We start from the raw sequence: 72,089 nt of genomic DNA on the forward strand, positions 1-72,089 counted from the left end.
CAAGGGCACAATTTAATTTGTTAATTGAAATTCACACTAAGAAGCCTTTCACTTTTTTTCAGCAAGGATTGCATTGCAATCCGAATTTAAATTGATATTGACCGTAGCAATATTAATTTAATTTTCAGGTGTCCTTAATAAAAAAAAAACCATGACATTTGTACGGGTCTAAGCAGACCCTGTCCTATCTTTGCCCCTTTCAGTAAAAGGGGACCTAGATATATTGGGTTTTTGGGGTCCAGTTATAATAAATCATCTTCTAGTTTAATATCTTGTCATCCAAAAGATCTGAACGTGATATGGTGTCATTAACTTCTTCCTCATTCCTTCAGGAAGTGTGTGCAACGTGCAAGCAAAATTTGAGACAAGTTTGAAGGGACTTCTCTCACCTTAGAATTCAAGAGGCGACGACAGTTTGAATTACCGAATCTGTACACAAGTCTCGCCTTGGAATGCAAGGGATGACTACAGTTTGAATGCCCTAATTTGTACAAGAGCCTCACCTTGGAATTCAAGAGGCGAGTACAGTTTGAATGACCGAATCTGTACACGACTCTCGCCTTGGAATTCAAGAGATGACTACAGTTTGAATGCCCGAATTTGTAAAAGACTCTCGCCTTGGAATTCAAGAGATGACTACACTTTGAATGCCCGAATTTGTAAAAGACTCTCGCCTTGGAATTCAAGAGGCAACTAGCAAATTTGAATAACCAGATTTCTACACGAGTCCCGCCTTGGAATTCAAGAGGCGACTAACGAATTTGCTCAGTGAGCCAAATTGTGGGAATTATGACTTTATTAGCGTAGATGTTGGAAACTCCTATGACCATTAAAAGCTGGATAGGGTTAAATTCGTAAAATTGTGCACATGTTTTATCAGGGTGGTAATAGTGCCTGTAGGCCCAAGACTGAGGCAAGTCCAGCTTTGCTTCATGTAATTTCTAAATAGGAACTGCAGGAGTCTTTGTTACATAAGGTAGTCCACTGTAATTCAGGATATGTCATTTATTTTCCACTTGAATTTCTCTGACAGCTATGTAGTAGCTCAGTATCTTGGGATATTTAGCTTTAACTTAATTTTCTTATGAGTTTAACAATAGTTATGTGGTACCTTGATATACTTCAGAATACATAGATATTTCTACTTAAGTTTCATAAAATTAATGTCAAGTACTTAAGTACATTTTAGGATGGTTTTATTTGAATTTCTGACAAATTTTTTAGGATGCATAGATTTTTAATGTGAATTTCTCATCAGTTTATTATAGATTATCGAGTAGTTCTATATATTTCAGGATACGGTGTTTTGACATGAATCTAGTATCGGTTTCGTATCAGTTGCAAGTAGCTCTGTGTATCCGGATACATAGGTAATTCAATTTTTTGTTCAATACCTGCATCAAGATACATACGGTACTTTTTTTTTACGTTAGATTCATAATTTAAAGACTGGCTTTCAAAAAGCTCAGGTTGTTTCAGGATACATAACTCTCTCTCTCTCTCTCTCTCTCTCTCTCTCTCTCTCTCTCTCTCTCTCTCTCTCTCTCTCTCTCTCCCCCTTTTTTCACTTAACTATCTTATGAGTTCAATACACCTAAGTTTTACGATACATACTGTAGCTTTTATTTGAATTTCTAAGCACTGCTAATATCAGCTATCAAGCAACTTAGTACATTCCAGGATACATAATTTTTGTGCCTTTAATCGTCTTCATTGTCCAGTGTACTGCACTGGTACAAAAGTCACATCGTAAGATTTATATTTGGTTATTTTTTTTATTATTTTCAGTCATTTTCCTGAAGTTCGAAAGCTGTCAGTAGCAAAAAGTTTATTAGTTAAAAAGAGTAGGTTTTATTGATCTCGTGGAATATCTTCGTAGTGGTCAGTCAGGTTAGGAATAGATGTGTGAAGTCAAACCCGTGAGGTTTTAACCTATATTGAATAGGTAATACTTTCGGCAAAAGTACAAAATATTCCTGATATTTTTCCTCAATACATCTTAGATATTGTTAAGCTAACTTCCATTGCAGTAAGGACTTAGCGTTAAGCTTCTCGTCTACATTTTGAAGGTTTTGTTCATATTTTGTTTCTTTATAGATTTATATCAGATTTCCGAAGTATTGCGTTATTGTAATGTTATGTAAGCGTTGGTACTTCGACTTTGAAACTTAGGTTACTGAAGGTTTTTGTTTAATACAGAGGAGATAACATAGCCTGAATCATGTACACATTTGCATTGTTAAGACACGAGATATTTCAGAGTGCAGTTTCTTAGTTTTATCTCAAAATTGATGACATAATAAGGAACTTGGCATTGTTTTCAAGCTATTAAACAGTACTCTCTGAATTTTGTACAAAGCTTGCCGTGAGAATAATGCTTCTTGCTTAACAGTAAACATAAACCATTTAAAGTTAATGCTGTAAATATTGGAGAGCGCTTTATCAAGGGCATTATTATCATGGCATATCTGCTTATTTCAAGACACTGCTGGCTTACGAAGGTTACAAATTGAGGTGTTCCTTTGAGGACAGTTTGGTACTCTTGTCAAGTGTGTTGTAGGCTGGTAAATAATTTAATAAATAAACTCAAATTCCAGGCATTACTTTCCAGGGCGTTTGGCACTATTAAAAATGGTATTTTAGAGCAGTGATTCAGTCATATTGAATGCATTACTCGAGGGTAATTTTTTCCCTGAAAATTATGTTGTAGGTAAATGAATCAGCAAGTTACTCAAGTTACGAATTAATAAACACACAATTATGAGAAACAGTTTATTAGTCTTCATTGTAGGTATACCTACTGGAAAGATTAAAACCATCTTAAGAACTGATCGTTAAAATTTCACTAGAGCATCACATATACTCTAGACTTCGTTACTAAAGGGAAATTCATTTTTTAGTGGACATCTTAGGTACTGGGAGAACTGCTATTTAATAAAATGTTTTGGGAGACAAGCAAGTCACTCGTATCTCTTTCCCTGTAAGATTCTCACGGAGGGATTGAAAGGTATAGAGTAGAGTTAGGTTAGGCTGAAGAAGTTGAACAGCAAAGGGGAAGATGTTGAAGGGATGGAAAGTAAAGGTAAGATATTTGATAGAGAGGGATTTCTGTTAAATTTATTCTTAACCCAAAAATAGTTATAAGAAATGAAATCCTAGCAGAAGAGTTCTGTCTCAGTTTTGGAACTAAATAATTTCGGACAATGTCTGTAGTTACATTTTAACAACAGATCTTAGATGTCTGTGGCTTTGTTAACGTAAATTGCTGGAGAAATTCATTTTTGTTATTTCTGACTTTTAGATTTTGTGAATTTTAGAATTCCAAAGGCAACAGTGTCTTGAAATGTGGAGATTTTTTAGGTTAAGGTATCATTCTTTAATTTTGCTAACGTGTTTCATACAATTCCTATTGAATTTAAGTTATTTGATCAGTTAATTGTTGTTAAAAGTTTCACTGTGAATTTGAATAATGGGAAAATTATTGTAATAACAAATTGTATTGATTTAATTGTACAAGGACTTCTGTATTTCAGCTTCTTACTCAGTTCTCATAAGTCTAAACCTTAATTTAGCCAGAAAAGGTAATTACTTCCTTTCTGATTTCTTGGCACAAGAAAAAAAGGGGCGAATTGTATCAGTATCTATTGTCTCCTCGTTTGTGGTACACCCTGTGGACATTACAATCTAGGTCTGATGGACTTTGAATCCGGGGACTCACAGCTATACAGATTTTCCCCAGCGCCAACGTTTGCAGAATTCTGAAGTTCCAGTATTTATTACAATGGCTATGGAACATATAATAACTAAGACATTGATCTTGCTGCTTCCTCTCAACCTTCCAGTCTGACTAGTCATCCGTTTCTGCCAACTTGAAATCTCACACTACGCCTTCAGAAGCATCTGTTCAGTCCCTATTAAAGCTGTTACACAGAAACACTTTGCAGATTCACAGGACAACTTGTAGGCTCCAGAATTGTATTCTTTCTGCACTGTAGAAGCAGCTCTGATCACTTGAACACTTGGGAGCAAAAATCCTGCATGTTTCATGTTATAATTAAGCCCACATGCGTTTGCTTTAAAAAGATTCTCTCTCTCTCTCTCTCTCTCTCTCTCTCTCTCTCTCTCTCTCTCTCTCTCTCTCTCTCTCTCTCTCTCTCTCTCTCTCTCTGCGTGTGTGTGTTTTACACAAGTACCTCTACGTATTTTGAGCCTTACCAAAGTCTTTACTTGGTTTTCAAAAGGATCATTACACAGTTTTCCTAAGCTGCCGTGTACTATCAAATTTGAAAGCATCATTCTCTGCTGGAGGACTCTTTGGACACTTGACTTGCTTTGCTGGAACCAACCACACACACACACACACACACACACACACACACACACACACACACACACACACACACACACACACACACACCAAGGTGTTTTTGCTCTTACTCCCAGACACAGGGATTAAGTACCTCACTCATGCCATTTTCACACATATTCTTACTCTAAACACGTACTGAAACTACACACCAAGGCATTCTTACTCTAAACACACACTTAAACTACACACTTTAAAGGAGTTTTTTTCCATTGCTCCCAGACGCAGGGATTAAGCACCTCATTCCATTTTCACACTTTAAACCCTACTCAAGACACACACTTAAATTACAGACTTAAACTACACACCTAGGAGATTTTGCCAGTTCTTCCAGACCCAGGGACTAAGTCCCTCACTATCACCATTCTCACACATAAATTCCTACTCTAAAATCACTCTTAAAACAATTATAGGTGTTCATTTGTTCCATGATCATAGATACGTATTTGGATCTTATATTGGTGAGGTATGGAATTTAAGTAAATCTTTGGATGTAGATATAGCCTGCTTGCTTTTGTCATAATATTCTTGAATGGATTCTGCAATTTTGTCTCAAATTTTGAGTAGTTATGTTTTGTAATGTTACTATTTGAGAAGGGAAGGGGTTTTTGTAGTACGTTGTACAAAGTGAGGACTAGAGCAGTGTCCTTAAGAAATAAACATTAGTCTGTAAACTTGAGCAGTTTAAAGAAATTGAAGAATTGTTGCTTATTAAAGGACGTAAGTTGAAGTACAGAAGTCCTCATATATATATAAACAGTAACTATGAGAAATGGAAAGAAAATAAAGGACTCCTTGGGGTCAGCATTGCAGTGTCCCGAAGGAGGGAATGCCCTCAGCAGGAGGTATACAGTCAGTCGGTTGCCAACTTTGAAGCTGACCCAAGAGCTGTTGTTTTCTAAGCTGATTGCTGAGGTGGGGAAAACCTTGTATATACGTCCCTTGTATTTTCCCAGATGTCTTCCAACTTTTCTATGCCACAAATGAGAATGTTAAACCATTTTAATTGTCAAAAGGGAAATTTTATGTACAGGAAGTCCAAGAGATCTGTGGTAATGTTACTACCAAGCCAAGCCTTGACCTATTCATTCATATTGCTGTATTTGTACTTAAACAAATTCTTGCTTTGTATGTGTCTTTTGATCTGGTGTAGTAAGCCTATAGAGTTTTATCTCCAAAATTTTGTATCAAACGATGTGTAATGGCAAAAAAAACTTCCTAGTTCATTTTTCTATGAATAATTAGTAAGAAAATATGTGATTTTTGTACATTTTGACATTCTGTTTTCTGTTTTCTCTATTTCATGCTGGATATTCTCCAAAGTCTTGTTACAGAATTTGAGTCTTGTACCTATACAATCTTGTAGAAAACGAGAGACATTAAGCAAAAGACAAACGATTATAATATATACTTTCGAATGTATTTTGGAGAAGGTTATAAGATCTGTCTTCAGATATATTTATACATAAGAACGACTTGTTTTGATCAGTGATAAATGACTAAAATTGCTTGGTATATATGATGCAAAAATGCTCTATATGTATGACTTGAAATGCTTCGATTATTTTCCAAATAATCCTCATTTCTGGGAAATTTTTATTCTGAATCGTAACATTTTGCTCTGAAGTTATTAGAGTCGGTTGTTTAAAATTCTCTCTCCTGGCCAAACTCATGTATAGTGTGTGATGTAATGGAGTTGTTCTAACTTGTAGAGTACCACTTACCAAGATCAGAGAACTAATTCTCTTGGGCAGAATTTGTCCTTTTTGCTGATGTTGGATTTGATCGGCTGTATCTATCACATGCTGGTTTTTTAAAGTGATTTAGTTGATAATGTTTTACAAGTTTATTTTAAAGTATTCAATATCATTTATATCTTCAGGTGTCTTTAAACGTATAAAGTTTCATGATATTTACAAAAGTCAAAAGTTGTCTTAAAGGATGTAGTCTATCAGATCATTTGCAAAGTTCAAAGTTATCCTTTTGGTCGATATATGACAAAACTTTTAGTTATATGTCAGACATACAGTCTTTTCAAAAGGGGGTACCAGCTGGGGGCTTAAACACCTTCACGTCTTAGGCTAAACATTACATTCGTGTAATTGAAATAAAGAAGGGATAAATACCACAGCGGCCATTGTTAGTAGTATGTGTGAGAAAACCTTACAAGTTCATAGCATCGTCGGTTAATCAGGCAAAACCAGGTGTGCGTGGGTGGGGGTTAATTTAGAGGAATTTTGATGGAAATCTTTGGCCTAACACTGAAAGGAACTAAGTTATTTGACAAGTGTAGTATATAATAAATTGGCCTTTCATATCCAGGAAAGGTTATTATACTATCACCAATTGCCTTGCCAAAAGGCATGCTGGGATTTTGAGGTTTTGTGAGGTAATAACTGGACTTCACTGAATTCAAGAGATTCATTTTTGTACAGTGGCTTTCCCCCGTCATGTCATGGGATGAGGGAGTTGTCCTCATTATTAGGTTACCTTTCTGATGTAAAGCTTAATTTGTATGAAAGTATACAAGTGCAAAGGTTGGTAAGATTTAAATAAATCAGAAGCTCTTTGCCATTTCTTACAGAAATTACAGGAACCTGTAATGTCAATTTTTGTAATGTTTGCGTAATTTTATGATGGTAACTTTACTTCAGGTGTTCACAGGTTTCCACGGAAGGTTTGTAGACAACGAAGATGTACTATTTGAGTGAGCTTTGTGTTGGCTCTGAGAATTGGAGATGCTCGTTCCTGATGTGAGATGGTTATGTAATGGTGGTTGTGGTTGGGGCATTTATTGCTGGGAGAATATGTAACTTGATTTTATTGATTTGCAGATATTTAGATGTATAACTGGTATAGCTTCTTCACCTATCCGAAACTCTTTGAAGTTGAATCTCGACTGATTTTATAGTTAACTTTTACTGATCTTTTGTGACTTTTTAAGACACTGATCTTGATGTAAGTTTGAAATTATCCCGAGTTTTACCTTGATGTGCAATTAAACTTTGAAGATGTCAGTCGATTTGTGTAGAGGTTTTCTGAGTTTTGATCTTCTTGAATTTTATTATAAAGGTCGAATCAGACAATATTGATATTAGTAATGTCTTTCAAGAAGCCTAACGATATACTGTTAAGGATTAAGTACGCGTCTTTTTATCATTGTGGATTGTGTCTTAATCATGTCCTTGTTCGTGGTGCCTTGGAGTTCCAAATATTAGTCGACGATAGTAAAGTTCTGGAATATGATGAATTTAAAGACTGAAGTTTGGTGTTTAGAGAGTGTTGTTAAGAAACAAGTTGGTAAATTAAGAGTTGTGCGTTGATTAATGTTTTCTTATTCGTGATGACAAACTTTGGTCCACAGCAAAGCTTGATAATGTCCACCTTGTGATGTTCAAGGTACATAATGACTGGATTGTTTTTTCGGTCTGTATATGGGATTCACATCAGTTTGTACTTTTTGGGTTTTTGGACTTAGGAAGAGTTTGGTTTGACAGTGCAATATGGAACACTGACGGAATTCGTTCGTGATAGTGGTGTTGATTATTTAGTGCTTTTGATAGTCTGGTCTGCAGAATGTTACTTGGTGAAAACTGAGTTGATATGCGAATGTTAGGTGGTGACAGTGAATTTGGTAGCCAACAATTTGTTGGTGACAGCGGAATCTGGTATTGAGAAATCGCTTGGTGGAGTTTAGGCTTCAGGCCTTTCTCGTGATAACTTGGGCTGCCTGTTCATTGCACGATGGTAGAATCAGGAGTCATCATCATTAGTTACTGTCAGAGTATATGATACAAAGTTTAAATCAACGTATGTGCTTGCTGATGTTTGAAACAAGTCCAGGATTCAGAAAAAACTGGTTAAGATCAATAATTAGGAATCAGAAACTCTTTGTTTTTGCTAGATTTTTGTTTAGAAAGTCTGTTGGGTTTTAGAAAGTTTGTTAGTCTATGATGTTTTCTCAATTCAGGACGTGTTGTTATTTTGGTGCCCTATGAGGTTCAGGAAGTTTCTTTTGGTATTTGATGCTCAGAAAGTTTGTTGGGACACTTTTGCGTTTAGGAAGTTTGTTCTTGTGTGTTACTTTCACTTTTAAAAGTCTGTTCATCTGTGAAGCTTGGTCTGAGAAAGTCTGGTTCTTCATGATGCTTTACTTTCAGAAAACCTGCTTTCTAGATTCTTGTATTCAGATGCGTTGATTTGTAGTAGTTTTGCCTTTAGAAAGTTAACTGTTTTGTGTAATTCTCCCTAAAGTCATTCTGATAGTATGGGACATATTTTCTTTCTCAATGTTTATGTGATGCCTCATACCTTTGTGTAATCTGTTAGTTTGCGCCTCTTTGCCTTCAGGAAGACTGTTAGCTTTAGCTCTTTGTTTTTTGGGGCTCTCAAGATTTTGTGAGCGTTTGCATAAAAATTGTTAGCGTGTTATTTATTTTTGTAGAAAGTCTGTCAGTTTGTGATGTTTCCTGGAAGACCATTAGTTGTTTTTCTTGCAAGGAATTGTTTATCTGTTTGTTGTTGCTTGAGAAATCTTGTTAAGTTTGTATTTTTTGAAGCAGGAAATCTACTGCTTCGGAAATTTTGGCAAGAAAGTCTTGTGGCTCATTCGTTTTGCTTACAAAGTTAACTATGTGGTTAATGACTGTGAAGACTTATTTTATGTGTGATTTGCCAAGAAAAATTGTTAGTTCGTGATGTTTTTCTGCTAGGAAGTCTTCTGGTTTGGGAGATTTTTGCCTAGAATGTTTACTTGTCTGGGATTTATCCTCAAGATTCATGCATTACTGGATCAGAATCTCTGTGTCTCGTGAGTTGAAGCTTACGAAGTCTGTAGTTCATGAATTTTTCGGCTTGAAAGTGTTTCGCCTAAAAAGCGTGCCTAGAAAGGTCTTTTAAGGGGTGAGAGGATTTGCCTGAAAAATGTGTATCTTTAGAAAAAATTTTTCCCATAAAGTGTCTCCTATTTTGGAAAGCTTTTAACTGAAATTGTTTGTTTTGGGGAGAGGATTTTGCCTAGAAAGAGTTAGTTGGAAGTGTTTTTCTTTTCTTTTTTGACCATTGTGTTATTTACTTCCGAGAGGCATTTGCTTAGAAACTGAGTAACTTTGGAATTTTTTTTGACTCGAAAGTCTGTTGGTTTGGGTGAGGTTTTTATAAAGAAAGTCCGTTAGTTTGGATGAGGTTTTATGAAGAAAGTCTGTTAGTTTGGGTAAAGTTTTTTATAAAGTCTGTTAGTTTGGGTAAGGTTTTATGAAAAAAGTCTGTTAGTTTGGGTGAGGTTTTTATGAAGAAAGTCTAGTTAGTTTGGGTGAGGTTTTAATGAAGAAAGTCTGTTAGTTTTGGTAAGCTTTTTATGTTGAAAGTCTGTTAGTTTGGGTGAGGATTTTATGGAGAAAGTCTATAAGTTTTGGTGAGGTTTTTATGAAGAAAGTCTGTTAGTTTGAGTAAGGTTTTTATGAAGAAAGTCTGTTAGTTTGGGTGAGGTTTTATGACGAAAGTTTCTTAGTTCGGGTGAAGTTTTTGTGAAGAAAGTCTGTTAGTTTGGGTGAGATTTTTATGAAGAAAGTCTGTTATTTTGGGTGAGGGTTTTATGAAGAAAGTTTATAAGTTTTGGTGAGGTCTTTATGAAGAAAGTCTGTTAGTTTGAGTGAGGTTTTTATGAAGAATGTCTGTTAGCTTGGGTAAGGTTTTTATGAAGAAAGTCTGTTAGTTTAAGGGTGGTTTCATGAAAAAGTCTGGTAGTTTGAGTGGTGAGGTTTTTATGAAGAAAGTCTGTTAGTTTTGGGCAAGATTTTTATGGAGAAAGTTTGTTAGTTTGGGTGAGGGTTTTTACAAAGAAGTCTTAGTTTGGGTGAGAATTTTATGAAGAAAGTCTGGTAGTTTGGGTGAGGTTTTTGTGAAGAAAGTCGTTAGTTTGTGTGAGGTTTTTATGAAGAAAGTCTGTTAGCTTGGGTGAGGTTTATATGGAGAAAGTCTGCTGATTCAGGGTAAATTTTGGCTTTGCCTGGAAATCATTAGTTTGTGATTCTTTGGCTAGAAAATCTTTCGGTTTGTAAGTTTTCAACACAGAGACTCGGTTTTCTTTCTCGGGATAGTGAATTTTTTTTAAGGAAAGTTTTCGTTTGTTCTACAAATTTTGTTAGTTTGTGAGAAATTATGTTTGTACAGAAGGTGTACATTTGCCTACAGAGTGGGTCAGTTTGGGAGAGTTGGTTTCTGCTCAGAAAGTGCAGGCTTTCTGACTTAAAAAGTGTCGTTTTGTGACATTTTACTTGACAGTGCTTATTCGTCAGTTCTGGATGTTATTTACCCAGTGTGTGTTTTTTATTCTATTTAAATCACTGCCTACATAGTTTGTCAGCTAGGAAAAGTTAGTTCTTAGACCAGGAAATAATTATAGAGAGATTTTTTTTCCACAGAATTTGAGTCTCTTAATTTATTTTACCCAGAAATTCTGACAGTTCCGGAGTGATTTTTGCCTAATAGTAATCGCAAGAACTGAAGTTTAGTATTCTCTTTGTGATTTTGAATATAAGGGTGACCACGTTGTTAAGAATTAGGAGTCCAATAGCATGGGAAATTATAATTAGTGACTGGAACAGGAAAATCTGCAAAATTTATTTGACACTTTTGATGATAGCTGTTTCAGTACTATATGTAACAAATGTAAGAATCACGCAGAATTACATTATTGTTATAAAGGTCTTTAAGGAGTGTGCAAATGTCATCGAACAGATAATATAAAAGGCCAAGAAGATTTACAGTATCAAACAGCTATTGAAACTTGGTTTGTCAGTGGTTTAGTATTAGCATTTAAAGGCAAGTCTTGAGGTGTGGTATCTAAATTAAAATCAGTAATCTTTCCGTGAAGTTTTTCCTAACCAGTACTCGTTTGAAAAGGGAATGTACCTTAGTCTATGGCCCTGCACTGGTGGATCAACACATAGTTGCGTTTTTTGGTGTCCTGTATCCATACCTTAGTGAGTATTTGAGGCAGTAATCTTAATGTATTAGCCTGTCCTACTGAGCAACATGAAAACGTGGTTTTCTTGTTCAATATTGAACAGAATTTTAATTTTTGGGGCAATTTTTAGTCACGTGGCCCTCTTCTGATGACAGGAATTTTTATAGTCTTGTTTTTGGTGAGCAACGTGAAACTATTGTGCGTCTTGCAGTTCTGTTCTGGAGATCAGTACAGAACTGCCTTTCAAAGACTTTTAAAAACTGAAAGCGGAAAGATTTGAGGAGACATTCAAACTTCAAAACACCTGAAGGAATGTCCTAGCCAGGTGGTGGACATTCCTCCCTAATTACCCGGCTATGGGATGGATTTTTGTAAGGTATATCACACACAACCTAAAGTGGCCCGGTGGTCCACGTGTACGGTGAAGGTTGACGTTAGTCCGACCTGCTGTCCTGCTGGGGGAGGAAGAACGGGGCAGGAGGATATTAGCTTTGCACGTCTCTGACCATTTACCCGACTCAATCACTTACATTGAATGGTGTCATTAGGCCTATAAGACGAAGTGGTGGTTTGTTTTGGGAGGGGGGTGCCTCAAGGCGCACTTGTTCCACCTGAAGGGGTTTGGGTCACTTGTCTGCTTTTGGAGGGACTGTATTATGTGTCTTGGTGTAATTGATTGCTTTTGTTGTAACAAAAGCCTCGAGGATGACTTGTAATTTGAAGTAAAATAAAATTAATTAGCTTATGTTTGGTTTACTTGTGAAATTCCTGTGATTCTGTTGTTCAGAAAGACATCTGAGGGTATAAATGAATATTCTAGACTTTGCAAATAAATCTTGTAGACAAAAATATCACGTATTTTGAAAATAGCACCATATTAAGCGTATGACAGAGTTTTGAATGAATGGGTTAAATTAAAAGTTAACAAGTGTAGGTCTATTTTACTCAATATTTTGGTGCGGATAATGTTAATAAGCTAATCAGAATCTCTTAATTTGAAGTTCAATTTTTAGTTGAAAATATAAATTAAGCAAATATATAGCATAAAATATGAGAATGCTGCAAAAATGTGATTAAGAAAAAACAAACTAGGCAAAACATGCTTGGAAAAAAACAGTAAATTATCAACCAATTGCTGTGTGTATAATTCTGCAGCACTGCCCACTTGACGAGATCTGTCAAGCCGAAATCTTTCAGTGATTTCTCTGGTTAAAAATGACCCGTTAATCGTGGAACTTGGTGTTTTACAAGTTCGAATTAAAAGCATTGCATCATCGAATTTACATGAGTAGAATGTCAGTTTTCCACAAATATATATATATATATATATATATATATATATATATATATATATATATATATATATATATATATATATATATATATATATATATATAGATACCCGTATCAAATGATATTTACAAGTAAATGACTGTCCGTTGATCCAAGTCAAGAATTGTGTCAGGCTCTTACGTTCGAGACATATTCATCTTCAGTGTCTTTTGCTTATTGTTCATGCTCCGTTTTCTATGAAGGATGAATGAAAGAAAACTCATTTTCTGGCTAAGAAGACGTGAGAGAAACTTTGTTTCGAAATCTCAATGAAAACGGGAAGCGGAATGTCAGAATGTATGTTTACAACCCACAGATTTCTTACTCAATTATCCACAAAGGAACTGGACTTCTTAACACTTTTTTGGCCATTATGCTTAGAGACGAAATTCTGGTGCTACAATTCTACGGGGTTTCAAGCCATGTTTCAATAAACATGACACTCCAAGCCAGTATTTGCCCAAGTACGAAAACAGTCTTTGGAGCGAACGTCAGCTAAAGCTCTTGGTAACGTGACCACACCCATATTGGACTTGGTGTACTTGAAAGTTTTCTTTGACATTTGAAAGGGACTATAGAGCTTCCTCATTAGCGCCATAGAAAACCACAGCTGGGAAAGAAGCCCAAGGGAAGTATATTCACGAGGCTTTTTCCCTATCTCTCAGCAATCAGCTCAGAAAACAACTGTCTTTTGGGTCGACTTCAAAACTTGGTAACCGACTGGCTGTATACCTCTTTGTGAGGGCATTCTCCCCTTTGGAACATTGCAATGCTGGCTGCAAGGATAAAAAAAAAATTCACGAGTAACCTTTTCAATAGGAATTTTTTTTTCTTTTGGATTAAATAAAACCTGTGGGGTTCATTTGTAATTTTTATTTCCTCTATATATATATATATATACATTAGTTCTTTTACAAGATTACACACACCATCTATGATGCCAACGGTTCTTGCAAAGTGTCACAGACTATGACTACAGCACATCCACGACCTATGAGAGCAGGAAATCAACGACTTCATTGTTTTAAGCTTGCCTTTTTCAACCTATGACGTAACCAAATTCGTCTACATCCTAACTTACGACGAGGGGTCATCGGTTACGTCATTAGTATACTGCCGCTTGCCTTTTTCAAATGGATAATTTCCAATCTTTACTTATGGTGTCACGACTGACCGGTTTAGTGAATGATAAAACTGTCACCCTATGACGTAATCAATCATGCCCTACAAGGAACGTTATTTAATGTTCAAAAGAGGTGAATATAGAATTTTGGCCAAAAGCCTACGAGGTCATTCAGCGCTAAAACGGAAATTGACAGTTAAAGGTTTGAAAGGTGTAACAGGATGAAAACTTTATAGGTGCACCGTGCCTCAGTTAACCGAGGGTGGAAAATAAGATGGAAGAGAACGAATATGAAGGGACGTACAATACAAGGAACGAAAAGGGTTGCAGATAGTGGCCAAAGCCACATGAAAGGAGGTACAATACAAGGAACGAAATGGGTTGCAGATAGGGGCCAAAGCCACGCTTTAAAGAACCTTGAGCAATGCCTACAGTGCAATGCATGAGGTGCGCTAACCCCCTACGGGGTATTCAATGTTAAAGTTTTTTTTTTCCTGAAAGACCATTTCCTATCCTTTCCTACGTCGTCACAACCTGACTCAAACACGTCCTACAAAGGAGTTGCCAACGACATCATTTAGTTTACGCTAGCCTTTCATTCTAATGGACCATATCCTATCCTCTTTGACGTCACAACTTATGACGTAATCGTTCGTCCTACGAAGCGTTCATCGACGTGATTTCGCCTATCCTTACCTATGACGTCACAAGTCTTTTTGTAAATGGTACAATAATCAAACTGGGTCATCACATTCATCTCCTACGAGGGCACTTCATTGATAACGGGGGCCTTTCTTAACACTAGTCCTACTGAAACATTCCCTATACATATACCCAGAGTTTTCTGTAGCATTTCAAAGGTTTTTTAATATTTCTAAAATAAAAAGTTTATACTCTTATGTCTCACGTCAATTATATGACTATTTACCTTTATTCCTAACTAGGAAAAACTTTACTTAAGCCTAGCAATATCAATCGTTTATACTCTTTCGTTTAAGCCTTAATAATAATTTACATGACTTTCTACTCTCTCTCATTAGGTCTCAGCACTTTACTCCTGCCATACTTCGTGTATTGCTCACATTGAATTTCATCAATCCTTCTTTGGGAGAGTATTTGATTGTAAAAACTTTTACGTAGCATTTCTAGAAGCCATCTGTGACTTAGTTAGGCTTATCTGAAGTCTTCGAACCTGGTATTATTTATATTTACTCTTACCAATTTTAGAGAGAGAGAGAGAGAGAGAGAGAGAGAGAGAGAGAGAGAGAGAGAGAGAGAGAGAGAGAGAGAGAGCGCGAGCGCGCTAAGCATGTTTCAAAATTGTATGAACCTTTCAGCTTTACAATTTTGTCAGCCTTAACAGTGAACCAAATCAACTCATGATTTCCAAATAACCTCAAGTTTACCAGATTTGATCCTACAGTACATCCAAGAGGCCAGCTTCCCTGTCACAAGACTGACACGCTAGAGCCACTCAGCAGCAAGGATGAAGGTGTGTTTCTCAAACTGTTACCGTAAAAGATAGGCAGGGGATACTTTGGTTGGGAACGAAACTGTTATCAGCAAATGGAATAACTGAAGGAAGCCAAAAGCTGTATCCAGCTATTCGAGTATTTCTCTTCGGAGGTACTCAATCAAGAAAACAGTGTCCTTACACCAAACAAATTTTGATAAGTTTCATTCTAATAAAGTTAGCAGGATCATGGAGAGCATTATGTCACTCTATAATGCCGTAACTCCACTGATGTTAAGACTGCCAAGGCAAAACCCAAAGGAACAAACTATACTACAAGGTGTGGTACGTGCCTGACCAAATCCACCAAGACTGGGACATGTAAATCAAGGTTCGAGTGGGTGATGTAAATAGACCTATGAAAAACGACTAAGAGTTACACACAGCGGTCACCTTCATTACATAAAAAGATGAAAGCACAGCTTTTTGTCTTAATAGTGATCTGCGAGGATGTGAGGTTTGCTCTGGAACACTACTTTGCTATACAGTAGATTTTCAAAAGAAGCTGGTACTGATGATCATACAAAACAATATAATGAAAATATATAAGAGAATGGCTTCACTGATCTACACAAGGTTAAGTTAAAGCTGGCTATTTTGAGCCTGAGCAGCTGTGTCAACAAGAAGTGTAACAAGACAAAGCTCAAAATAAAAAATGCATATAAGATGAGAAAACAAAAAACATGTAGGCCAATGAAGTTCCATAAACAATTTGCTACTTGAACAGTTAAGTCATCCAAGATGTTAAGGTCTAAGACGAAGATTACCACAAATTGCAATACACAACAGACTTAAGAAAATATGAAAAGGAAACCTTACAGGAAAAACGGTTTTTTAGAGAAAACAGGAGCCATATTGGATATAAGTCCACCCTTGTGATCACAAAAGGATATACGGGACAACATTAATCACAAATACCAGGGAATGCATACCATCTAATGTCTACAGGACACGAGAGAGAACTGCAAGCAGCCTATCTGACCACATACTGTAACCACGTAACAGTATTTAACACTTATCCCAATTGTGAAGATTACAGAAGGCAGAACGTCAAAATAAAGTTAACATAATAAAAATGACTAGACAGCACTTGTCAACACATTTCAAATAATAATGTGAGCCGTGAGGTTCCCTTATTAACTACTATAGAAGTTACTTTGGAAATTTGGAATTGTTAACTGACATGACGGGCAAAAATGGCACTTGTGCATCAATGGTTTCTCTTTTTTCTTTTCATAACCAGGCAAAAAGTGAAAGAGAAATATGCAGACTAGGGCAGAAATTGTGAAAAAAATTTAAAAATTTTCCTGTTTCACGGATAAATTCCATCCCCTTTATGCTGGTGTGTATAACGAACGAAAAATAAAACTTAGGTCTCAAGCAAGTGCTGGGACCCGTGAGCTCATTCAGTGTTGAAGGAAAATTGAGAGTAAAAAGGTTTGAAAGGTGTAACAGGATGAAAACCCCTTAGCTGCACTATGAAACAGTTATTAGAAATGTAAGATGGAAGAAATATGAACGAAGATAAAGAGGAATGAATGAGGTTGCAGCTAGGGGACAAAGGCATGCTGCAAAGAACATAAGCAATGCCTATAGTGCACTGCTTGAGATGCACTGATAACGATAACACTCTACATGGTTGCTGGTCTATGTAAAAGAAAGTGTGAAATTACTAGTCTAAAGCCACAAATGTTTCTAGCAGTCATGCACAGAATGGGTCACCTTGCGTACAGGCCATTGTGGCAATGCTAAAATAAACGAAAAGCTGCAAGTAAGGGACCGGTCACTGATGAGAATGAAAGAAGCCTATTATTCAACACAACCGGGAAGAACAGCTTCCATCCCGATATATATACCACTACTCCACATACATCCGTGGATTTCTAGAAGCAGACTTAACCAAGCGTATGATATGGTTTTGTTGGAGACATTTGACTACTGCATCTACTTCTAGTATTACCAAAACTGACACATGGAAGAGTTTAAACTTCCAAGCTGATTCAAAACAATCAAACACACACATCTAAATCTTGTTAGGCACTTGGCTTCCAAAGCAAATTTTCACAAGCAAATAAAAGCAAATATAAGTAGCAGTAACTTAACATGTCATTAAGAATAAAAGACAACTACTAAAGCAACGGTCTCTTGAACTTATGAGAATCAGCATCAATATTAGTGTCGTGATGCCCATTCAACATTCTTACAGTTAAAGGAAAGAAAGCCTTACAGTACAGCTTAGTGTGACAACACTGCATGTAAACAGATGATGCATGCTGATGCTCTTCGATAGGAATAGCACGTTTAGCATTGCGAAACCAAGCAAGATGGAAACAGATCCCTGCAGGAGACCAGCAGGAATTGGAAAACTCGAGGCAAAAACCTTCTGGTCACATGAGAGAGGGATGCAGGCTCCAAAGCGAGCTATTTATATTGGTGATCTACACAGTGTAATGAAATTTACCGCGTATGCCTCATGCAAAGATGAGATTCCCACTGTGGGGAGGAATGCAAAAGAAAACTGTTCTATTCACTAAACAACTTCAACCAAAAGGCATGGGGATGCCAAGATACATAGGGTACACATATCGATTTGTTACCCCAAAAACGCTTGCTATTGCAAACTCCTCAGAAAAAGCCAAGGAGTTTCATATACGAAAATATTTACTAAGCACACAAAAGAAATTCTATCCTGGATCTCAAGGTTATGAAAAAATTAATGATGTACCCTTCAAAACGACACGGAGGAAAGCTTTTTAAAATCAATAATTAGAAAACACATTTGAAACAGTTCCTGTATAATAGAGTTCAACAAACATCCATTATAATTACTTGCAGTTCAATCATATTCACAAGGCTAATTTGTACTTGCAGAGAACCAAGAAATGCAACGACGACGGCAACATAAAGTACATCAAATGTAATAAATTTCAAAAGGGAATATCTTGGAGTAAAAATCGGAGCAAAAATATTTGAGAAACTTTAGACTAGTAATTGCACGACTGGCCTCCCTGCTCTGACCAGCAAAAAGGAATATGAAATTAAGGCCAAAGGCCAAGAGCTGGTGGGACCTGTGAAGTAATTCATAGCTGAAAGGGAAACAAAAAAGGTCTTAATAGTGGAACAGGAGGAAAACCTTGCAGTTGCACTATGAACCATTGGTTCAGAGAGTGAGGAAAGTAAGATGGGATAACGAGAATAACGGAACTACAATAAAAGGAATGACGGGTTGCAGCTAGGGGCCGAAGGGACGCTGCAAAGAACCTTAAGTAATGCCTACAATGCACCATGTGAAGCACACTGACAGAACTACCCCAGGCCAACAAAAAAGGGCATTAGTAAAGTAGTAAAGCAGGAAGGCTGTAATATATGTGAAAATAAACAAATATGAAAATTTATTTCTGAATGTACTTCCTGAGAGAGAGAGAGAGAGAGAGAGAGAGAGAGAGAGAGAGAGAGAGAGAGAGAGAGAGAGAGAGAGAGAGAGAGAGAGAGAGAGAGAGAGAGAGAATGGATACAGGTTAACAAAACTCTCAAAAAATTTATTAGAAAGAAAACTAAAATACCTTACAACAAACAGCAAAAAATTCCACACACACTTGAACACATAAGAAACCTTTTACAATAAGTTATAATAAAATACATTATTCTGTGACCATGAGGAATGGAAAAAACACGAGGCTGCAAAGAAAGCCCTGAATATTCATTCTACCTTTTCAAAACATACCTGGGGATAGATAAACATGTAAAACCTTTACAACTTTTGTGTTTCCTTTCTCAAAAATAGTGGTGACATAGCAGTCACACTAGATAGATATATTAATGACTACATAACACAATACAGCAGATCTCTTACAAATGTATGATGTAATTTGGTAATTAATACCCTTTACCCAGTGACTACTACAAAATCCCCAAAAGCTTTTGTTAGATTACAAAAAAAATGCATAAAGCAGTGTTAGGCACACAAAAAATCCATAAGGCAGTGTTAGACATTATTATTATTATTGTTATTATTATTATTATTATTATTATTTAGAACAAGCTCACAGGGGCCACTGACTTGAGAAAGAAACTTCCAAAGAATATGGTGTCCATTGGAAAGAAGAAACAGAAGGTAATATGAAAATCAGAAAGAAGAGATTAGCTATTAGAAAAAATAAATGAACAAATTAATAATTAGATAAAAATCTAAGTCACTTATAGAATACAGGGACATTTGTTATAGGGTAGTCAAGCACTGCATCTTCGCCTGAACTTTTGAGGTTCCATTGCACAACATCCTCAGGGAGACTGTTCCACAGTCCAACAGTGCAAGGAATAACCTCTGAAACTGAGAAGTTAAACAACTAGGCACAAATGCCTGGGACTCCAAAGGTTCAAAATCAACAACTGATGTGTGATGCGAAGGGAGCAGAGCATTTAGTGAAAATTCGTTGGAATGGAAATAAGGAGAGGGAGGTCACTGACAATGAAGGCCTGGATCAAACAGGAAGTTGGACAGACAGAACAAGTGGCAGATGAGCATGGAATGAACTCAATGTAGAAACAAATCCACAGTTATTTACGATTAAAAATATATTAAAAAATAAATCTGTACAGAGAACTTTTGGTTATCTGTAGATTAATTTTTGAATATATTTATACCCATAAATAACTGTGGATTTGTTTCTCCATTCCAAGATTCATACTGCTAAGAGTATTTTTAATGAACTCATTACATATCAATCCATAAACTTTGGTGTTAAAACATCACTAGCTGTTGGCATGAACTCTCTGCACAAAATTCGGCATGAACTCTCTGCACAAAATTCAAACCAACACCGACATGAAAGTTCAGCGGAAGTCCCCACCAAAACAGAGTACATGGTAGAGGTGAGGGTCTAATTGCATAAAAAAAATCAACACCTTTTCTCAAATCAACATCGAGGCCAAAGTTATTGAATATTGAAAAACAACAGCACACAACCTGTAGCACCTCGCACAAAATGTAAGTTCTCCTGAATGTGGGAACAACTGCATTGCAAGCATGAACAGTTTAGATTAATGGTTTTTGCACTTGGCTAAAACAATGACAAAAATGCTAATAAAAAATCAAGAAATGTTTAATAAAGGAATGTTGCCACAATTAATGTCATTGCCCCTCAAAGAAAATAACTTTGAAAGTCTCAGACTAAACCAGTAGCAAGATTAGGTAAATACACCCTTGAAGAAATTTGTGCATTTATTGAGAAATGATACAATATATACAATTTACGGCGAAGGCCAAGCACTGGGCCCTACAAGGTCATTCAGCGCTGACAAGAAAACTGCAAGTAAAAGGTTACAAAGGTATAACAGGAGGAAAACCTCGCCGTTGCGCTACAAAACAATTGCTAGGAGAGGGTTGAGGAAAGTGAGATGGAAGGAAAAGGATTAAATAAAGGTACAGTAAAAGGAATGAAAACTGTAACAAGAGGGAAACCTCGAAGTTTCGAAGTTGCACTATGATACAACTGTTAGGAGAGGGTGGAAAGTAAGATGGTGGAAAGAGAATATGAGGTGACATACAGTCAAAGGAATGAAAGGGGTTGTAGCTGGCGGCCGAAGGGACGCTACAAAGAACCTGAGTAAGGAGTATAGGGCACCTCATGTCAGGGAAGGAGGGTGGTGCCCAGAAGACAAAGATGATTATGATGATGATGATGATGAGGCGAGAATGAAAAAAAATATATATGCTTGAACAGAAACCTGGATGAGCAAAGACAAATGAAATGCAAAATGAAAGAAAGCAGAATGAAAGGATATATGAAAAAATAAAAGAATGGCAGCAGCACAATAAGATTTTTTGAATGAAGAGAATGAACATTAACTGAAGGATATTGACAAGATAAAAGAGCTAACAGAGAATGTGATATCTGAAGATATAAGGCAACACCATACGACACAGCTTGTTCAAACCAGCTGGAGAACTATGTACTGTAGTTATTTAATAATTGAGCAGAATACATGGAATTTTCATGTTATCATCTTCTATAACTTCTTTTAAACGATTACCATATTCTTTGGAAGCTTGAATTTCAAGTCAATGGCCCCTGTGGGATTGTTCCATACGAATAGGGGTTTATCTTCAGTATAATAATAATAATAATAATAATAATAATAATAATAATAATAATAATAATAATAATAATAATAATAATAATAATAATAATAATAATAATAATACAGAGGTAACTGCATGAGCTTAAACCCTGCTAAAGTACATTAGTCCTCAGAGAGACTGTTGCACTGTACAATGGTGTGAGGAGTGAAGTACCTCAACATGGAGCATAATGCAAAGCAGAGAGGAAGTTAAGTTAGCTTTGAGACTGATTATGCTGTGAGGTTGGAACTGAGAAAGTAATCATGACAGAAAATACAAATTTTCTTAATAAAATCTATTAATTGGATACTTACCTACTGTTAAAGATAGCTTATGCCTCCTCGCCTATCAGAGAGGAGATATAAGCTATCTTTAACAGTAGCTAAGATTCATCCCGAATAATATGAGCCATAATCTGGCTCAAATGTCAAGAGATTAAAGGAATACTGGAAAGAAGAGTATGAATTTACAATGCCTATCCAAGACCTTCACTACTGTAAACAGCAAAAGGGGACACAACGAAAGGAAATGGCGGAGAAATTTATAAGACATGATGAAAAATTGAGCTTTGGGGCTAGTCTGGGTTCAGACTATCTTTCCCGAACTGAGAACATAGAAGAAATGTGGACAGGCTGGAAAAGAGGTGATAAAATCATCAAGATGAAAAGGAGAGAGAAGTAAAAATGCTAAATGTGAGAGCAGTGAAGCTGAAGATATTTGAGGACCTGGATCATACAGTAATTCAGGCTATTTAGGCCAAATGCCAAGCGCTGGGCCCTATATGAGGTCATTCAGCAATGAAAGAGAAATTGTGAGTAAAAAAGTTTTAAAGTTGTAACAAGAGGAAAACCTTGCAGTTGCACTTTAGAAAAAATTAGGAGAGGGTGGAAAGTAAGATAGAAGAAACATATGAACTGAGATACAGTAGAAGGAATTAAACGGATTCCAGCTAGGGGTTGATGGGACACTACAAAGAACCTTAAGTAATGCCTACAAGGCACTATGTGGGGTGCACTGATGGCTCTACAGCGTAGAAGTACAAACAGGAAGAGAAAATGGGGAAAACTCTACTGAAACCTGACAAAAGCAATTGGTTGTCTTTTGTCTTAATCTGGTTTTATGACAACAGTATTTAGCATTCAAAAGTTTAAAAGAAATAATATCTTAAAAAGTCCTCAATTCTTTATTCTAAGAGGTTTTCCCAAAATGTTTTCTTACTATGGGCAAAATATATCATTCAACAAGTATAAATGAATTTTTAAAAAATCAAACCTACTGTATGGCATAATAAGTTGTTGCACATCTAGAATAATGATGGCACAGCATTTGTATGTTTTCCCTCTCATGGACACATCTAACACTTCCTTCAAATCTAATCATGGCAAAACACACCAAACTCTTTCTTTTGCAAATAAGCACCAGAAATAGAGTTTTACATTTGCTACAGAGCCAAGAGCCTTCTTTACCAATCAAATTTCCTCTAAACCATTTCTAACTCGTTAAAATTTCGAGACTGAAGCACTAACTTTCTATGATTTACTGCACTTAATATTTGCACTGAGTTACTGTAATCTAAATTACTCATATATAACTGAAATTCTCTCTCTTAACTTTTACTTCTTACAGAACATACCTGGAGTAATGAGACAAGGCTGAAATTAAACAATTACTGCACGTAAACTGTTAGCTACATATACATTATTGCCAATTTGCTTAGCTTTTTTTTTTAATGTGCATCCACGACCGTGAGGTACATTTAGTTATTTAGTAAACTGCCTGACAACTATATGCCTACTTGTGGGCTAAGAGTTGCAACAAACACATTCTTACTCCATTAATCCTATAAAGAAGAGCAATCACAATTATGCTCAGACAGCCAAAGTAATTACTTATCCTTTTTGCCATGACAATGCAAAACACATGAATGGATTTTAAAAATATAGCAGCTGCACAAAAGTATTTAAAAACACCAATTTAATCTGAAAATCGTACTTGTCACAGTTTCATGAAAACAAACATTATTTTCGCTTGTGCCTAAGCAATCAGGAAAGTTAATACTATACAGATCAATCTGATGGTTATACTAATTGGTGTGGCCTCCACAGGGTAGGGAAGTTCCACACTGTCTTCCCATTTTGTCTATCAATGGTCTCCTTCCTCGAATCTGCAGACACAAGATATACACCAGTCGGAGAACTGAGATGAAGGCACTCCCAGCGATACAAATATAAATTTATGAAACATGGAAGAAAACAGGACATATATAAGGGAGAGAATTATCTAAAGGAAAGAAAGCAAGGAGAAAGAACAGGGACAAAGACAAAGAGCTTTGTACCAGTGAAACATAAAATTCTTTTCATATTCAGCAAGAATACAGCAATATAAACCATTTCTTTCTAATTATTGTAGTACAATGATTAGAAAATAAGACAACTTAACATTACTGAAGGTGAGCGAACATTTTCATTAAGTCTTACAGATTATTTATCTGCGAAGTAAACTTCCAGAGAGCCGAAAGTATTTATTTGAAATAAGAGATTGGAGATATGGAAATATAAAAGTAAACAAGAGTAAGAAATAAATGAAACATCCATTGACAACCAAAGTCAGAACTAATACAGCAATGTGCATGGCATTTTATGGGAGCATTATATCCCCTGTTATTGCAATTTCCAAACTGACAATGGCAGGAAGACCATTCCATACTTCAACAGGGGTTCAGGTAGATCACCAGATTCCATTCTCCCCAGTGGTTAAGACAGTAAAGCATCCAAAATGATGCAAACAGGATAATGCTTCAAATGGAACCAGGGATCCATTTCATTTGAAGAATGACCAACAAGTCCACTTCTAAGACTTCTCTCAGACTACTGAACCTTCGCAATCATCCTGTCACTGGGACCAACCATGCATCTGTAAACAGCAGCTATGAAGGGAAAAAAGTCCTGCCATCCCTTCCTCTTTCAATTTTTGCGGGGAGCCTTCTTCCTATCTGGAAGCTGACCTAGTGGGCACTACAAAAACATTTCTTTTACCAGGCAACGTACGACGATGAAAGAAATAATATGCAATTGGCTGATACTTTGATTTTACTCACATACAGTTATACTAAGCAACTTCCACTGCCAACCCAAATCATTCATACAATACTAGGCTGAACCCACTCCAGTGTCTGCTTTTTAACAGTCAATATCCACCATCTGGAGAAATCAAGGACAACAGTCATAAACATGCTTTGCGCAGACAGGCAGTGAACAATTACATCATATTCCTTCAAAGAAAAAACAGGGAAAAAACAAATAAACAACTAAGTGGCTGTAGTACATAAGAACAATGTCAGTATGTTAGAGATATCAGCAAGGTTTCCAGAACTCTTCTGTCGCAAATAAAGCCTATTTTCCCTATGTATAACGGATTTACAATAAAAACCTTTTTTAAAAACAAGATACTACCTGATGGCCTTTGCACTGCCTACTGTTTACCTGTTGCACTGCTCTTGCTGTCACCAAGACCATAGTTGTTCTACTTTTACCAATCTTTGTTCATGAATGTACCATCATAAAGCAGTCATTGGCAGAACCATGTGTATTTACTTTGCAGTTCCAGCATGTATCAAAGATGAGTCCCAAGACACTTGAGGAGTCAGAAAGACAACAGATAGATATCCTTCATTTTATATACCTGAATACTTAACAGGTCAGAAACACCTACCAGCTGTGCCAACATGAACACACTGCAAACACAAATAGCTCATCAAAATTTAATCAACACAGGTTTTAATGGCAATGAACAAATCATCACAATAACGAGTGAAGTGAGTGAAGTGATGAAGAACACACTCCAATCAGCACTCTATAAAAGTCACGTGCAAATGGGACCGAGGAGGTCAGAGCAAGCATCTAATAAGGGGGGGGGGTCTTTCTTGAGAGAAGGCCACACAAACAAACACACTTTTAACATCACTTGGCTAGTCATCTCAATTACCCCATTTGTAGGCCAACATTGATGCTAAGGCACAAGTAAAAATAAAGGATTTACAATTCATATGAATATACAGTATACTCCAACACATTGCTAAGCAGAGAAAATTGCTATAAAACAAACGAAAAATCAAGCAGTGGAAAAACTTTGATGAATGCGTAGCAGATGGCAGATGTACTTGCTTGTAGAATTTTGTTGCACTGAAAACTCGGCACCTGGAATGTAGTCCTCATGTAGTATCAGATATAAGACAGTCATTTTTACACCACACTGCAAATCATTTTCTACAAACCTCCAATAAACAGTTGACATAAATGGCAACTGATATCACTCCTTCACTGCTTTACCAGACCATTTAGTTCTCTTTATAACTACCCATGTCACATTTGCCAACTCAACCTCTTCTACTGTCCCTTACTGCAACTGACACTTTCATCATACACTTCTATGACTTAACATTATGCCCTCTAGATAATACAGTAACTGTTTATAAGAAAAAAATATTTTGCTATTCATTCACAATGACTTCTGCTCTCTGAAACTAAGGCATAAAGTCCTCACCATCCTTGACTCATATTATTATTACCATTAGAATAAACTGACAACACCAAAGAGTTCACTTAACAGTCTCACAGTGCTCTGAAAGACACTTTGTTATTAAAATTTTGTTGAAAATTCAACAGAAAAACCATGTAGTAGTAGTTGGTATTGTGTTACTTGGGGAGAGAGAGAGAGAGAGAGAGAGAGAGAGAGAGAGAGAGAGAGAGAGAGAGAGAAATGCCTATGGTGGAATAAGGACTATGCAGTCAGATACAAGTTAAAATGAATCTCAGTGATTATATCATGTTAATGCCTTTGGCAGTTACTGTGCCTCCCATATTGCCAACCCTCAGAGTTCTTGATTCAGCATCTGCTCTGGACCCCTTAGTTGGAGCAAACCAATTCCCTTTTTGCCTCAAGTTCCTATACTGTATAGTCCCTGCATTACTATTCAACTGACTCTCTCTCTTACCAACACAATTTCATCTTATTGATCCAACTTTTCCATCTTCATTTCTCGAAGATCTCTTACATGACAGCATTTTGTATACATCCAATTATATTGTACTTTTGCTTCATCTCAAACATGTCAGCAATTGTTGTTTATATCTTGTCTCTCCCACAGGGACCTGTTACAAAAGAAATGAATGATTATTCAATATCTGAATTGTAATCTGCAACACTTCTCTTAAATCATTAATGATAAAACTGCTGAACCTTTCAAAACTACTTTTGTTTTGTAAAACCTCTTCTAACAAAGTAAAATTTGTGTTCTGTTGATAACTATCCAAACAATGATGATTATAATAAACAAACTACTTGCTATACTTCTGCCTATTCCCCAAAAGGAGCATTTACAGGCATGTTTGAATGGAAGAAAGACCTGAGGGCAACTGTTCTATCAACTGAGTGTTTCCCACTATGTGGGGAGCCTCAGTACCTGAACAACTTGACTTTCCCTCTCAGTGCAGTTTAAACTGTTTTGCTGACATCTTGTTCAACAATATTGTTTAATTTTCTTCCTCAAACAGAACAGCCATGAATACCATCTCTTTTGCAGTAGCTACATGAAACTATACTGTACAAATTTTAAACAAAATTTCTTCACCTCTAATTTTATAGGCGATTCTTGTACTTTTCCATCACAGATATATTGTCAAGTTTAGGCAGGACGTATGAGCACTCTCATAAAGAAGCATTTCTTGCCAAATAGCAATGATGGAGAAACTAACAGAATCCATGAAATGGGTGAAATTATTCAAAGTTAACCAAGTTCTTGATAAAGTCAAAGAGAAAGGATTAGACTTATTTTACGTGGCTAAGAACCAGTTGGTTACCTAGCAACGGGACCTACAGTTTATTGTGGAATCCGAACCACATTATACCGAGAAATAAATTTCTATCACCAGAAATAAATTCCGCTAATTCTTCATTGGCCGGCCGGAGAATCGAACGCGGGCCCAGCACAGTGCTAGCCGAGAATGATATTGACTGGGCCATTTTTCAAAGTACAGTATCTGAAAAGTTATATGGGGTAATTCTCAGTTTTTTCATCACACCCTGGTCTTCAGCAACTGTGACACTCATTTGGTATTACATACCAAATGAGTGTTATCCTCTATCATGTGATGGTCTTTTATACACCTTTTAGTTACCCAAGTTCCAAACAGATTCAATCATTTGAGGTACAGTGTACTGTTATATGTGACTTCTACTCAACATTGAGAACTAATGGTTTAGGGTTTAGTCATAACTAGTAACTGTTTGACATATAGATTTCAACTAGCACCATTCTGAATCTTAAAGCTATTATGGTACAATTAGTTTCCACCCCTATTTTCATTTTTAACTCACGATTTTTTGTCAAATCGATGTGTGATAACTTGATGTACCTTCATAAACAATCTGCATTTATCATTTGCAAAGAATGAAAATATTGCATACAAATTTCATGAAAGAAATGTTCCTTATGGAATAACTTCACTATCACATAGAAGACAGTTCATACACTGCTCATATGTACAGTACATAATACTGTTATGTACTTAGTTTCTGTACTGTACTGTAGCCATACTTTCTTCCTTTATTAGTTCTTTGATATCCTTTAAGCCTTCTTTCTAGGTAATGTATACAAAACACATCCATGTACTTAGCATATTATACAATGTTTTGCAACACAAAACCCACTCAACATCACATGTGTCATTTCCATGTAAGAAATCCCAGCCACACTAACCTGATGAATCAGGACTGAAATACCCCATGACCCTTCGTCTACAGTGCAGCTCTGTACCAGGCCAAGGTCAACATGAAGATGTGCCTTCAATCTACCATCATCATCTTCATACCCATTGCCATCCTTAAGTTCAGGGGTCTGTTGCCTTGATGCATCTTCTCAAACTATTTCACTCGAAAGCATTGTATCACATCCGCTCCGTAAGTGTCCTGGAAAAAGTGCGTCTTGGTCAGTACAATGCAATACACATATCAACAAAAAACAATATAAACATACTTATTTGTTCACGCTAGACTTTGGCAAATCAACATACATAAACCATGAAAAGTACACAGTAGGTCTTCAAAGCACTTGAAAGTTAAGCACATCCATTTTATGAAAGTATCAACTAAAACACATATGTGCAAGTATACTGGAGACTAGAATCTTGTGAAATAAACATGACTCGAACAGATCCTATCATTATTATTATTATTATTTTTATTTATTTTTATTTTTTGTCTATCACAGTCAACCTATTCCACTGGGTGGTTTTTACAGCGTGGGATTCTGGGTTGCATCCTGCCTCCTTAGGAGTCCATCACTTTTCTCACTATGTGCGCTGTTTCTCATAGCACACACTTCTGAATGAGTCCAGGAACTACTTCAGCATCTAATTTTTCCAGATTCCTTTTCAGGGAACTTGGGATCGTGCCTAGTGTTCCTATGATTATGGGTACAATTTCCACTGACTTATCCCATATCCTTCTTATTTCTATTTTTAGGTCTTGATACTTATCAATTTTTTCTCTTTCTCATCTACTCTGTGTCCCATCATTTCTGCGACATCAATGAGTGATAATTCTTGATTTTGTCAATCAATGTCATGTCTCGTCTATTGGCACATACCACCCTCTGTTCTGATACCAGAGTCCCAGGGGATCTCTGCCTGATCATTTTCTATCACTCCCTCAGGTTGGTGTTTGTACCGCCAATTACCGCAGGCTAGCTGGTGTTTCTTGCACAGGCTCTAATGGAGGGCTTTTGCTACTGAACCATGCCCTTTTTTTTTTGTTTGGTTCTGTGCAAGCACTGGACATTCGCTTGCTATGTGGTTTATTATTATTATTATTATTATTATTATTATTATTATTATTATTATTATTATTATCCAGAAGATAAACACCTATTTATATAGAACAAGCCCATGGGGGCCACTGACTTCAAACTCAAGCCTCCAAAGAATATGGTGTTCATTTAATATAGGTATGAAAAGGTACTAGGGAATACAGAAAGAAGAGATCAGTTATTAAAAGAAAAAAATTAAATTAGTAAATCAATAAGTAAATGCAGTAGCTAAAAATTTAATTCATAAAATACAAGGAGACTGTTAACCATGAATATAACAGGCCTAGGAGTGCTGTATGCTATAATTAAAGATCAGGGACAGAGTCATACATGTCAACAGTACAGCATTCTTGGTAAATGTGCTACATTGTAACAAAGTTACTCTTCACAAGGTGTGAGAACTTTGTATACCTCAACCTCTTCCTTACAAACATCTCCTGTAGGGGGATAGTGCCGTCAGTGTACCTCATGCAGTGCACTGTAGGCATTACTTAAGGTTCTTTGCAGTGTCCCATTGGCCCCTAGCTTTGACCCCTTCCATTCCTTTTACTGTACCTCTGTTTATTTTCTCTTTCTTCCAGTTTACTTTCCACCCTCTCAACTCTCGTTTCACAGTGCAACTGCAAGGTTTTCTTGTTGCACCTTTCAGACCTTTTTACTCTCAATTTTCCTTTCAGCGCTGAGTAACCTCATCAGAGGTCCCAGCGATTGGCCTCTGGCCGAAATTTTACATTCCACTCCATTCCTGACCAACATCCATACACATTCCCATCAAAGAATACCAGTATTCAATACAGCAACACCTAAATCATTAGCACTTCCCCCTCTGCCACAGGTCTTGATTGCAACTTTCTCTATACAACACTCCCTACGTACTAAACCACACTACTGGCAAGGGTGCATAATGAAGTTGCACTTGCCAATGGAAACACAGAGCTAAGATCATACTGTGTCCACTTAGCATATGGGAAACATGCCTTCAAGTAAGCTGGCCTAAACACAGGTATCTATAAGCTGTTAAATCTATTTTCCCAGGTAATATGCTCAATGACATAAAAGTGACAGATGGACATTGCGCAGTATAATTGGTGAAGTATAACTGTACATACCATTGCATTACTGTTTACTGTGTATTTTTCAATCAGTATTCCAAGTGAGATTTTACACTAGTTACAGTACAGTACAGTCCATACGATTGGGTAATGATATATACACCTGTACTGCATATATGGTAATGCGGTACACGAAGAGATTTGCCTTTAGTGGTAGCAAAGGATTTAAGGAGTTCTGCAATATCCTTTGTCCGAGGAAAGGTCTATACCTCTATTCCTGAAAACTGCCGCCAGCATACTCCTATACCCCCTTAATCGTGCTGAGCCAATTTCTTCTCCTTGTGCAGAAACAAAAGAAAATCCGCCACCTGGCTTAGAGTCGTAGAAGTGGAAGACACTCCAGACTCAGAGCACCACTCCCTGAAGCGCTTCCACTTCGCTTGATAGACCTTTGTAGACGAGGGCCTGGTTGATCTAGCCATTGCCTGCGCCACTCTTCTAGAGAAGCCTCCTCCTGTAGAGTCGCTCGAGAGTCTGAACCCTGTCAGATTTAGATCTGACGGGTTCCTGTGGAACTTTCTGCTGTGCAACTGGCACAGAAGGTCTGGTCTGAATGGCAACCTCCTTGGCCAATCCACTACTTTCTCCAGTAGCTCTGGAAACCATGATCTTCCTGGCCACCATGGAGCTATTAGGATCATTGACACATCTTTGTGTGCTCGAAACTTTTTCAAGACTTCTCCCAGCATCCTGAAGGGAGGGAATGCATAAAGGAAGAGACCCGACCAGTCCAGGAGCATGGCATCCACCGCTAATGCTTCTGGGTCTGGAACAGGAGAGCAAAAGAGAGGTAGTCTGCGGTTTTCCCTCGTTGCAAACAGGTCTAGCATGGGAGTTCCCCAAACCTTCCACAGGCCTTGGCAAACTTTCTGGTGGAGGGTCCATTCCGTCGGAATGACCTGGAGTGACCTGCTGAAGCGTCGGAGAACAACATCAGGTCTGGGTTCCTCTGTCTCAACGACAAACCTCGTTCTAGTTTGCTCCTGTCGTTCCACCACGACAGGCCTTGCTTTACTCAGTGGATAGAGGAAAAACAAACGAATCACGTCTTTCTTCCTGTTCCAGGTCTGCTGTAGGAAGAACTGAAGAGGTCTCATGTGTAGCCTCCCAGACTGATGAACATCTCTAGCGATGAGAGGGTGCCTAAAAGGCTCATCCATTCCTTGGCAGAACAAGTCTTGGCTGCCATCAGGTATCTCACTTTCAGCAGGCATTTCTCGATCCTTTGTGAAGTCGGAAAAACCTGAAAAAGAACTGAGTTCATCCGAACTCCCAAATAAGTCAAGTCTTGAGATGGAGAGAGTTGCGACTTTGGAAGATTTACTATGAGTCCCAATTCGTCGGTAAGAGAAAGGGTCCTTTGTAGGTCCTTCATGCATTGGCCTTTTGACGGAGACCGGATCAGCCAGTCGTCGAGGTAAAGGGATATGTGAATTCCCTCTAAGTGAAGCCATTTCGCAATTGGAGCCATCGTCCTTGTGAAAACTTGTGGGGCTGTTGATAGGCCGAAGCAAAGAGCCCTGAATTGAAAAGTCCTGCCTCTCAACACAAACCGTAGGAATTTCCTTGATCTCGGATGGATAGGGACATGAAAGTATGCGTCCTGGAGATCGAGGGACACCATCTAGTCTCCTTCCTGCAGGGAATTGATGACCGACTGCGTGGTTTCCATCTTGAATGGTGTTTGAAGCACAAATTTGTTCAGGCGCTTACGTCGAGGACTGGTCTTCATCCTCCTGACGATTTTGGAACCAGAAACAGACGGTTGTAGTACCCCGGAGATGAAGGTTCGAGGACTGCTTCTATGGCTCCTTCTGAAGGAGGAAGTAACTTCCTCCTCCAACACCATAAGTTTCTCTGAGTCCCTGGATGATACGTTGAAGTCTACTGGCGAAGACTTTAAAGGAGGACTTTCTGAGAAGGGAATGGTGTAGCCTTCTCTCAGAACGTTGATCACCCAGGGTTCTGCTCCCTTGGCCTCCCAAACTTGCCAGAACGTCTTTAGTCTGGCTCCGACCGTCGCATGAAGGACCTTGAACTCATCGGTTGGTACCCTAGATTTCTGGGGATGAGAAGAAATTTTCCTCTTCCTCTAGCACGGGAAAAGGGCCGAGAAGGAGTACCCGAGAAGGCCTAGAGGATACAGGGAAAGAAGGCTTGGGTACTACTGGAGAAGTCGAAAACCTGGGTCTTTTCGAAGAGTGAGCCAGTAGGTCTTGAGTAGACTTCCCTTGAGAGCCTCCGAAATTTCCCTAACTAACGTGGTGGGAAAAAGGGATTCCTTAAACAAAGGAGCAAAAAGTAGAGCAGATTTCTGGTTCCTGGAGACTCCTCTCGCGACAAACGAAATCCAATGTGCTCTCTTCTTCAAAATGCCTGTAGCAGTCACAAAGGCAATTTCTGACGTTCCGTCCGTGATGGCCTTGTCCAGGCAGGCCAAAATAGCATCAAGATCCTTAGCAGTCTTGGGGGGAAGATCACAGACTTTCACCTTCCTGCTCAAGTCTCCTATAGACCAATCAATAAAAGAAAAGATCTCCAAGATCCTATAGGAACTCTTCACCAGATGGTCAATTTCCGAAGACGAAGCCGACTTTGGACGAAGAAAAAGCTGAGCAACGGGCAGAATCCACAGGCTGGAGAAATCCCCTTGAGAGGAGGCAGCGTCTCCCAAGGAAAAGACTTCTCCAGTCTCATACCATGAACGAGACTTAAAAAGACAGTTGTGAGGGGGGGAAACAGAAAGAAGTTTTACCTGAGATCTTTCATGCTCAACCATTCTTCTTGCCTTCGGAGAGCTCTTTTCGCCGAAACAGACAGGACCAGCTTCAGAAATCTAGAGGATGGAGGTTTAAAATCCTTGGCAAACTGCATAGTTGGAGACAGAAGGGTAGCTGGAGCAAAGTCTTCTTGAAAATGTTCTTCAAAAAGTTGTAAAGAGATGCTTAAAGATGGACGTAGAGCAGACGGAACATCATCTACTTCGAAACATCGGAAACTGGGGAGAGATCTCTGAAGCAGTTGGAGCACCGCGGATAGAAACGTATCCGGGAGCCAAACTTGCGTTATCCTCTTGAGTGTCGCAGAACGTCACCGAGGGGCCATGTGCCCGACCTGCGTCAAGCGTATCCGAAACATGAGCTTGAGAAGAGTCAGGAGCCTTAGAAGATCCGAGAGCCAAAGAGGTGCCAAAAACCACGGTAGCGCCAGAAGCGCAAACGTTGTGCGCCTTGGAAGCGTGCTGTGGAGAGCACCAAGCGCCAAAGTAGCATCGGGAGTGCGGCAGGTGCGGGCGGAAGTGGTGCCAGGAGCGCGATCGGAGCGGTGCCAGGAGCGCGATCGGAAGCGGTGCCAGGCGCGCGAGCGGCGCGCCAGGTGCGTGGCGGGAGCAGAGACCGGGCCTCAGTTGCAGAAGGATCCTGAAGTGCTGGTGCTTTAAAACCTTCGAAAAGTCTCAAAATCTTGTCCAATTTGTCCTTTTGCGAAAGGTTGGCAGGAACCGGAGGCATAAAAGCCAACTTGGGATCCAACGGGAAGGAAGCCGCTACTTGCATGCTAACAGGAGGATCAGGCGCTCGCTTACGATCCGTAGAACGCACATCCGGACTGCCTGAAGAAGAAGAGATCTCTGGGCTATCCCAAAAGCTACATGACGGAAGAGGAGAACGCACGAAGAAGTTTCTTGATAGGAACTTGACCTGGAGAGGAAGCTCTGCGTCTCTTCAGCGGCCTACTAGACTCTGACTGCTTCCAACTCCTCCTCGACGAAACAGAAGCACAAGAAGACACTTCCGCATTGCTTTTACTATGGCGAGCTGCAACAGCCTGGGACACAACAGGACTGTTAGAGGGAGCAACTGCTCGTGAGCAGACCCCACTCGCCTCCCTTCTGACTTTCGGCATGTCTTCTCCCCTGAGCCCTGGGAGCCGGACAGAGCCCTAGACCTAGGAGCGCGAGGGGGGGACGAACAGTCACCTCCTCCACAACACTATCACTGCAACACTTCGATGTTTAGACATCGCACTCACATCCTGGCCAATCTTCTCTATCGCAGAGAAAAGAGCCAAAATCTTACCGTCAAATTCTGCCCGAAGGTCTGACACGGTAGTGGGTTCGGAAACAACAGGTTCTGGGGCAGGAATAGGAACAGGAGGGGTAACAGGAACAGAACAGGAGGGGTAACAGGAACAGAACAAGAGGCAATACTACTCCTACTCTGGGAGGAACTTCTGGCCGAAGCCTTACGTGCCCTATCTTCACTTAATTTTGCCTGATATTTAGCCAACTTTTGCCAATCAAGCACAGACAAAGACAAACACTCATCACATCTATCAAATTTGTGCACAATTTCCCTCTACAGTTAGTGCAAGAAGAGTGAGGGTCTATGTTAGACTGAGACATTCCGAGTTTTACAACCCCCGCAATATCTAATTTGAGATCCCGAATCAGACATATCTAGAAAAATCTCAACCAAAGCCAAAAACAAGCCAGAACCGTCAACAAAAGTGGGTACTTCACCAAAGAAAAGTCGAAAAGCACCGATGAATTTCCTGAAGAGGAGCAGACGACTAGTCGCCAGCCCCGACAGAGAAAATATGATTAGTTGTTGATGGAAATGGATCCAGGTACCCCGGTAGAGGGCGGGGTAGTCGTATCACCTGACCATATATTAGCGGAACCGCCAGTTTTGAATTTTCTGTCGAGATCGAGAATTACAGCTATATGTAAACAACAGGTAAGTTCATGTATAAAATACTAGATTCACATTCGATAATGCAGTACATGACAAAATCCTTGTATAGCTTCTACTACAAATTCTTTCTCCAACAGCCTAATAATACTGAAATTTGTCAGATGAATGGCATTTTTCAATCTTTCAAAGTTAGTTCACTAACAACACCTCAAACCATTCTGAATTTGTGTGTGGCCATTAAATTCACAATAAAAATGCAGCCAGAGGCAAGAATGTACTAAAGAGACAAAAAAGGAATCCAGACTTGCCTTAGGGACTCCTTTTTATGACACTATCTGTCATCTCAGCATTCCACAGCACCAGTTGCAAAAAGATCTTCCAACACCACACTGGGAGTCACCTGAAATTAAAACAAAGAAACTTTCAGTTCATTCAAAATGAGATATAAATTTGAGTAATCTACAACCAAAAACAAAGAGGAGGCTCAGATTCAACTATTTTTTTAATATAAAACTACCTCCCATGCAAGCAATGATGTATAAATACCAACTATAATAAGGAAGCCCAAAATCAAATTCAACTGATTTCTGGTAAATCATACAAGAGACTCCTTCCCAACACTATGAATGAGAACCACTCTAGCTCCAGCTGATAATTCAACCACATGCTGATAGATATACTAGGCCTATGTACTTGACCACTACAATACAGTAGTAACACAAGTGACTCCCACCCCCTTAGTTCATAGCCTTAATAGAAGACAATGATTGCTGTACTTGATCCTTCCATATGCTTAAATACTTGTAGACAACAAGTACAATATACTACTACTGTGGATTCCTACCCCAGCAAATAAACGTCAATGCTAAACTGTACAGTATATTTCCCAGAGTATAAATCTGTTTAATTTTAAATAGTGAAAACCTACATGGAGGTGTTCATACCCTACAATGGGCGACCTGTCCGTCACACAAAAGGATTAATTAATTTTATTTGCTTAGGCTACATGAAACACTAACATGCAATGACTATGGTCCTCAGTATTCATGTGTAAAGGAAGGACCATAATTCAAAGAACACTCACATAAATCTGAGTGGGCACCTGCATTTACAGCCATGTGAGAGTTCACAGCTCAGTTACCTGGTTAAACAATCTTTTACAACTACAGCCATGGCTAATTGACAATTCTCCTATTAACCTTGATTCACTTTTCCATAAGTTAATTGTTGGGCAGAGATTACTGTAAAATACAGTGATCCAAATGGGGTCATTTAAACTGATTCATCCCACAGTGCAACACAGTAGGACACAGTAGGGCAATGCATAAATAGATTTCATCTTCACTGCACTGGCTGGTATAAGCCCTCATGACACTAACCCAAGACTCCCCTGAACTATCACACAAGAAGTGTGAATGCTGGACAAGACGCACCAAGCAACTCCCGCTATTGTACTCAGCAACCAAGTTTGAATGCAGAGCCAGACAGGTTCTCAACTACTGAATTGAAACAAACAAGGCATCATTGCCAACAGTTTGTCAGGTCATCCTATCTGCATAAAATTCATGATGGAAGTTGCTTAGATTGTAATGGAATATGACATTTTATAATAAAATAGTTTTATATATACAGTACTTACCAAGTACTGTAATTACATAGCTAGCAATTTCTAATAACCAGCTGCTAAAATTTGATAAGTCACGGTAGCGATTCTTTTGTTTATTTTGGTGTAAGTACCCAGTCCTGCCCACTTTCGGGAAAGAAGAGGAACAACATAGCAAGAAGGTTCAATTTACTTATGTCACAATGTCCATCAGAGGAGACCAAACACTGCGCCAGCCACCAACAAAAAAGTATACCTTAGTTTTACCAGACCACTGAGCTGATTAACAGCTCTCCTAGGGCTGGCCCGAAGGATTAGACCTTTTACGTGGCTAAGAACCAACTGGTTACTTAGCAACGGGACCTACAGTTTATTGTGGAATCCGAACCACATTATAGCGAGAAATGAATTTCTATCACCAGAAATAAATTCCTCTAACTCTTCATCAGCCGGCAGCGGGAATTGAACTCCGGCCCATCGAATGACAGTCTGAAGCTCAACCGACTCGGCTAACAAAGGGCTAGCCACCAACAAAGGACCCAAGGTACTGCAATCATTAAAAACCATTTCAACATCACACACATAATGTGCCAAAAAAACTGACTTACATCTCCAATAAGTGGATTGGAGAATGAAGGCAAGAGAAAGATTATGTCTGAACAACATGGGCATAGCCACGGCTCTAATCTCATGTGCTCTTACCCTTAGAAAGGGAAGAAGTTCTTCTCCCACTTGTGAATGCAACTCAAGAATGAGATCTCTTAGAAAGAAAGGGTGTTCTTCACTGAACACCAAAGGTGATCAGACGTACCTCTTATTTTGACAGTCTTATGGAGATAGCACTTGAGAGCTCTTACCAGACAAAGGAATCTCTCTTCATCTAACGAAGCTACCACCTGAGATAGGTTCTTAATGCTGAAAGAACGAGGCCAAGGTTTGGTTGGAATTTCGTTCTTAGGGAGAAAACCAAGAGTAAGGAGCAAATCAAATCTCTGTTAGCAAAACCAATTGTCCTATCCAGATCTTGGGTCTCACTTACCGGTACTCTCTTGGCTGTAGCCAAGGCTGCTAGGAATAAAGTCTTCCTAGTTAAGTTCCTCATCAAAGCAGGGTCAACAGGCCCAAAGGGTGGACCTGAAAGCCATATAAGTACCACTTCCAGGTTCCACGAAACTTGCTGTAAATCTTTGCGCTTCATCATATCGAACAATTTAATAAGTTCAGATAAACCCCGATCCAAAGAAATATCTAGGCCTCTATGCCTGAATACAGAGCCTAACATTGCCCTATAACCTTTGATAGTGGATGAGGACAAGCCTTTAGTTCTCAGGAACAAAACACTATCAGTGATATCTGTTAAAGATGTCTTAGAAGAAGAGACATGATTTGCTCGGCACCAATTGCGGAAAACAGTCCACCTGCTTTGGTTGACCCTGGCTGAAGACTCTCTCCTGCACCTAGCTCTGAAGAGTTTCTTGATAGTTTGAATCCTGCCAGAACTAGCATAGATAACCCCTAATGGAATCCCCTGAGATGGGGTTGTCTGAGAAGCTTGTGTTTCTGAGGAAGTAGTCTTGGGAAATCGGACAAGAGACTTAACAGGTCCAGGAACCATTCCCTTTTGAGGCCAAATGGGAGCTATGACAATCATCGAAGCATTCTTGTGAGACCTGAATTTGTTCATCACTTCCCTTACCATCCCATAGGGAGGGAATGCATACAGGCTCTTGTTGGACCAGTCCAACAGCATGGCATCCATTGCCCATGTTGCAGGATCTGGAACTGGAGAGCAATGAAGTGTAAGGGGTAGATTTATGGTGGTCGCAAACAGTCTTTTGTCGGCCTTCCACACAGCTTCCACATTAGTGGGTCCAACATACATTCTGTGGGAATCACTTGATTGCTCTGACTCAGCTGGTCTGCTAGTACATTCATTTTGCCTTGCACAAATCTCGTTACCATCCTTTTCTGATTTTAATGAGCCCAGAAAAGAAGGTCCCACACTGCCTCACACAGGGAGGATGAGTTCCCCCTTGCTTGCTTATGTAGGTCAGGGCAGTCGTATTGTCCGAGTGTACTGGACAGGTCTTGTCTCGAACTTCTGAGGCAAAGGCTTGCAATCCTAGACTGACCGTAGTCAGTTCTTTTAAGTTTATTTGCCAAGTTTCCTGTTCCGATGTTCATTTTCTGGAGACTTCTTTGTCCTCCAAGACTGCTCCCCAACCCAAGTCGGATACGTCTGCATAGAAGCTCAGGTAGGGGTTCAGAGGAAAGAGAGACTTCCTTCTAGTAGCCTGTCTTCAGATCTCCACCAAAGCAGATGTTTTTTGATGTTTTGGGTGATTGGGATCACAAACAAGTCCAGTTATGTCTTTCAGTCCCAATTGTCTCTCAGGTAAAACTGGCGTACCTTCATGTGAAGTCTCCCCAAGGAGACAAACTGCTCGACGGAAGTCAATGTTCCTAGGAGGCTCATCCACTTGTTGGCCAAACACCTTTGAAGAGCGAGAAACTCGTCTATCGTCTTTAGACAGGATTTTATCCTCTTGGGTGGAGTAAAAGCCCGAAGAGACGAGAATTCAGACTCATTACCAAACACACTACCTGTTGAGATGGAATTAGCCGAGACTTTTGAAGGTTGATCAAAAGTCCCATACTTTGCGCAAGTGTCTTTTGAATTTTGCCTGTGCAATCTTCCTTTTTGGGAGAACGAATGAGCCAGTCGTCCAGACAGAGCACAATGTTGATGCCCACTAGACGGAGCCAACGCACTATCAGAGCGAGAATGCGGGTGAAAACCTGAGGGGCCGGTGAAAGCCCAAAGCATTGACTCGGAACTGAAAAATCTGGTTCTGAAAGACGAAGCAAAGGTACTTCACGTCTGGATGTGTGGGGACATGGAAGTACGCATCTTGCACGTCTATGGAGACCATCCAGTCCCCTTGACGAATGGAAGCAAGAACTGAGCAATTCGTCTCCATTCTGAATTTTGTCTTCCGTACGAAGACATTCAGTGCACCGACATCCAGCACTGGTCTCCATCCTCCTGAAGACTTCGGAACCACGAAACGGCGATTGTAAAACCCCTACACTTCTATATCTGTGACTTCCTCTACCACTTTTGTTTTTTTGAAGAAGAGCAGAAAACTCCTCTAAGAGGGCCAAAAACCTTCTCGAGCCTTTTGAATACGTGGTTAATGCGATGGGTTTCTTGACTAAGGGTAGGGTGGATAACCTACGAAGGGAATAGAGTACCCGTTTCTGAGTACCTCTATTACCCATTGTTCTATTCCTCTCTTGCTCCATTCTTCCCAAAAAAGGAGGAGCCTGGCACCCACTGCTGCATGGGGAAAACTTTCCTCACTTTTGGGGAGAAGGTTTGGATGAAGACTTTTTGATGGCCTTAGAGGAGAAACAGATGTTAGCACAAGGCCTGGACTGAAATCTTTGCCTGGCACCTCGAAAGGACTGGCACTGCACAGGAGAGGAAGACTTAGCACTGAAGGAAAAATTCTCTCGAGCAAGTTTAGAAGACTGGGTCAGGAGATCTTGTGTTGACTTCTTTTGCAAGTCCGAGGTAATACCATTAACTACTGCCTAAGGGAAAAGGAAGTCACGCACTCGAGGAGAGAACAGAAGACCCAATTTCTGTGCAGACATGACCCCTTTGGATGTAAAAGAGTACCAAAGCTCTCTCTTCTTTAAAATACCCATAGCGTACGTTGAAATTAATTCCCGAGAGGTGTCTCTAATTCCCGTCTATACAGGAGAGTATGCCCAGAAGATCCGAAGATAAATCTATGGGAACAGAAGGAAAGTCCTGGATTTTCTTGGCCAGGGCACCAACTGCCCAATCCAAGAAACTGAAAACTTCAAAAACTTTGAAAATGTTCTTCAACAAGTGATCAAGTTCAGTGGAAGAGAACATCACCTCCACTGAAAAGGTAGATGTACAGGAGGCTTCAATGAGACCAGAGAAGTCCCCCTGGGCGGAGGCAGACACACGCAGAGAGGGAACTTTCCCGGTAGCGTAATACGAGTATTTCCTTTGTAATAAGCACGGAGGAGGATAACAGAACACAGCCTTCCCTTGTTCTCTCTTGTCCGCTAACCAACACTTTACTTCATTCATGCCCTTCTTAGCTGAAGTAGAAAGCACCAATTTGGGGAGCCTGGAGGATTCAGAGTGAAGATTACTCGCCTGGAACATCGAAACTGGAGAAGGAGCTGCTGGAGAGAAAAAGTTGGGAACGGAGCAAAGCAGGAAGCTCAAAAGGGCTGAATATGCTGCAGTAGGAGTATCCTCTTCCTGATATTAAGCTTCCTCCTTGGTTGACATGGCTAGAGAAAGAGATCAACCACACTCGGAGGAGGAGGTTGAGGTTTCCAAAAGCTCAAAACGTTGTCTACGTGCTGCTGAATGGGAGCCAGAGACGGGTCTAACACCACTGGCACCGCAGAAGAAAAAGCTGTTGTTATACGATGTGAAGAAGCAAGACCAATCACCATTGGCCGATCGGGCCCCACTCGGCACTCGGAAGATACAGAGCACTCGGGAGCCAGTGGGCACTTGGGAAGTTGTATTTGACGTCGACAGAAGCTCTGCCGCCAAAGGAGGATCCAGCACCGATATGCTCCAGCGTCAACTGGTGGTCGGCCGATACCACAGAAACCGCTACATTGCAAGACGAGGAGCGTCTAGATGCGACATCAGGAGCTGCAGGATGCTCTAATAAAGAAGTGCGCTCTGGAATGGAGGACAGCTCAGCCACTAATGGGCACTCCGATGAAATACGTCGCCATTTGGAATGATCAGGATCCAACACATGACATTTGGAGGGCCAAACTTCTGGCAAAAAATGCTCCAGACTGTCCCAAAACCTGTAAGAGGGAACAGCCTCCTTCACTTTCTTACAAGGCACCTTAGGGGTGCTAGACACATCCACTGCAGACCCCTTGAGTGGTCTAGATTCATCCTTGAAACGCCATTGCCGTCAGCACTCAGGACTTGACGCTTTGGAACTGGAGGAAAGACAGTGCACATCTGAGAAAGGCGTTTTGTCGCCACCTGGGAATCATTAACAGGTGCAACTGAGGGGTCAACTGCCCGTGGGCAGACCTAACCAACCTCCCTTGGGCCTCCAGTATAACTTCTCCCAGGTGCAGGGGAGTACGTCAGGGATCTTCGCCCAGAAGAGTTGGCAGGACGGACAGCCAGCTCCTTCACTAACACTTCACTATGAATCCTACGTTCACGGTTCATAATTTGACGAACTGAATCACCTGAGACACAGAATGTATTAATAATTCAAACTTCCGATCAAACTTCGCTTCAAGAGTGGCAATGGAACTGGGGTTGGAAGTACGAGAGCTGGGAATGGGAAGAGGTTGTAAAGCTGAAGGACTGGGATTAGCACACACAACAGAAATTAAAGGAACACCAGACGAAGATTTAGAGGAATGCTGACTAGCTAAAGTTGTCACTCCTAGCATTAGCTTTCCTAATTGTCTTTTTCCAATTTGGAAAGGTGATTAGTTAAAATCTTCCACTGTCTAGGGTCCCAGTCAACACATTCAGCACAGGTTATGATCTATAGAGCACACTTGGCCCCTGCAACTAGTACACACAATGTAAATCGTATTTGGCAGAAGTCAATCTCGTATTGCAGCAAAGTGCTCAATGTACTAGCATCAGACATCGCCAAAGTAAATGACAACTAAGTCCAAACGAGTCAAAATTCGATAAACTGTCCAAATAAGGTCAACCTGACTAGATAAATGCCAAAAGGCAATCAAAGGAATCCAAAATACTTCAATAGTCTTCTAGGGAAAATAACCGGTAAAGCCTACAAAAATCCAAATTCTGTAGCTGCTGCTCACAACCTTCATCGAAAGCCAGTAGAAATAAATTGAACCTTCTTGCTATGTTGTTCCTCTTCTTCCCCAAAAGTAGGCAGGGCTGGCTACTTACACCAAAATAAACAATAGACTCGCTACCACGAATTTTCAGATTTTAGCTGTCGGTTATTAGAAATTGTTAGCTATGTAATTACTTGGTAAGTTACTTATTTAAAAATTAAATTTAGGCCACAGGCCAAGAGCTGGGATCTACGAAGTCATTTAGCACTGAAAGGGAAATTGAGTACATAAAGGTTCAAAGAGTGTAACAGGAGGAAGACCTCGCAGCTGCACTACAAAATAATTTTTAGGAGAGGGTGGATAATCAGATGGAAGAATGAGAACATGAAGGGAGGCAGGGTACAAGGGCCCGAAAGGATGCTGCAAGGAACCTCAAGTAATGCCGATAGTGCACCTTGAGAGGTGCACTGACCGCACTACACCCCAACGCGAAGTTTCTTATGGTGCAAATACCAATGAAGTCAGCCACTCCAACCACTGAACATGATGAACTGTATAAACACTAAAACCTGTTATCCTCCCCTTCCATTGCAAATGATCTGAACCTCGAAAACAGCTGAGAGACAGTTCAAGACCACCCTCATGCTTCAAACTGCACCCATATATCCAAGATATATGTCTGTCCTCTGGGCTCCTAAATCATCCTTACAAACGAGAGGTCTCCCATCAACACCAATCTGCAATCAAGTCAGACAAGAGACTACTCAACCTTGGCATTTGTGTACAAAAACAAAACTTGACCTGCAATTCTTTAGTTTATTGCTTTTAATGACACACCACTTGATCATGAGCTCTATTCCTTACAATTTACAGTGGTTTCACTGTCCGACCTCAGTCTTTGGCAACTGTGTATTCAATATACTGTACAGCATCATGGTTCCAAGGGGCTTCAAGGATGTGAGAGGGCAATAATATACTTGTATTACTCAATATCAATTACTTATAACAAAGTATTTTACAAGTTATTCTCTTCTTTTTCAAACACGGTGGTTATTATCTAACAATAGAAGTGTAGCAACACCAAAAACCTAGTTCTTTCTTAGCAATGCAGTAGGTAGCCTACATTCATGCAAAGAATCTCCAACGCATAACTGTGATGGTCAGAGTACTGTACAATGGTTCAGGTCAATGTCTGAGACATGTGGGTATAGCCTACATGTGGTTGCCAGCTTGCATCACACAACTACAACAATAACAGCACTGAAGACTATCACCTGCCAAAAAGTGTCACAGTTACTTGGGCAATTGCTCAAGTCATAAAAGTAAGCACCATATACCCTCACAGACTAGAGTTAACTCCCAATAAAACAGATTTTAGGAATTCAACAATAGTTTCTATGATCAACTGTTACTGGACTGCATTTGCACAGACCAGGATATGTACATTCAAAGAAAGTCCACAGGTAGGCCTGATTCCACAGCTCGACAACTGGCATATAACTGCACTGAGATGTTGCAAAGTTGAATGGCCTCCAGAACATAGATACATTGAGCCAAAGAATAGGTTAAGACTGTCATGCAAAAACCACATTCTTTTTTTGAATAAACCACAGCATCAGAACTAAATATAGAGATTTAACCTCACAGACGGTACTTACAATTAGGCTGGTGACCAAAATCAGCAGCAAAATCTGTTGCTATGCCTGACAACTACAGTAGAAAGTAAGCAGTTCATAAGCCTAATTACACAGATTCGTTTTATATTTACTGGGAAATCAAGACTTGAAATCATTTTACTTTCTTTGCGCACATATAAGAAAACCAGTTTAAACGTTGTGGCATGAGTAGGCCTATATCCCCCATCATAAACCTTAGTGGTTAACATTTCTCAAAAAAGTCTTTTTCTTGCCCAGGTTCAACTAGGCTACACACAGGGTATTACTAAGCCAATAGACTATCATTCCCGTGAAAATGTCACTATATTAATATAATAGCGAATAAAATGCCTGTATAGTGAAATATAGGAATAGTGACATGGGGAGCGTGGGGTGGGGATGTTAGACCACAGGAACAAAAAAAAGTAAATTAGGCTAACCTCAGACCAAATCTATAAATAATCACAAACCTTCTCATGCTCTGAAATCCTCCTGATGTCCCAAAATATTAACTGATGTCAATAACTCAATAATGTCCTACTTATAATATTGCTTAAGCTAAAATAACATCCAGACCACGGAATACGACGAACCGGTTCTGAACAGAGGCTTCCAGAGTTCCTCCATCTTCCTACACGAAAATCAACTTATTTCGATAAATACGTCTCAACCAGGCAGTATGTATAAATTATGAATCAATATAATTTTTCATTATTCAATCAGTGACCTGCATTAACTACATCTTACCTAAAATGCGCCATTTTCACAGCTCAACACAATAAATGTTCGATAACAGTCAAAGGAAGTAAGACTTCTCTTTTGGCGTGGGGTGGTTCGTCCTCCATTAAAAGGTAATGGAGTTGCCAGTTAGCCAATAGCCATTTGAGACTCATTAAATGCGTGCGCAGATACGTGGCCGCAAACTCGCTTGTGTAACGAATATACTGTATATCTTATAGATATGATAGTTTTAATGTGATATATTATGACCTTGCACATGAATGATTTGAAATAGACAACAGAGCTTACATAATCCTTTCTTAAATGGCTGTTGGAAATAGCATTTTGGGTTAGATAATAGCTATGAATTTCAACGGATAAGTTAACCCTTTCGAAGGGGCTTTAGGTAATATTCGTCTCTTGATAATGTTGGTGGTCGTCTTTTTCTCTTCCTCAAATCTATCTTTGCATTCGGTTCGATGATAAGTGATGATAGATATATATATATTTTTTTTTTTGTTATCGTCGTCACCTGGTTTTCTGTTTTCGTTGGTGTAGAACTGTTCGATTCTTCTTGTTACTTCTTCGATGTTTATCACGAAATCCACTATATGTCAAGAGCTATTTGACCCTCTATTGCAAGGTGGGTTCTAGCCTCTTAATGTAGGGATCCTTTCTGTGTCATGAGGATGTCTAGGAAAGGAAGGGTTTTCTCTCATGGGATGAACTTATAACAATGAAACAAAAACACAGAAACGAGCAACAATCTCTCCTGCTTTTCATCATATTTTCTCTCCGGACCCTCACTCACACAAGAAATCCTTCCCTGCATTCGATGCTGCCTCACGTTTTGGGGAAATTGCCATTTGCAAAAGTCCCCAATGAGAAACTTGGTCAAAATGAAAGAAGATCTGAATTAAATTGAATTAAATGTCCAGCTCCCTCGCTTGAGTGGAATTATGATAGCCTATGCACGACATCATTTTGGGGTTCAGAAGGATTTATTATTATTATTATTATTATTATTATTATTATTATTATTATTCAGTAGACGAACCTTATACATATGGAATAAGCCCACCAAAGGGGCCATTGACTTGAGATTCGAGCTCCAAAGAATGTGGTGTTCTTTATTATTATTATTATTATTATTATTATTATTATTATTATTATTATTATTATTATTATTATTATTTAGAAGATGGACCCTATTCATAGGGAATAAGCCCATCACAGCACAGTGGTCACTGACTTCAATTTCAAGCTTCTAAAGACATGGTGTTCATGTGAAAGACGAAACAAAGGGTAATGGAAAATACAGAAAGAGATCAGTCATTAGAAAAGAAAAAAATAAACAAGCAAATTAATAAGTAAAAAGATCAAAATAAAGAAAATTATAAAATACAAGGAGAATTCCTTTAGGATAGTAATGCATTGCATCTTCGCTTAAGCCTTTGAGGTTCCAGTTGTACTACATCCTCAGGAAGACTTCCACAACCAACAGAAGTGTTTAATTCTGTAACTGAATGAACCGTCTTTCATAGGATTTCATAGGAAAAAATAAAAAACTCATTTCATTTAATGGATTGCCCCTATGTCCAACCTTGGCCCACTCTTTGGGGATAAGAGATTGTCCAATAATATCGCTCACCCTTCTCTGATATTAAATGGCCCTCTTGGGACCACTTTTCACTCCCCGAAATTTCGAGGGATGTGATTTCTTCCGCTACGTAATTATAAACATATGACTTGGGTTGTGTTGTTTTGTTCCGGGGAGAAATCAGAAGAAAAAATAATTTATACAACTTTTTTTTTTTTTGAAGGGATAGAGTGTGTTTTGAAGTTTGGAATTGCATCAGTGACAACCGTTGTTTTTTTTTATTTTAATTATTTATTTATCTATTTATTCATCTTTACTTTTGTAGCTTTACAGTAGATAAAAAGGCAGTTAAGGCTTCATGGAGCTTATATGCTGACGTTTGTATTCCGTAATTCTTCATATCCACATCCATTTCTTCTTTTAGAATATTTGTTAATAAGAATAATGATTAGAATGGAGAATGATGACATTTCTAAGAACACAAATGAACATTTAAAAGAATGGAAGCTGTGATCAACAATAAAGAAAAATAAATGGATAAATGAGATATTTACCTACGAGTTCCAAAATACACTGTCAATATATACTGTCAATAAAGTGTTTCCTGAGAAAGTAAGTGAAAGAAAAAATAAAAGCAAACTAAATTCACACTTGTACCAAAATAAACTACGCCAAATTAAGACGAATATTTAGAGGTCTGGCAATCGTATGTTGTTTCTCCTTATTAAAAATGAGGTTTGAAGAAGAATAAAATGAATTGTATACAGTGGTTTGTGGAACAGGAACGAATGATTCAGTAATGAAGTGTTGTGGTACAGATAAAAGAATGTGTTCATTCTAGCAAACATGTAATCGGGATTATTGTATTGGCATCTTCAAAAAACTCATTCATGTAATTTAGGAATAATAATAATAATAATAATAATAATAATAATAATAATAATAATAATAATAATAATAATAATAATAATAATAATAATAAACAATCTAACTTAGAAACAATAAAGCAAAGATTTTATGCAGTGGATTTAAAATTAGAATATTTACTTGTTACTTCATTATTTTTATAAATCATAAATACTTTCACCAGTTATTGGCAATGGATTCAAAAATATTCCTTATACGTTACAATACACAGTAACTATATGAACCATACAAAACTATATCTAAACTTTAAAGTACAACATTTCAAATGATTTTGAAATAGTGTCAGTCATGTAAATACCAGAAAACATTTTCAACAGTAAGCCATCATCTGCCACATATCCTCAGTAAACGAATATAAGCAACTTGTTTACTTTCTCTTTTTATATCTATCGGCATATAAGACTATATCCAAACTTTAAAATATAGCAACTTATATTAAGATGAAATTTAGAGTTTTGTAAACACCAGGAAACATTTTCAACAGTAAGCCACCATCTGCCACATATCCTCAGTAAACGAATATAAGCAACTTGTTAACTTTCTCTCTTTTTAATATATATATATATATATATATATATATATATATATATATATATATATATATATATATATATATATATATTGGAAATCTCTCCCAATACCAAGATCCGTGGAAGGAATGACTCGGGGCTCTTCTCCTCAAAAGTTTGCTCTATGAAAAATCACTGTAATCAACTTAATGGTTTCTCGTCTCACAAACTTTCGAATCTTTAACGACGTTTTCCTGATATCTCTCTCTCTCTCTCTCTCTCTCTCTCTCTCTATATATATATATATATATATATATATATATATATATATATATATATATATATATATATATATATATATACTGTTATGTTCTGAGGCCGGTTGGAAGAATGAAACTGGATTTCTTTGTCAACTGCCTTCGGGGCCAAACCCTAGCGCTCAGAATGTAAGCAATAAATGTAGTGAATAAACTGACTTACCTTGATAGCACATCAAAGCAAACAGAGAAGTGGAGGTCGCCTTTAAAAAAAAAAAAAAACAGTCGATGACTTTAAACTGAATTTATTTACAAACTGAGCAATCAGGAAATTAATAGGCAAGGGCTGACTGAGCAGCAAGCAAGCACATACAATGTGCAGTAACAGCTAGACAATGCGTAGCAAATAACTGAATCTGAAAGGGCTACAGCCCTGAAATAGTTTGACACGCAAATGAATTTACGGCTTTTGAGACTGGTTGAATGATTTTGGGTAGTTAGAGCAACATGTTTGCAAAGGGGGAACTGCGTCCAGCGCCCCTGGACCGCTGAATCAGAACACTCATACACGCAGCAAGGTGGCAGTTAAACGTCTAAGGCTATTTGGTTTACAAGGGCAGGAGCAGACCACTCGAAGATGAGGCTGAGTAATTTCTTTAAGTTTCCTCTTCAAGGAGTTATTATAATTTCCCTTGGCTGTACGGTAAGATCTATTTGCAGTGCGTCGAATATTCGACAAAAATGGTGTCATTTTCATTTGAACGATTTCATCTCCATGTGTTGAATCTGGTCTGTTCGTCCTGGTAATAGATAAATAGATGAAAATATGAATAAATTAAATACAAAGAGAACTGCTTTAGGGTAGTAATGCATTGCATCTTTGCTTAAACTGTTGGAGTTCTATTTGTTAAGTTAAGTATACCTTAGTTTAACCAGACCACTGAGCTGATTAACAGCTCTCCTAAAGATAAAGACAACGGGACTTCAGCAGTTTCTCTAAAGATGATGAATGTGAACCCATAATACTCATGTGGGGTGAAATTGACCAAGGAACATTTAATTCTTTGTTTTGGAAACAAAGGAAGCACACACATTTACATTTATAAAGCCTCCAATTAAGCTGAGGTTTTTCAGTTCCTCACATGGCGTTTCCAGTTATGCAACCTCTATAAAAGGTTAGTTTCTTAGCAGATTTAACTATAGATAACCAAAACAATATTCCACTTTCCATCAAAGCAAAATCTTAAAGAAACTGTCTGTTTATCAGGAAGCAGGAGGACCAAAGAGCCGATCATGAACCACGAAAAAGTCGGTTCTCAACTTCATCAAGTTCTGGAAAATGAAGAGTTGTTGGCCCTTGCTTCTAGAATAAAGGACAACTACCCTTATTGCCTAGAAGTATGAGGTGCATCCTTTTCTGGTGTTTTAGCATTCTTTTGTAAAGAATTAAGGTTCTCAGTCAGCTGAATATTGGTCTGTCACTTATTTCCTTAACTTTTTTTTGTCTGGCTGGAGTCAGGTATGTCCACGAGTTCGCAAGTCCGGTCGATTTCCTGATTATCTCTATGAATAAATAGCATAGCAAATGTCACACATTTTCTTTGGTAGTACGAATAAACATTACTGCTATGCAGCTTGCCACATGGAGTGCCTTGTTATCAATATCAGTAAGAATAAATATTGCTGTAAAAAGAATTTAAACTTACAGAATGTTCACCGGCAGATGTGCAACACTTTGCTACTGACCGTCAGGGGACTAAATGCTTGCTTCCAGACATCAAGTCGTTTCCCATAACAGGAGGCGGCTCCTGAGTAAAAATAAAAAAGATAAAAAAAAAACTTAAAACTGCTGAATCATGGGTGAGTCCCAGATGCAGAAAATATCCACAGCATTAGACGCTTCTTATACCTTTACATTTAACCCCCTTAGGCGCGCTGCTTCCTTCAATTCTTTTCTTGCACGCAATCCTGCGCTTCCTGCATGTAGCACAGGCCCTTCCTTTCTGCTACTGCTTTCATGCCGTGTAGCTATCTGTTTTAAGGTCTTTCTTTCTCTCATCCTCCTCTCTCCTAACAACGTGTAATTATACATTCTTTTCAGTAATTTATCGTACCTTATTCTTTTCACATGTGGAACCGTCTCAAAACACTGTGACCTGAATCTTCCTTTCATCTATTTTAGAAACCTGTTCACCCCTTAATTAATAATTCTCCATATTTGTCTTGCTTTCAGTAGTTATGGAGACATACTATGCAGAGTTCGTATCACAAAAGTTTCTACACTTTTTCTTTCACCGGTCTTGCGCACGTACCCTGGTATCTCTTGCTTTGCCTGTTTCGAAACACTTCTTTCTCGTCCCGCTGCCACCTGTGATGCTTGTGCCAAGAGGAATCGGTCATTTCCATTCTAAACCATCCATATTAACATTCTTTTTGCTCTCATCCAATAAGCATTTTAGTTTTCTGTAAAAGAAAACTATTGGGATGGCTATTTGTCTGTCCTTCCGCCCACAGATCTTAACTAATCAGGCTACAGGGCTGCAAATTGGTATGTTGATCATCCACCTTCCAGTCATCACACGTACCAAATTGCAGCCCTCTAGCTTCAGTAGTTTTTTTTTTTATTTAAGGTTAAAATTAGCCATAATCGTGCGTCTCGCCCTTGAAAGTTTCATGGACCGCGGCAGAGTTTCATACAGCATATAATGCTGTACAGAAAACTATTGCGCCGAAGAGACTTCGGCGCAATTTTAGTGGTTTGTTCATGGTAACACTTTCAGAGTTTAAATCTTTGACTGGTTTCTGCAATTTCGTTTCACTATATCCTGTCTGTGTCGTAACCTCTGCAGAAGTTAGACATTCCACTGCCCATTCAAAAATTATTTTGCACCTAATTTCACCTCTCTCTCTCTCTCTCTCTCTCTCTCTCTCGCCATAAAGCTATTGAACATGTATATTCTGATGCAAACTTTGATTTCATCATAATTATGATGACAAGTTTCAAAATCCCTTCTCTGTAACTCACCCTCATCACCCTCCGCATTGCCTCTCTGTTATTCTCTTTTAACGTTTTCTGTGGTCATAGATGCCTCACATAGCGTTTTACCTACTATATTTCTCACATGTCTTTTACAAAACAAACAGGTAAAAAATGCGCCGAAATTTCTTCGGCGCAATCGAGTTTTCTGTACAGCCCGCTACAGCGTACAATCAAGGCCACCGAAAATGGATCTATCTGTTGGTGGTCTCGGTGGTGGCCTATCCTTTATCGTTTCCAGAAGCACGATTATGGCTAACTTTAACCTTAAATAAAATAAAAACTACTGAGTTTAGAGGGCTGAAATCTGCTATGCTTGATGATTCAAGGGTGGATGATCAACATTCCAATTTGCAGCCCTCTAGACTCAGTAGTTTTTAAGATTTGAGGGCGGACAGAAAAAGTGCGGACGGACAGACAAAGCCGGCACGATAGTTTTCCTTTACAGACAACGGAAACTTGGTATCCCCCAGCCTCCTCTTTGTCTAAACCAGGGGTTCCCAATCTGGGGTACATGTACCCCCAGTGGTACATTTGTACTCTTCAGGGGGTACATTGGATCTAAGAGAATAGCCATTACTGCACAATACATAATGTAATCTGCATTGAGATTGCACAGTGTCTTTTTTTTAATTTCCTCATTTTAGTAAGCAAAGCTTTTACTTAAGTCATATCAGGAGTAGGGTGAATACCATTTGTTTTTCACCATTATGGAACTTCCCGCGGCTGTAATCTGTACTCATACCGGGCCTGAAAAGATGCAGTCTACACAAATAGATTTCATAACAAAATTATATTGTTTTTCTTTTTCATAATAAATTTTTAAGGGTACACAGAAATCTATAAGAATGCCCAAGGGGTACAGAAGAACAAAAAGTTTGGGAACCCCTGGTCTAAACCCACACCTATTCCTTTGTCAGTCTCGATGTCGGCAGCCAGTTCTGTAATTCTTTTCCAAGTGTACTAACCACTTCTACTCTACCTACATGAAATCCTGACCCCCTTCTAACCTCCACCGTCAATAAGTCTTCAAAATACTCAGTTCATCGAATCAGGACTGCAGCATCCTCTACAGACAGCATCTCTCCAATTGCATCATCTATTCTCAGATTCGTTTACTTAATAATCTTTCTCTTTGCATTTACTTCCATGTAGCAACTTTTTCAAGTCCTTTTTCATATTCACCCATCTATTTCCATTATTTTCACTAATTTTCTCACTTTTGTCGTGAGTACCATATCCATCTTCCTACCTTTGCAAGAATCAGTAATGATTACTGTAAGCATATTTGTCATATAACACAATCCTGTCTGTCTGTGATGTAAGAGAAAGGACAAATATTGAGGACCCGTTCTTTGTAAACACAATATCAGATGTACGCTTACTCGTCAGTGCAGAAATCCTGGTGTCTGTGTTAGCCCAGCCGTGCGGAAAACTCGGACTTATGAAAGCTGCATCTCTTAAAAGTTTGGTCTCCCATAAACTCCTTGATACAAGTCGGGATCTCGACGTCTCGGCGTTAATGGAAACGCTCGATATTATTTCCACTGGAAATGATTTCACACGGAAATATATATGTTATAGGGAATATATGAAATGACCAACTGGCTCAGGGACATTTGTTCCCCGAGGGCTAGTACTAAACACGGCGAAACAGTCATTCATCTACACTGTTTTGCCATGTTTAGTACTAGCCACTGGGGGGCCAAATATGTTTCGCGATGCTGATTCTGCCAAACTTTCCGTTCAGTGGATTTTTCCTGATTTCAAGTTATAATTATGTTCTGAGGGAATGGATTTTGATTCCTGGAAATCCTTCTGCTATTCCAAGATATCTTTTTGAGCAGAGGAAATGTGTTCTGCTATTCCAAGATATATTTTTGAGCAGAGGGAATGTGTTATAATTCATGGAAACATATGGATGCATTCTTTTTGCAATTTCGTTTGGTTCCTGTGTCCGTTTATTTGTTGAAAGGTGTATTCCATCATTCGTTTATTTTAAATTATTTTATTTACTTTATATATCCATTTTTATGTATTCATTTATTCATTTATTTTTCATTCATTATTTACTTACTTATTTAACTATTAACTGGACTGAATATTGTTTATTTTTTACTGTATTTGTGAAAACAGCAACTTATCAAATGAAACTATGTAAATTTTGTCGGATCAGCTATAAATATTCATTATATGCAGAGATGTTTACATATATAACTCTATCCTAATAAATCTCTCACTCTGTTGTTTCTTGTTCCTTCGAGCTGTGATTGTGATTCACTGTCTCTTCAGAAGACCCCATAAATTTAATATTTGACAAAATTCCGGATACGGATGCATGTATCAGTCTCTGTTGCTCACTCCTTAAGGATCATAATAAATTACCGTTGCTCAGAGGGTACTTTTAAAAGTATTTACAACATCACAATGTTATTTTACGTTTCATTCAAAGGAATTCATTTATTTTCACTCTAAATCCACGTTAGGTCCGCGAGCTGCAGTTTAATGGTGGGTCCTTAATGAGTTTGAAAAGTGAATCGAGTTAATTGGTGTTTTTTTTTGGGGCCGGGGTTCATTGGTTAAAGGCTGTTAAAAACTAAGTGAACTTTAGGAAACATGCTAAATTGATTTAAATGAAGGTTAATAGCGTTACGTTCTTTTATTATTATGTAAACATTATATCCATCGCCACACGATTAATTTCATTCTTTTCTTTATATTCAAAGATTAAAGCGGGAAATATTCAGAGCATCTCACTGCTTTATTATTGTCTATTCCATTGTCATTTCATTTAATCGTCTTAAGTTGATGATGACGTATATTCATTTCTTCATATCACAGACAGACACTGAAGGAACCAACGATGTCTCTTTCCTACCATTAAGTCCCAAATGTTCAAGATGAAACTAGGTATAATATATGACCTATCTTCTTATCGACGTCTGCCACCTGAATTTAGGTTGTAAAATTCTGAAAACCCTATTATTATTATTATTATTATTATTATTATTATTATTATTATTATTATTATTATTATTATTATTATTATTATTATTGCTATCATTTCAGTAGATGAAACCTATTCTCATGGAACAAGCAGACCAAAGGGGACATTGACTCGAAATTCAAGCTTCCAAAGAATGTTGGTTTCAAGCTCCCACCGCAGACTCCACACTGCAGCAGTAACTGATCATGATGCAGAGCCAGTGATTTTTCATCGCCCTGGGGTAGACGCGAACCCGCAACATCTGAGTTGCATACCACGACACTAACCGCTATACCAGCAGACCAGCTAAATAAGGAATACAGTACTTCATTTCTTAGATGAAGAGTGATATACTTTGCAATATCACCGACAACAATGGAATTACATTGAAGCCATGGAAAGACAACCAGACATAAAAAAAACACAATTAATAAGAAAAGACAGAAGAATAATTTCTTACTGTCAAATAAGGTGTCCTGTGAAATAGAGAGAGAGAGAGAGAGAGAGAGTTGCAGAAGTTAGCCCGTACTGATTTGAATGCAGAGGACAGAAAAATGTATTTATCTTTTCACTCACTTTTCTTTTTACATAAAACGAATTTTCCTCTCCTATCTAGTAAATGGAGGGAATTTGTTAAGGCATTAAACTCTATGAATAATAGAGTCCCTATATACATATTATGGCTTCCTTTCGACCACACTGAATGGGACTATTATTATTGTTATATTCTTCTAAAATAGATAAACCTAATATCTATTTTAATTCATACAAAAACGAGTTCCGAGTATATTGCCAAATAAGGGGTCACATTTATTTTATATAACCTGTGTATTTCCACAAATAGATCACAAAATGAAGTTAATAACATAATTCTAATAAATTCTCTCGGTTCATTTCCCCTAAACATACGAGATTATGTAACCAATTAATATTAGAGGAAATCACTGTATTGTACAAATTCCTGCAATAATTATTATTAGTCTCATGCTTTCAAATATGAGGACGGACAATGCTACGAATGTCCTGGGGATACTTACTTGATTCTCTGGCAATTTAAAGGCAGGAAAACCCTCTCTCTCTCTCTCTCTCTCTCTCTCTCTCTCTCTCTCTCTCTCTCTCTCTCACACACACACACACACACGCACACACTTCCGCAATTTAAATTCAAGGAAACCCCCTCCCCTTTCTCTCTCTCTCTCTCTCACACACACACACACACACACACAAACACACACACACTCACACACTTCCAAATTTAAATTCAAGGAAACCCCCTACCCTCTCTCTCTCTCTCTCTCTCTCTCTCTCTCTCTCTCTCTCTCTCTCTCTCTCTCTCTCTCTCTTCCACTATTTTACTACAGAAAAATTGACGGATTCTTGTACAAATTTAATTTCAAGTGGGCGAAGTTCTATTCTTTGGGAGAAAAATAAAGAAAGATAAAATTAAGCACAGAGATGAAATAAATATATAAAAAAGATTCAGGTCGACTCTATCAAATATTCATGAACGTTGAAATCCCGAAGTTCATTCCTTTGCGATGAAATTTAATGAAAGATTTTACAAAGATGAATCAAACAATATGCATACTTAATAAAATATGGAAATCGAATAGACTGCAACAAAATACAAAAGTAAGACTTATATATTATTCTAGTACAATTCAATATTTGTATGTACGTGTGTGTGTGTGTGTGTACACTGTATCTTCGGGTACACAATTATAAACAAAGCAATTACCATTTTTTCACTAGTTTCTGAAACAATGTTTGATTTGATTTAATTAACCCAAGTCAAATTCATAATTAAACTTCAATAACCTTTGAGTTAATTTAATGAGATTTTTTTATAATGTTGAACAAAAGTACTGACGTAACTTTGGACACTTTTCCATACCACAAAACTCAGAAAATCAAGATGAAATATATACAGATTTGACAGCATAACAGTGATGTGGTATTCAGGTTTGCCTACATGAGCATAAAAATGTTCTTCGGATATAGCTATGCTGCTGAATATACTTTTGTGCTATGAGATCATCGTCTTGATGTTGGATTGCTTCAAGAAAATCGTTTCAAAATACGATATTAATTAAATCTGACAATACATCGTAAAAATATGGCAAAAATTAAATAATAGAATCTGTTAAGAATTAACTAAAACACCCTGTGAGTCTCTCCAGGTACTAAAAGTAATTTTTTTTATGTAAGAACGTAAATGGAAAAGACAAACTGAAGCCTACAAGGAAAGTTGCACACATGCCTTTCTCTGCAATTTTTTTCTTTTGTCTGAACTTCTGAACTTCCTCTTGTGTGAACAACCGCAGAAGTTACTTGTCTCTTCAACGTTGACGGTGTAATGAAAAAGAGAGGAAAAAAGGAAGTTCGAAGTTTGACAAACTCACTTCGAACTTCAGTTGACTGGGTTCCGTTGGTGGCTTCCTGGAGAGTTGAGAAAGGAATCGCTGTTTCCGCTTCAGAGGAGAGCTGAGGAGTTAAGTCTGGTTGGGAGAAATAAATTTAGGCTTATTCTTCATTGGTTTAAAGACTCGGAATACTAATTCTCTGCTTTTGCAACATGGTACGTAAAGTCCATCGGTTACTATTTAAATAAATTTGCTTGCAAAAATCTTGGGTAGAATTATGGTAACGTAGTTAAAATTCATCACTGGACCATAATGGACAAAGAAAGTGATGTTGCCAATTTTTCTGTCATGGTTTAGGTGGTGTGCTTGAATAAGATTGAAACCACGTATCATAGGTATAAGTTTCTTTGTTGTTTTCCACTTTTTGTTGATTACATGGAGCCCAAGGGCCTATTAGCAGTAAAAATATTGTTAAAAGGCAGAGTCCTATTAGTGTAAATATATATTTTGATGTGGTGTTAGTAACTTTCAAGAACATACCTAATGTTATTATTTTTTGTCACGATGAGGAACAACAATTATGAAAGTAAGTGAAGTAGTAACATTGGTGTTGGTGTTAGCATTGTTTAGGTATGGTGGTGGTGTTAGGTTTTGGAAAGAGGGGTAATCTTTGCAATAGGTAATATGAGTCCTTTCTGTGCAGCATATTGCTCAACAGTTTTTACACGCTTCAAATGTATCCCGGTGTAAAAAGTGTCGAGATATGGTGCTCGCATCACAACACATGAGGCATTGGAATTGATCAAGCTATGGAACACCTGAACAAGATCACCAAGGGCCAAGGAGGAATATCAGGGATCACATCTTCCCCAGGAACTTTGCTCAAGTTCTGTCTCATAGGACCTGAACTAGCACGCCTGTTGAGGAAACTGAGCAAATTGTTCTGACCCCTGGCAAAGCCACAGATCAGCACCACTGCTTATCCAAGGCCAAGGTTGCCCGACAGGAACATGCCATTAGTAAACTAAAGGCTGTATTAGCTGAATGCAACCTCTTTGGTCCCAGGGATGATGCTGACAAGACTGGTAATGATTGCATGTTCAAGCTCATCTCCAAACAACTTCTTGATAAGAAAGTACAGCACAGCGTCTTATTGACAGAGCAAGTAGATGAGGATGCCTTCAAAAAGTTTGTAAATGAACGCATCATTGCAGGAGGAAATATTTGGGACAAAATGTCTAAAGTGAAGTTGCTGACTTGGAACACAGGTACCAAAGAAATCAAGCTGAATGCTGGTTCAGAAGTTTTGACACTCAAGGCTACGTCTACACTCTTTGCTAGAATAATACTGATTGCTAGATCTTCACGTGATGACATCAACCTGGAAGAAGTAATTGGTATCCACGAGTTTTCACATGTCAATGGATCTTTGATGCAAGCTAACGGAAGCCTTCATCCAACCAATGACAAGAAACTGATTGATAACAGCACTGTGAATGTTGTTACTGCCACTTGCAAGAGTGTAATGGTTGAGAGACTAGTAACTACCAAGGTGAGCACTCAAGAGGAAGCAGATACAATCATGATATTGCATGCCCTAGACATTGCAGCTTCTGGTGGCACTGTCCATATCTACACACAGGACACTGATGTTCTTCTCTTGGCCCTCCATAGGCTTCCACAACTTGGAAGAAATTTTGCCATGGTCACGGGAACTACAGAACGCCGTCGTAAAATTTATTTGCAACCTATCTATGATGCTCTAGGACCCAGGAAGGCAGCTGCCTTGATCAGTTGGCATGCTCTGACAGGGCGTGACACTACAGGACACATCAGAGGAAAAGGAAAAGAAACATGCTTCAATGCTTTCATGACTTCCAGTTCTCACGTGAATTTTGCCATGAGTGACCTAGGTGTTGGAGACGAACCAACAACAGAAGTGGTTGAAGGTTGTGAGGAATTTCTGTGCTCTCTTTTCTGTCCAAAGAAAGAGAGGATCACCAAATCCAAAAACCTGAGGTGGTATTTGTTTAAGCATCTCAAACCTGAACAGGGAGTGGACAAACTACCCTCAACGCCAGGAGCATGGATGCAACACATTCGGCGAGCTCACTTTCAGGCAAATATTTGGTCCCAGGGCATGACAGAAGAGCCAGTATTGCTCAATCCACTGAGTCTAGGATGGAAAGAAGAAGCTGGAAGACTGATGCCACTGCTTTCAAGAGAAACACCTGCACCAGAATGCGTGCTACAACTTGTTAAGTGTGACTGTGAAACGAACAGCAAGATGCTCCTGCAAAAAAACACAAGCTGACATGCACAGAACTCTGTCGCTGTGGAGGCGAAGAAGACATTTGTGCCAACACATCATTTCTGCCCTCAGATGATGATGAGGAAGATGATGAGGATGTCTAATGGCATGTTACTAAAGACCGTACAAATGGCTCACCATCTCACAATGACTCTCCTTTACTTCATATACCACTGTGCATCATGCTAATTAAAAATTTAACAGCACTTTTTTTCTTGACTTTATAATTAAGTGTTATACCAGTTAATATCCTAACAGCAACAAGTTTTTTGGACCCTTAACCATTATACGATCGCGTTATCTAAGTGCTGACAGATTTTTAATGATTTTTTTCCGTAACAAAATTGAATAACTTCTGAAAATTCAACTAGATCTGTTTTAAAAAATTGGCAACATGTATTTTTTCATTCTGTACACTGTTTATTTTAAGTAAAATGCATTTTTGAAAATTCTACCCAAAAGTTTTGTATATTTACACTAACCGATAGACTATAATTCTAGAGGATAACTATCCATTTGATATAACCATTTCTCTATATTCACAGGCATCCTACAGAACCATCTCATAACAAACACATGAACATTACGATCTCTCCAGTTACTGGACCCACATTGCTTTGTTCTGTCAGACCTTCTGCCATTTTTCTTACTGTTCCACTTCAAATCATTCCTTTCCAACTTCAACATACGCTCTCTCTCTCTCTCTCTCTCTCTCTCTCTCTCTCTCTCTCTCTCTCATAGTTCTTCGTTGGACGAGTCGGTAGAGTTGTCGGCTAGCACTCTGCTGGGCCCGAGTTCGAGTCTCCGGCCGGCCAATGAAGAATTAGAGGAATTTATTTCTGGTGACAGAAATTCATTTCTCGGTATAATGTGGTTCGGATTCCACAATAAGCTGTAAGTCCCGTTGCTAGGTAACCAATTGGTTCTTAGCTACGTAAAATAAGTCTAATCCTTCGGGCCAGCCCTAGGAGAGCTGTTAATCAGCTCAGTGGTCTGGTCAAACTAAGGTATACTTTTTCTCTCTCATACATCGTGAAACTATATCGTTACCGGTATATCTGATGCTCAGAAGAAAACCACGATTTATTTCATCATTAATGGACATCATCAATTTGGCAAGGAAGACGTGCTTTCACGTCATAGGATAAAGAGAATTTACTTGATTAATAAAAAAAATATGTATGATACACAAGGGTGTAAATGAAGATAAGAGATCATTTTCCACAACTAGCACTCTCCAGTCTTAATGAGCCAAGAGCATAAAAGTTGCAAGTTGCAGTGTTTGCAACTTGACTAATTTCCCAAATGCTTTCAATGGGTTCAGAAGTTGATGAGACTAATTTTCGAGAGGATTGCAAAACACAGATCAGCAAGAAGCAGAAAATCGTCAGTAAACAGAGAATTATTCCTATAGATAAAAAATATATATTAATGTGGATGGCGTGGCTTGAAATGATGTTCCTAGCTTATTCAGTTGATTCATATACTCCATCATACAGGCTCTTTATCCCTTTCTCTCTCTCTCTCTCTCTCTCTCTCTCTCTCTCTCTCTCTCTCTCTCTCTCTCTCTCTCTCTCTCTCTCTCTCCTTTCCTTTAATTCTTGAAATATACTCCAGTAATCCTATTTACACCACCTTTCATTTCACCTCGTCAGTGAGCAGAGAAATACTCCGCTAGATACTGAATAAATATTAAAACACCGAATAGAATTTCGCACCACACTTTCATCCAGGTCAAGTTTCGTAACATCATCAGTACCGTGTACAAAAAAAGTCTCAGTTCTGAGGCACAGAGTCTAAGCTGCCTTCGCCTCTTCTCCTCAGGAAGAGCCTGGAAAAATATTCCATTATATATGTTACAGTATCTCTCATTGCTGGAGCCGCTTTGAAATAAGTTTCCAGCTCTTTTCCATGAAAATTCTTTCGCTGTTATAACCTTGGCTGCGAGTTGTTTATACGAAGAGGATGTAAAAGTATCTTATCTTTAAGAGAGTAAGGTTTAGTTTGGATATTTCGACATTCTAATTGTATTAATCATATCCATATAATGATACCTGGCAAAACAATGATGCTTCTTTAACTGGGTAACTACGTGCACCTCTCTCTCTCTCTCTCTCTCTCTCTCTCTCTCTCTCTCTCTCTCTCTCTCTCTCTCATTCTAATTGCATTCATCATATCCATATAATGATATCAGACAAAACAATGATCTCTCTCTCTCTCTCTCTCTCATCATAAAACTACAGTATAGCGTTACCAATGTAATTGTTGATCAGAAGAAAACCACATCTCTCTCTCTCTCTCTCTCTCTCTCTCTCTCTCTCTCTCTCTCTCTTCTTCTTCTTCTTCTTCTTCTTGTTCTTCTCTCCCTATCTCTCTCTAATACCGTAAGTCAAGAAGAGTTCTGAACCTATTAACGGCCCCATTTGAAGAAGTTGAACGACGTCGAGTAATGACAACAAAGGGTAATTAGTTTGGAACCGTCGCTCCCAAAATTAGTCTTTAAATTAACATCTTCCTTCCCCAGATAACAAAGGAACAGATGCCATCCAATTTCCCTGGTTAAGAAGGTGCTTAGAAGCGTGTTGTTAAAGCTAAAATGATTTTAACGAGAGACATCACTAATAATCATGACGTCGTTTGACACACATTATTATGTTCAGTTTACAAAGCTCGGGCTGTAAGATTTACTTAAATGTTTTAGTTGATACTTCATTAGAAAAGATACTGAGAATGTTCGTTCTGGTATTAATCATTTAGCATATAAAAACCTCCTACTGAATGATATACCTAAATCAGTGCTATGCAAAATACTAAGTATGAGGATAAAAGGGTTTGTTGTAAGTACGTGAATATTTAATTTGAATGAGCAGTGACAATACTTCTGTATATGTATTTGAAAACAAGATATATCAGTGATATGTAATCATGGGGAGAGAGAGAGAGAGAGAGAGAGAGAGAGAGAGAGAGAGAGAGAGAGAGAGAGAGAGAGAGAGAGAGAGAGAGAGAGAGAGAGATGAACGGATACTAATGACAAAATTAGTACAATGGCAAATTATCTTTATTTAAGATAATTGTATTTGATCATTTGTAAAAGCAAATGTACCATATTGACAAATAGACCTGTTGATTACTGCCTCATCAATTCATAAATAATACAACTGGCTGGATGTAACTTTTTCATCTCTTATTTTTTGGCGTTCTCTGTCAAAATACAAGCAGGTGTAATGGCTTAGGGATTAATATGTACATCCTTAGAAAATAGCAACCTTCTCTCGTGAGAAAGGACGCCACTGTAGTTGCAGTTATTTTGAACTGGGAGTTGCTAAGAATGTGTGAAATACTTCAATAATAATAATAATAATAATAATAATAATAATAATAATAATAATAATAATAATAATAATAATAATAATAATAGAAAAACGCCCCTTGGTCAACCTACAAAAAGTCAAAATAACAAGGACTGAAGGGATAAAGCTACCAGACGGGAATAGCATCAAACACATAGATGAGACAGGATACAAATACCTGGGAATAATGGAAGGAGAGGATATAAAACACCAAGAGATGAAGGGCACGATCAGGAAAGAATATATGCAGAGACTTAAGGCGATACTCAAGTCAAAACTCAACGCCGGAAACATGACGAAAGAAAACATGACGAAAGCCATAAACACATGGGCAGTACCAGTAATCAGATACAGCGCAGAAGTAGTGGAGTAGACGAAGGCTGAACTCCGCAGCATAGACCAGAAAACTAGGAAACACATGACAATAAACAAAGCGCTACACCTAAGAGCAAATACAGACAGACTGTACATAACATGAAAGGAAGGGGGAGAGGGCTACTAAGCATAGAGGACTGCGTCAACATCGAGAACAGAGCATTGGAGCAATATCTGAAAACCAGTGAAGACAAGTGGCTAAGGAGTGCATGGGAAGAAGGACTGATAAAAGTAGACGAAGACCCAGAAACATACAGAGACAGGAGAATGAAAAACAGAACACAGGAATGGAACAACAAACCAATGCACGGACAGTACACGAGACAGATTAACCAACTGCCCAGCAATGTGAAACATGGCAATGGCTTCAGAGGGAAGAACTCAAGGAGGAAACAGAGAGAATGCTAACAGCGGCACAAGATCAGGCCCTAAGAATCAGATATGTTCAAAGAACAATAGGTGAAAATAACATCTCACCCATATGCAGGAAGTGCAATATGAAAGAGGAGACCATAAACCACATAGCAAGTAAATGTCCGGCGCTTGCACAGAACCAGTACAAAAAGGGGTATGATTCAGCAGCGAAAGCCCTCTACTGGAGCCTGTGCAAGAAACAACAGCTAGCTTGCAGTAATAAATGGTACGAACACCAACCTGAGGAGTGATAGAAAACGATCAGGCAAAGATCCTCTGGGACTATGGTATCAGAACAGATAGGGTGATCCGTGCCAATAGACCAGACGTGACGTTGATTGACAAAATCATCACTTTTCTCACTATGTGGGCTGTTTCTAGTAGCACACTCATCTGCATGAGTCCGGCAGCTACTCCGGCTTCTAGTTTTTCCAGATTCCTTTTCAGAGATCTTGGGATTGTGCCTAGTGTTCCTATGATTATGGGTACAATTTCCACTGGCATATCCCATATCCTTCTTATTTCTGTTTTCAGGTCTTGATAACTATCAATTTTTCTCTTTCTTTCTCATCTACTCTGGTGTCCCATGGTATGTCGCAATACCATGGGACACCAGAGTAGATGAGAAAGAAAGAGAAAAAATTGATAAGTATCAAGACCTGAAAACAGAAATAAGAAGGATATGGGATATGCCAGTGGAAATTGTACCCATAATCATAGGAACACTAGGCACGATCCCAAGATCTCTGAAAAGGAATCTGGAAAAACTAGAAGCCGGAGTAGCTGCCGGACTCATGCAGATGAGTGTGCTACTAGAAACAGCGCATATAGTGAGAAAAGTGATGAACTCCTAGGGAGGCAGGATGCAACCCGGAACCCCACACTATAAATACCACCCAGGCGAATAGGATGACTGTGATGGACCGCCCCCCCCAAAAAAAAAATAATATAACAGCTTTTCCACGACATTTGATGTGTATAGAATCTTCTTTACTCGTCTTAAAATCTTCATTTCATCTATCAGTCTCGAGAAATTAAGAAAATACAATACAAAATAAACGGTATCGAGACTGCCATACTGTTCAACGAATAATAATAATAATAATAATAATAATGGTATTTTCTGAGTTCATATATTCAAATTCACCATTACCTTACCATGTCTGCAGCAGCTTTAACGAACATACAAACAATTTTCCACGTTAGGCATAACACACACAGGCACACTTAACGAAAAAGCAAACACTGAAATTCCCTAATTCACTATGACGGAGCTGCGAAATGCTTTAGCCAGAACTAGTCTACGTGTTCACGGAAACGAATGTATAAAATATTACAATAAACAGCACCAGCTGTTCATGGGACGTGGAATTTATTTCACGGAGACATCTCTGACAAATGGGAACTGGGAGTTAAGTTATAGCTGGAGTCGAATATAGTGAGAGGAATTTCTCAGTTCAAACAGAAACGACCCAAAATCTGAGATTAATGGCTAAGAAGGAAAATAAATATATGACTCTCTGATAAATGCTTGTTAATGTTCGTTTAGGAACAAAGTTTCATTATTAGGGAATGCAGCTTTTTTTCTTTCGTTGATTTTAACACGTGCGTTTTATTCGCATTCAGCATGGTTTGTTTGTTATGCTAATTTATTTTATTGAAGGCATAATGAGAGGTACAACAACAGTTTCTAGTTATTTATAAATACTTGCATGCATATATAAATATCTTTCTATCTATCTTTCTATCTATTTATATATATATATATATATATATATATATATATATATATATATATATATATATTATATATCATTATGAATGAGGTTAATATATAATTACTGTGATTTATATAGCCTGCTATACCTAAGACCCACATAATCCCATCAATTAAGGCTAAAAGTTAACTATTAAAAAGACAGATAATTAACTTAATTACATTTGACCCACATAATGGAACTAGGTTACTGAATGTTTTGATTTATCCTGGAACAAATGAATTACATAAAACCCATTAATTAACCACCTAGCTCAACAAAGAAATATTCATTAAAGTAAGGGAGTCTACATGAACCAATAACAGCTCCCTAATTCATCTCCCTTCAGACAAATAATATATTTCCCCTACTTTAGAGTATGACGCAACATCTGAGACACTCTAGCAATGCTCTTAGAAGCGGTTCTCTAGCATATTAAAGGCTATTTCTCCTCCAAACAAAGGTATGACCAGGTTCCAAGGCGTGCCTGACTATTACTTTTACGTGTCCTCTCACTAATCCTCAATTACTGCAAGGGTGTATCTTAAATCGAGACTATTATGTTAACACCATGGAGGATACCTTATGAAATCTGACTAGGCAACACTAATTGTACTTCATATAATCGACTTCATAAAGGGAATATGGTATCACCAGGACTCTTTAGTCAGTGACTGAGAAGAGAGAAACTTAGACCAGAAATACAGTGGGAGAGATAACAGAAGAACGGCGAATAATTGTCATCCTCAGATTTATCTTTATGCTGATTGCTTGCGTGCACTTGCATCTGATGCCCGGGGTCCATGAAGTAATTTTCGTCAGTTCCACTAAGTTAGAAAAACGAAAAGAAAAAAAAGGAGCAGGAGCACTATGACCGCTGGGCTCTCTCTGACCTGGGTCAAACATGCATAGGTGGTTTGCTTGTTGTAAGCAACCACCTCTTCGTAGCCCGTGGCAGTCTGAAAAATGACAAAAAGCTTGCCGATACACAGCTCAGAGAAAATTGAGGTTAAGGTATACCCTAACTAAAGGTGGCCCTGGTAAAACCATCCCTGCTGGATAGGTCCCTAAGCTAAACTTATAAGCTGCTAAGACAGTTGGTTTTTCAACACAACAGCAAGCTTCCCTCCCTGCCTCCATGGAGGAAGCTTTTTCCTTGGTGCTGTCTTGTCTTGTTTCTTTTTCTTTTCTTTTGGTTTGGATTATTTTTTTACCAAATCAAAGAGGAGAGGTCGAACACCATAATATTTGTAAGAATATATATATGTTACCCAATCGAGAGGAAATTTCATTGCTTACCTGTTTCTACAAAGTCGAGAAGACCCATCTATTAGTAGCTTGATAGTGACCACATCAAAAGGCTACTGGTAGTGAATATTTGTACCTACTCACCCTGCATTCTCTCTCTCTCTCTCTCTCTCTCTCTCTCTCTCTCTCTCTCAGGTCTACAGCGAAACAAGCTTTACCCAAAATAATTTATTTGACAAAATCTAACCTAACTAGATTGCAAGAAATAAGAGATGAAATAAAATGGAATACTAAAGTTCTCCAAAAGATCAATCATATTACAATCTATCATATTTAACTAATTATTGTCTTTACACTGTTAACTCACAATAGGTCAAAATAAGTCAAAGTCCAGTACATTCCCACTGAGTACAATTTTAGCCTCTTTCTCAGCAAAACTTTTGAAGAAGCCAAATTCCTTATTAAACAAAATGCATGAAAATAAAGATACGGGAATTCCTCCCATGTTACTTATGAAGTACACACAATATATACTTGACACAAGAGATAATATATAAATGAAAAAGCAATTTACAGTTTGGGAAATCAAACGTGGTTCCTACCTCCAAACAGCAGTGTTCACAGTCTTAATCGAAAGGTCTCGAACCACAGAGTCTTCACTGAAGACTTTTAATAATGTTCAGTGTTGGTCTTCGAATGATCATTTTTCTCATAACTAATCCCTTCACACCCTGGGACTCTGCCCAAAAGAAATGCACATATGCACACCTACACTGGAACCTGGACACTTCCAGGAAGTCATTTGACAAGTTCCCATGTCTTGAGAATACCTGACGTAACAGTTTTACTCAATTAGGAAACGAGTCAGAAAACAGCTAAACATCCTCTCAAGGGTTGTCAGAATGTTTTCTGCCACACTTGTTAATTAAACAGCTACTGTGTATTGTAATTCATAAAATACTTGTGATCTATATAAGCTTTTTTAATATATATATATATATATATATATATATATATATATATATATATATATATATATATATATATATATATATATATATATATATATATATATATATACTATATATACTGTATATATATACATTATGTTTTGTAAAAGAATTTTTAAAGTACTCTCTCTCTCTCTGTATGCATATGCAAAGACTACTCTTTATGACATTTCAGTAAAATTCAGGTATTTCTGTTATTACAGCAAAGGAAATGCAGAGGAAAACCAAACATGAAGAGATTGAAATGTTTGGATTATCAATTATTTAGATCAATTCCCCCAGTAGACTAGAGTAAACACTCGGTGCCACGAGGCAGCTGAATCGAATGAAGAGAGAGAGAGAGAGAGAGAGAGAGAGAGAGAGAGAGAGAGAGAGAGAGAGAGAGAGAGAGAGAGAGAGAGAGGAGAGTTTATATTAGCTCAAAGTTGTAGTCCTGGAAGCATGAATATTTAAATTTGTGAAATATTATACAAGGAACTGGACGGATTTATTGGTAGCGTAAGAAAATAAAAACAGAAGGAAACTTATAGAATATATTATCATTGAGTTTGCATTATTAATGAAGGGGAATAATAAAAAGTAAGAAAGATATAAGTGAAGCATATGCAAAGTAATAAAATTTAAGCAACGAAAGCGAAATATAAGCTCAACAGATTAGAAATACAAGATCAGGCGTTTTATAAATAAACATAATTAGCTTCAGGAAATTCGACATTATGCTACGTTGTATGAACCACTCACGATTGTAAGATGCTAAATGGTAATAGAAAAGATTTTCTTTGTGCATTTAAGTTCTTTCGTATAGTTTGGTTCCCTTAATAATTCATTCTGTGTTACATGCACGTCGAGACATTCATTGTTTTCGCAAATTGTGACAAGGATAATCAAGGGTCGTTCCATGCACACACTCTCTCTCTCTCTCTCTCTCTCTCTCTCTCTCTCTCTCTCTCTCTCTCTCCATTCTAATTGTATTAATTGAATTCATTATTGATACCAGACAAGATATGATGCTTTTTAACTGATATCTACGGGTCTCCTCTCTCTCTCTCTCTTAGATTATTATAAAAATAAAATGTTATCGATATATTGGCTGATCAGATGAAAATAACATCTCTCTCTCTCTCTCTCTCTCTCTCTCTCTCTCTCTCTCTCTCTCTCTCTCTCTCTCTCTCTCTCTCTCTCAATTTTACACACACATGTGTAAGAAGATGAAGGCTAAGGGCACTCACACAAACAAACACAGAAAGGACAAAATACATTTCAGCCATTTTATAGGAGACTTTTGTAAGCAAAGGTATGGAATTGCTTTTTGACAAATTGAAAACCATGAGCTTCAGACACCTGAGAATATTTTACTAAGATTTCCCACTCGTGAGGGTCTGGTACTCAGTGTGAATAAAGGGTGATGTAGGAAGAGAAAAACGAATTGATATGAAAGAAGGAAAATACTGTATTGGTGGAAGAAGAGAAAGGAAAACCCAGCAGAAGGGGGAAAGGATTAAGGAACTGTATCGATATAAAAACGAAAGAACAACATTGGTAATAATAATGGAAGACATAAAAAATGAAAAATGGTGACAAAAGAAGGGTGGTTATGGTAGGAAAGGAGAAGAAATATATTATCATACGAAGGAATAGAAGGCAAAGATTTCCTAGAAGAAGGTAAAGGGAAGGGTATATGAAAATAAAAGTAAGAAAAAATCTATATAACAGATTTCGAACATTTTCTTTTTGAAATCTTTGAGAGTAATACAGAGACAAGAACACTGAAGAGGGACTGTAATACGTCGATGAAAAAGGGTTATGAAATTTACATGGCATTATTATGGAATCCTGGGAGAGAGGAAAGATGGCGATGGGAAGTGGGTAGGGGGTTGGGGGGGAGCGGTGACGCGGTGTGTGGTTGTTAATGGCATGCTGAACGACGAAAGGGTAAATGATAATTAGTCGACTATGATTTTTGACAACAAAGAGCAGAGAATACAGGGCTGATAACACCTTTCAAATTACTCACTGAACATCAGCGGTTCGCAACCACTACTAAAGCCACAACCTCTGAAAATAAAATAGTAAAATAAATATGGTAATATAAGCCTATATATACTATATATATACATATATATATTATATATATATATATATATGTATATATATATTATATATACATATATATATATAAATGAGGACTTGAGAGAAAATTAATTCCCATTACCACTAAGGTTAACGATAATCGCGCTGGTCTGTCTATAATTTAATTTCAGCATAAGCATACTTGGTTTTGCTGATAAATTTGCACTTTCAAAAAGTTTTTAAAAACCATTTTAATACAAAAAAGTTAGATCGTATGAAGAAATTTGTTGTAATAATTTAGTTTCACTTCAACAAATTTAAAAATCAAACTCTATAATTTAATTTCAGCATAGTTTGCACTTTCAAAAAGTATTTAAAAACCATTTTATTACAAAAAGATAGATCGCATGAAGAAATTTGTTGTAATAATTTAATTTCACTTCAACAAATTTAAAAAATCAAATTCTTTGCTGAGTTTGCTATTTTACAGGTTCAGATGGCGAGGCCGCAGACAATTCTAAACCTTCAATATTAATACCGAAACGCCACAAAAACAATGAGTTTTTTTCCTATTTCCTGGACGCACATAAAACGAAATCCCAAAGTTCCAATATTATTTATCCTCCCTGAAAGGTGGCGCCACAAAATATATCACCTCCTAAAGTAGGAAATGCAACCCATTGCCCTGCAATCGTCTGCTGGAATCTCTGGTGCCTTCCAGAAATGGTTAGAAATCTTGGAAAAATATAAATTCTTTTGCCTTGGCTGCGGCGTTCTCCTCAGAAATCACGGGACAAGGAAAAACAAGGCAGGGAAAAGTATCCAGATATCTAAAATCAGAAATGTATAAACAGTACAGAGAAGGAGAAAGTCTTCATAAAATTGTTTTCTGTATTTTTGTAGTGAGGGAAAGGTGTGTGAATTGTTCAGTATGCCTTTGTTGAGAACCCTGTTGGGAGACGTATATTATTTTGATAAATGGCAAAAATACTTCTTTGTAGCTAGCCTCCTCAATTAGAGAAAATTTATAATCGTCTTCTGTTTAGAATCTAAACATTTCAGTGGAAAAATGTTTCTGTAATACATAATACTTTAAGTTCATCAAGAAACTTCAAAGGTCATTGATAAAACTGGAAGTATTATGTATACAACAAACAATACATAATACCAACCATTTAAGATAAACATAAGCATACAGGTATAAAATCCATTATTATGGTATAACGAATTATTAAATGAAGAGAATGAGAGGAAAGCACTTTAAGATATAAAAGTATGTAACTAAAATCATCAATCCAATGGTTGAAAACTATTTTTTTTTACCTTTTAAAAAACAGATTTCTTCCCTGTCGTTCTCTTGAGATAAAGGAATTTTACTGCAGAACAAAGTTTTTCTATAAGATTCTTAATCAAGACATTTCGTTGGTTTTACAATTTTCTTTTTTTTTTTGTTCTCTAACTTTCTGCTTCTTATTTTCAGTTTCTCCAAATGATTTTCCCTTATGTACTGTATTGTTACATCTAATGATTTTTCCTTTTCCTCTCTTATTTCAATTTATTCTTAATTTGCACTTTTTTCATTTCATATTTATCTTACAATTTATTTCTTCAAAATTAAATGCTAGTGATAAATGTCATCACATATCCAACCTGTCTGTCCGTCTGTCTGTCTACCTACCTCTCTTTACCTTCCAGTCATTCTCTTTCACTCTCTCTCTTCCCCTCATTTATTCCCAGTAGCTCTCTCTCTCTCTCTCTCTCTCTCTCTGCTCTGTCTATCTGTCTATTGACTGGTAGGTAATTGGTGTGAAAATAAATTTTCTTTCTTTTACGCTATTTCAGTGATAATATTGCTAAGGTTTTTATTTATTGCTTTTATTGTAATCTTATCCATACATCAAGTCTATATGCTTTGATTCCCTAACTTGAACTTTCTCCATGTTTGTCACATTGAAACACTAAATATTAAGTGTACCAGGTTTCTAAGTTATGTCTTTTATTACTAGGTATTTTATGCATAAAACTATCAAGTGTAAAATAATAAGCTCTCTCTCTCTCTCTCTCTCTCTCTCTCTCTCTCTCTCTCTCTCTCTATATATATATATATATATATATATATATATATATATATATATATATATATATATATATATATATATATATATATATTCACATATCATAAGGTAAAATAAAAATAAATGATTGCCTCTGTTGACAAAAGTCGGATTTCAGGCAAAAGGAATCAGTGACAATCATTGGACCTATATATCAACTTTTTTTTTTGTGATGGGAGGCTGTCATTATTAGAGTTCTGGTGAAAACCTGAATTTGTGTCATTCCGCCGCGATATCTGTCGAAAAAGAGTTTTGAGTCACATTTTGAGCCACCAAAAATACTGTATAAAATCATTTGAAGTGTTCTCTTGTTTATATGCCTAAAAACAAATAAAAAATAAACCACAAATGATTGCCTCTGTTGACAAAAAGTCACGATTTCAGGCAAAAAGGAATCAGTGACAATCAAAGAATATGGACCTGTCATGCACGAACAAAAGGGATTTGACCTGAAAAATCAACTTTTTTGTGATGGGAGGCTGTCAAAGAAAAATGTGAATTAGAGTTCTGGTGAAAACCTGAATTTGTGTCATTCCGCCGCGATATCTGTCGAAAAATTAAGTTGACGAGTTTAAAGAGTCAGTTCTCCACAACTATGGTTAAAAGGTTTTGAATCCGCGACAAAGGCATCGTCAAAAATACTCCATAATTAGTTATGGTTGGGAGGCATATTTTGAATAGCACATTTGGTTTTGTTTTTTTAAGTGTTCTCTTATTTATGTGTCTATTTATCTGTCTATAAACAAATAAATAAATAAATACACACACACACACACACACACACACACACACACACACATATATATATATATATATATATATATATATATAT

At 38.0% G+C, this 72,089-nt stretch overlaps 1 long non-coding RNA gene across 1 annotated transcript; it reads right to left on the reverse strand.

The window, feature by feature from the left end:
• Positions 1 to 22,317: 22,317 nt before the first annotated feature.
• On the reverse strand, positions 22,318 to 45,074 carry LOC136854578 (uncharacterized). Its single transcript, XR_010857737.1, has 5 exons — positions 44,957 to 45,074; positions 35,401 to 35,492; positions 28,180 to 28,388; positions 26,416 to 26,572; positions 22,318 to 25,618 (listed from the first exon to the last, which is right to left on the reverse strand). It is a non-coding gene; the product is annotated as an uncharacterized lncRNA (long non-coding RNA).
• Between the last annotated feature and the right edge of the window lie 27,015 nt (positions 45,075 to 72,089).

Source organism: Macrobrachium rosenbergii, chromosome 3 (genome assembly GCF_040412425.1).
Source record: "Macrobrachium rosenbergii isolate ZJJX-2024 chromosome 3, ASM4041242v1, whole genome shotgun sequence".
NCBI classification, from domain to species: Eukaryota; Metazoa; Arthropoda; class Malacostraca; order Decapoda; family Palaemonidae; genus Macrobrachium; species Macrobrachium rosenbergii.